The sequence below is a fragment of the Pelmatolapia mariae genome, linkage group LG16_19 (assembly GCF_036321145.2).
Source record: "Pelmatolapia mariae isolate MD_Pm_ZW linkage group LG16_19, Pm_UMD_F_2, whole genome shotgun sequence".
Taxonomy (NCBI): domain Eukaryota; kingdom Metazoa; phylum Chordata; class Actinopteri; order Cichliformes; family Cichlidae; genus Pelmatolapia; species Pelmatolapia mariae.
Window position 1 is genome coordinate 30,504,950 of NC_086241.1, and position 59,484 is coordinate 30,564,433.

Sequence of the window (59,484 nt, forward strand, 5' to 3'; positions counted from 1 at the left end):
CTAAGAGAGGGAAATTCCCCAGACCCAGTCACCCATTTCAAGCTATTCACATGGACTATAGAGCTGTCCAGCCGTAATAACTATGAGTATTGTTTAGTGATAATGGTCCACATTTTGTAAATGAAGTGATTAGATTAACTGCACAACATCTAGGGATAACACTAAAAACATCATTGTTTATATCACCCACAAAGTGCAGGGTTGGTAGAGAGAACTAATGGAATAGTAAAGTTAAGACTTAGGAAGAGACGCAGGACATGGTTAGACTGTGTAGAATTAGTTAAGATGTACATGAGGATTACTCCAACAGAGAATGGTCTGACTCGTTGAGATTATATATGTTAGAGCATTTAGAGTCTAGTCTTCTGTAGTGATGATAGGAAAGCAGAAGAGAGAGCATATTAGCAGATTAGATGCTTAAAATGTTTAAAAATGAAAAAGTCTTGAGAACAAATGATCTGCCAGATGATTCTGTTCTCCGCAGGAGCAGAGTCTGAAGTCTGGAGATTGGATGTTGACAAGGCCATGGAGAGGAAGTGCTGGTCCAGTCCATGGTGGAAAGGTTCCTATCGGATGCTGCTGACGACGACCACAGCAGTGAAGATCGCTGAAAGGAACACTTGGATACATCAAGCGCACTGCAAGAAGGTAACACACTTCCTGGCCGACTCTGGGTGATGGTGAAAAGGCCAGCGGTACAAAGGGGGGAGTATATCTCTAGGACCTCTCATCTCAATCCTGGTGAAGAAACCAACGGATCCTGAACCCAACTTAGAATGGCTGGGAATGTGCTGTTCGCCTTCTTGTGCCTGTGGACCCTGAGTGGGATGACAGGAGCGCACTGGGACAGAGCAAACCACACCCAGTACCCGCATTGGGTCTTCAACAACTACTGGTGGCAGTTTGTGAACACAACCACTCACATAAAGAACGAGACCAATGGTTATGCTTGTGATGCCACTGGCTACACATTCTTCTGGACTGTGGCCATATAGCATCACTGAGAGCGAGACAGTTTGTTTGGTTGCCTTGGCAACACATCCAGGAGTGAACATACTTGGAACACTGCCAACTTTTCAACTTCTGAACCTGAATGGACGGTTGGTTCACCAGTAGCTGGGAAGGTGAACTGCTCTGGTAAGACAGACCTGCTAGTCTGACTCAAAGTATCTGACTTGCTGCAGGACATTGAACAGCTAAACGAACTGGACATAGGCCAGTTGCCTATGTGTATGAAGGGCAATGGATTAGTCCAAGTTGGAGATTTATCATGGAATTTGTACAACATCACCTATTCTTTGTGTCCTCTGCAAGAAGAATGCAAACAGAGAAACCTTTTGTCTACATTTACACCATGAACACATCTGTAAGCTGGTTGAGGCTTTGAGCCAAGAAGATCAAAACACCTTGATCCAATTTCCTTTACAAAGCTTTTCCTGTGGTGACAACAGGACAGGAGAAGAGTTGTAAATGCAGATAATTCACCAGTTGACTCTAACCCCCACAGGATGCCCACAGTGAGAAGGATTGGGGGTTGATAGGAGTCATAAAGAAGGGTGTTGACCAGGCTACAGCTTTGAAGTTAGCTGAGAGCCACATGGACAAAAGATAAAGTCAACTGATGTGTTTGAATGTCTATGTCTGTATACAGTTGTATTGTAGTGACATATGATTTTTTGAGAATGTTGATTCTTCTTGTTTGACTGTTACATTCAGTTGTTTACTTGCAGGAATACATAATGAATCACATGACAGGAGTAGATGCACCACAAGGCTGGATAACTTGGTTGATGTCTGGTCCTTGGTGGCATTTCCTTTTGAAAATATTAATTCCTGCTTTTGGACTGTTGACATTGATTTGCTTATGTATAGGATGAATTTTACCGTGTATAAGATCAATGCTAACTAAAATGATTTCTGATACATTTGTTAATTATGTACTTTTACAACAGTATGAATTGACTGACATGAATGATATGACAGAAGCCTGTGTATAAATGATGCCTGCACTGAAATTGTCGAGCAAGAGGTGCATGGCTAAGAATATATTACATAGAAATAATTTGGAGCATAAAAATCACAAAACAGGAGGGAATGTTAGAGTGGATTCTTAAATGTTTGTCATTTTTATGCTTGCCATCCATTTCTACATTGTTTAACTGTGAGGCTGAAGTGTTTTATCACAGGGAACATCCTTGTGGAGGTCTGTTTGATGTTTGGTAGAGCTTCCTGCCCTTTGTATGGTTTCACTGTGTTACCTATGGTAAACCATACATTGGGTGTGGGGGAGACTACCCTCTTTATGACCAAGGATGTTCCCCCTGCTTTTAGGTTTTATGACCCTTTGATCAGCAGGAACACACACACACACACACACACACACACACACACACACACACACACTCTTGTGTATACATTTACATACAGTGCCTTGTCTTTGTAACCAAATGGGGTTGCAAGGGGAGGTGTTTTGTAAACTATTGTTTGAAGTTTGTCAATAAAAGGCAGCGAGAGGAGGCCATCATGGGGTTTCATTGTCTTGCTGGACACAGATGAGAGGCCTCCCTTGCGCAAGTAATCGATCGAACACTGTTGCCTTGTTTTTCTTTCATGGGAATAAGTCCTGGATACAGCGGGGTCTGAGTTAAGACCCAACACTGGCCCTCAAGGTCTGGAGTTTGACACCCCTGCCACCCCTGGGACGTTTGTCACTCTTGAGGTATTGACATGCAGTACAATATCTCCTCTAAAATGGCAAAAATAAATGGTCGTTACTTTTTATTTCACTTGCTCACATGTTGTATTTTCACTTGTTCAGTTTCCTATTTACTTGTCTGTCCCTCACACCCGTCTCACCACTAAGCTCTGGAAATGACTAACATCAGAAATATTACTCCACTTTCTCTTTTCAAATCCTCATACAAGACTCATCAGTTTAAATTTGTTTTCAATCTACAAACATGACAGCAGTGTCACATTTTAATCTGCCCTATTTTTCTGTACTTTTCTGGTTTTCTGTATTTTACTGTTTGTAATGTTGTGCAGTGTAAAAATTTTAACATTGTTAAAATTTTGAATTAAGTGAACACTTGGCCTTTGATTATTTTAAAATAAAACTGCCATTTGCTGTTTTTTGTTTTTGCTTTTTTTTTCCTGAGGTAATATTGAGGTGTCATGTGTTTAAATAAAGAATTTAAACACAACAATTGTTGTTTGTGTGGTTGTGTTACACTGTTAGCATAGCTGCTGTAGCATTATAGCTGTTCAGTTTAACATTGTAGGAAATATTAATTATTTCTGGTGAAAAACAAAGTTGTTCTTTTTAAATAGCAGGGTCCCCACGGGAATAGCAACATTTAGGCCTTTTTTTCATGTGTTTTTAATATTTAAAGTGATTTTCCTCTTTACAAAAAATGTTCATGAATTTAGCAATTAAAATCAATTTTGTAAACCATGTAGTACAGTTGATCCCACCAAAACCCTCCCAGTCAAGTGGTCAAACCAGGTAGTAAAAACGGGTATGTGTTTGTGTGTTCACACTCATACATCTTTGGGAGGACCAAAAATTTGACTGTTACTATAATTGTGGGAACCAACAGTCCCTCATATGGCCCAAATTCCAGGCCCCACAAGTTTGAAGGCATTTTTGAGGCTCAGAATGTGGTTTTAGTGTCAGGGTTACAATTAATTATGCTAATGAGATGTCCTCACTGGGATAGCAATAGCAAGTGTGTGTGTTTTGCTTTATGTGCATTTCTGTTCTTTGGATGAAATGTAGTTATTATATAGACAGTTATAAATATCTGGATAAGGCAGAGAGACTCACAAACAAGTAGAAACTAAGGGTGGCTGCAGTAAAGGTCTAACAGGACATTTCAAGGGAACAAACAGCATTTTGTAGTGATGTGTCAGTCGCAAATGAAACGGCTCTTAGAGCCGGCTCTTTGAAGTGAACGATGCGAGCCGTGGGGTTTTTTTTTCTTTCTCTCACCCTCTCTCTCTCGCATTTTTTTTCACTCTCCGCACACTAGCCTTGTGCTTCGTGCTGGGAAGAGGGGGGAGGGGCGGTAGTTACACCGGCAGGAGCACTAGGGATGGGTACCGGTATCCAGTGTCATTATGGCACCGGTTCTGACATAAACGGTAGTAACCAGACTGAAAAGCAGCGCACATTTCGGTGCTTTATTTCTGTGCTTTTTTTTTTCTTGAGATGTCATACACTTTGGATTCCAGCCAATCATTTTGCCTTTCCAAGGATAGTAGGCGGGCCCAGGTACGTACGTTCTTTTACAGCAGAGCTACAGATTAAAAATGCCCAAGGCAAAGCGGTCAAAAGTCTGGCTGTACTTCACAGCAAAAGATGCAAAGTCAGCGGCCTGCAATAAGTGCTTTAAGGTGATACTGTGCAAAGGAGGTAACACCTTGAATCTGATGAAACACCTGGCGACGCATAGCTTTTTTAAAAAAGCCGAGAAATGCACCGTATTTGATAGCTTGCTGCAAGACCTCACACCGAGCACATCTACTGCCAGTGTGGTGCCTGTTATCGGACCCGGAGTTAGCAACATCCCCCAAGAACCCGAAAAGTAGTCCTGGCCCCTAGCCCTGCCAGTGTAGCAGAAATGATGACAGATGATGATGGCAGCAGCAGCCACTCTTCTCTGGGTGAGTAGCTTAATGTTGTTCATGTGTAATTTACGTTGAGTAGGCTAACCACATTATTAAATTGCACGTAAGGTGAACTAGCAAACACCGTCATAGTTACATGCGGATGTCTTCTTGTTTGATAGAGTAATACCATATATGCCCTATAACTGCAGAAAAGGCTAACACTGTTATCTTTTTACAAAAAAATAAAACAGCTAAACATGAGAGGTTTTAGGACAAAGTTTGTGTTTTCCATTCTTTAAGCACCGCTTCGAGCACCGTTTAAGCACTGGCACCGTTTCAAAAGTACCGGTTTGGCACCGGTATCGGATAAAACCTAAACGATACCCATCCCTAAGTAGCACAGGAACAGAGCCGCAGGGAAAGAGAGAGAAAGAGGGCCAGGGACAACGACGTCACATTAGAAAGGTATAGTAATCCACAACAAATTTTAGTTGCGGATGATAAAGGATTCAGAAAGTTTATTGTATTATATGATTTATTTATTACATTTTATGTGGAGTGAATAAATAAAACTATATTTACGGTGGCCCCTAGAGACAAAGCACGTACGAACTCCAAAACACGTACAAACTCCGACACACGTAAAAACTCCAAAACATGTAAAAACTCCAACTCAGAAGCACGTACAAATTCCAAAACACGTACAAAACACAACAGAAGTGCTCCAGGATGCTAGGGGCAGTGTTGAGCTTTTGTTACTTAGTGGCTACACAAGCCAGGAAGTACCAACGACTGGATTTGGTGTGTGGTAGTAACAGGTAAACGAACATTTTTTTAATTATTTGAATATATATGAGTGCTTGTGTATAAATACATAAACAACACAGATATGCTTTCAATTGTGTAATTTAAGTGATCTAGGTAGCTCTGTTTTGGAAATTCAGTTAACGCTAGAAATGTGTTTTTGAGTTTGTACATGCTTTGTGTTTGGGGCCACCGTATATATTTATATATAAACATATATAAATAAAACCACTTTTTTTTTACATTAGTAATTCCTTTTGTGCATAATTTTATATTGTTGTTAATAATAAATTAATTAAAGTAACAAAACAACCTGAAGAGCCGGTTGGGAGCCGTAAGAGCCGGCTCTTTTTAGTGAGTTCCCATTACTAGCATTTCGTACAGTGACACAGTGCACTGAAGTTGCATATGGAGCTGGGTAGTTGTAGACCATTCAAGGTGTCCATGCTGACCCCTGTCCACTGCTGAAAGTGCCAACAAGGGGCAAATTTGATTAACACATTTTTGGAAAAGTACCATATTTTTGTATCAGTACAGGGGAATTTAAGTTAAACAATCAATATGCCATTGTTGTGCACACATTCCAGTTTAATTCAAAGGTTTACAGAAAGTACTAAATCAATTGTTTTGCATTTTGGCCAAAAAGTTCCATTTTGGTCTCATCTGACCAGAGCACCTTCTTCCACATGTTTGCTGTGTCCCCCACATGGCTTGTGGCAAACTGCAAACGGGACTTCTTATGGTTTTCTGTTAACAATGGCTTTCTTCTTGCCACTCTTCCATAAAGGCCAACTTTGTGCAGTGCACGACTAATAGTTGTCCTATGGACAGATTCCCCCACCTGAGCTTTAGATCTCTGCAGCTCGTCCAGAGTCACCATGGGCCTCTTGGCTGCATTTCTGATCAGCGCTCTCCTTGTTCGGCCTGTGAGTTCAGGTGGACGGCCTTGTCTTGGTAGGTTTACAGTTGTGCCATACTCCTTGCATTTCTGAATGATCGCTTGAACAGTGCTCCGTGGGATGTTCAAGTCTTGGGAAATCTTTTTGTAGCCTAAGCCTGCTTTAAACTTCTTAATAACTTTATCCCTGACCTGTCTGGTGTGTTCTTTGGACTTCATGGTGTTGTTGCTCCCAATATTCTCTTAGACAACCTCTGAGGCCGTCACAGAGCAGCTGTATTTGTACTGACATTAGATTACACACAGGTGCACTCTATTTAGTCATTAGCACTCATCAGGCAATGTCTATGGGCAACTGACTGCACTCAGACCAAAGGGGGCTGAATAATTACGCACACCCCACTTTTCAGTTATTTATTTGTAAAAAATGTTTGGAGTCATGTATGATTTTCGTTCCACTTCTCACGTGTACACCACTTTGTATTGGTCTTTCACGTGGAATTCCAATAAAATTGATTCATGTTTGTGGCTGTAATGTGACAAAATGTGGAAAAGTTCAAGGGGGCCGAATACTTTTGCAAGCCACTGTACATGAACAAATTGGAGTCTGTTAGATAGATATGATACAAACCTGTGCAGCGCAGTACCTGTAACACCTACCTACAGCGTGCTCTAATCGCGCTAATAGAATATTATGGTCGACAGTATCGAACGCTGCACTGAGGTCTAGCAGGACAAGCACAGAGATGAGTCCACTGTCAGAGGCCATAAGAAGATCATTTGTAACCTTCACTAAAGCTGTTTCTGTGCTGTGATGAGCTCTGAAACCTGACTGAAACTCTTAAAATAAGCCATTCCTCTGCAGATGATCTGTTAGCTGTTTGACAACTATTCTTTCAAGGATTTTTGAGATGAAAGGAAGGTTGGAGATTGGCCTATAACTAGCTAAGACCGCTGGGTATAGAGATGGCTTTTTAAGTAACGGTTTAACTACTGCCAGCTTGAAGGCCTGGGGCATCTGTAGCGCTGCCCTGAGGGAAGCAGGTTGAACAGGTCAAAGCCAATTTGGGAGCTGTCCTTGATGATGTTTTTACCCAGTAAGAAATCTAGGAGGAAAACCCCAATCCTGCCTCGTAGCAGCGTCCTCAGGTGAGTAAATGTACCACAGAGCTGTGATCAGGATCCTCCATGAGTCCCATTCATGTGCGAGTTCATTCATCCACCAGAGTGAGACTCACCTGTCCTGTGCAGCTTTATTTAGGGTTTCCAGGTGATATCCAGGAGTCTGCGCTGATGCTCCATCTCTTCCTCGTACTGCACAGGATCATTATGAACTTCAGTCTCCTCCTTCAGTTCCAGCTGCTCTCGCTCCTGACTGCTGCACAGTTCCTCCTGTTCCTCTTTAATCTGTGGAGGTTCTGGTTCCTCCTGGTCTAGATTGGAGCTCCTCTCCTGGTTCCAGACCTGCTGCTCAGGGAGAACCTCCTCCTCCTCCTCACAGACATTCTGCTGTGGGACGTCTGGAGGAACAGAAGAAAGAAGTCACAACCACAGAAACATTAACAGGACTTTACAGCGTAACTGCATCGCTCATGAATGTGAGAGTTCAGCCGTATCAGCTGCAAGTCACTGATCTCAGATCTGCATTTATTCAGATAAAGACAAACCCAAACTTTGTGTCACTTCTTTCAGTCACGTCCGTGACTCTGAACAACAACATGGTGGACTTTGTTTTTCTCACTAGAGATGGGCCGTTCGCGAACGAAATGGCTCTTACGGTGTGTTCACACCGAACGCAATAGAGGCGGCCAGAGCGTCAGGTTTACATGTAAAGTCAATGGAAAGAGCGCGATGACACGCGATTACGCGTCCGGCGAAAATTCGGAAGCATATTTGCCTCGCGAAAACGCCAAAAACCCGTGAAACGCGCGTCAGTGTACCGCGTCTGGCGCGTTTGACTCGCGAAAAAAAACATGCGCATTAGTTTTTGTGTTGCATTTTGTGCATACGCGTGTTTCGCCTCTACCGCTCGAGTTGGAAAAATCTGAACTCCAGCGTCAAATCGCGCCGCGACAACCAATCAGGAGCCTGGTGACGTGGTAGGTCAAAGGGGCAGATCCAGCCAAAGCCCTTCATTCTTCAATGGAGGGAAGGCTAATCAACGCCGTAGCAAACAACCCGGAGCTGTACGACACCAGCTGCTTTCTGTACCGACACAGGAATATAAAGAACCGAGCTTGGAGGAAGATATGTGAAGAGATCGGGCAACCTGGTAAGTTCATTCATTTCTCTTTTGAAAATTTTCACTGACCCGGGGAAGCCGCACAAAAGCTAGCAAGCCACCGCTATTTTCCCACTGATGTACAAATACCGTTCTGCTTTTATGCATGTTGTCATATAGGAATATATTTTGTTTATTAATAAACAGCACACAGTGGTCCCGCTCATCCGTCACTGCCTCGCTTTTTCGCTGATTTTTTTTTTTTGCACAGTACAGCATTGCATTCTGCAGCCTGATTGACAAATCTCCTCCGTGCTGTGTCTCCTGCGCTTGTCAAATTTATCATGTTTGGTTTTGATAACCACCACGTCCAATAGAAAAAACAGCACAAAAACACTCATAACTATGACCCTCATTCGGAAATAGACACCTGCACCGCGAGGGAAAAAGGCGCATGAAAGTGGCGCGCAGACGGAGACAAAACACGGCATAATACTTTTACGTTTTGCAATCTACAAAGGTTTGCACTTTGAGAATCAACTTGTGAGAACTGTGACTAATGTCCGTGTGTGTGGGGAAAAAAGTGTATAAAGTGCATGGCGAGGGGCTAGTTATTCTGAGAACCCCTGCTGCAATAAATGAGGGACCACTGTATATACTTTCTCTATGATTATTGTATTCAACCTGTTAACATTTAATATTGTCTTGATAGAACCAACTGATTCTGCAGCAGAGCATCCCCTGTTGCTTCTCTTTGCTCCCCAGTCCCTGAGCTCCTGCTGCTGCACCCACAGGTATGTAATTGTAGCATCAGATGTACAGCACGCACTGATAACTTTTTACTCGGTGGGATTCCCTTGTGATCACCTTTACTAAATATCTACAACTAATCTGATTATATTCTGTTGTTTTTTTGTTTTTTTTTTCAATGTTGAAATTAAAATCTAGTAGCAGCCTTCTCATTTCTCTGTGTTTTGTGCTGTTTTGCAGGCCCACAGAGGAGGACAGCTCCGAGGCAGATGAGGGACGGGTCCCAGGACGGTCCATCGGTGGTGGAGCTGGCCATCCTGGTGTCCCTGAAGAGGCCACACCAGTCTCCAATGGAGCATTTCCTCCTCAGCCTTGTTCCTGCTCTGGAGAGCAGCTGGGTCCTTTTTATTCCTGTCTCTCTGTAAATACTTATATTTTATATATTTATGTTTAATGTTTTTCTGTTTGAGAATCTTAATATTATTTCAAATAAATTTTTATAACGACTAATGTCTCAGTTCTACTACACAGCAAATGTTGGCACACGACTTGACACGTAGAATTTATTTCATATTATACTAATGACAAAATATACTAATACAGTGGGATGCAAAAGTTTGGGCAACCTTGTTAATAGCCATTATTTTCCTGTATAAATTGTTGGTTGTTATAATAAAAAATGTCAGTTAAATATATCATACAGGAGACACACACAGTGATATTTGAGAAGTGAAAAGAAGATTACTGGATTTACAAAAAGTGTGCAATATTGGTTTAAACAAAATCAAGCAGGTGCATAAATATGGGCACCACAAAAAAAGAAATGGAATAAATATTTAGTGTATATCAATGTGTGTGTCTCCTATATGATATATGGGGTGCCTTTGTCTGGACGTGCTTCCCATCCAGAGCTCCACAGCAGAGAGGGAAGTTCCAGCGCTCCTGGAATCCCTCTGTGATGGACCGCCAGTCTCCAGGTGAAGGCACAGCCATGAAGTCGTCCACTAGACAGTCCCAGATGGCCGTCGCTACCTGGGGGGTGATCTGGCACACCGTGGACACACCGACTCTGAAACTGAACGCGATGGTCCTGAAGGAGTCCCCGGTGGCAAGGAACCTGGACAAAATTGTTCAAAATTAGTATTATGTGTACTGCAGTTACAAAATACATTATTCAAATTCCAAAATACTTTTGTGATGTCAGATTTAAATTACAAAACATAAATCTTACATAAAACATTATGTAATTATAAGGATAACATATATTAGATATAATATAAAACAGTCAGTTGTGTTTTGTTTTAACTTTAACATATCATAATTTGATTGGTAGCAACTTTTACCACTACAGTGAGCCAATCACTCATAATTCCTCAACATGTCAGTCAGGTAGGAATGAAGTAAGACATTAATAGAAATAAAGAGTTGTATGTTGACATGTAGCCCTTTCCTTGCTTAAATCATTGTTAATATTTTTGAAAAATTAACCTGTGATAAGACAGCTTATCAAGATAGAATATGCTAGATAGAACCATATAACTAAAGATGAACCAAACTGTTCACAATTTCATCTAGCTCTCAGTTTAAAGAAAGGCTGGTGACCCCTGTTATAGAGTCTGACAGCTGCAGGGATTATATACAAATATTCAACTATACCAGAATTAAACCAGAACTAAATTTAAAAAAAAAAGGAGTGAGTATCACTACAAAGATTAACCCACAGTGGTCCAAATACTACAGTTTGATATCAGCAAACACCGAGAGCATACATTGATATGACACCACAGCCATGCTATCATTGCTAACACTGATAACAGCATAAATCGAATTAAATCGGGACTTGATGAGACCTTTCGAGTATCACTAGAAATATTATAAACAGTCGTCTCCATACCACAGTTTGCTATCAGTAAACACCGACGGCATTCACTGATAGCATACCACATCCATGTTAGCAGTGTATAAACGGATGGTTTAGCATATATTAGCACAGGTATCAATAAAGGACTACCGTATTAAACACTTTTACTAACCTCAGGCAGATGGACAGGCGCTCTGCCGGTGGGATTGAGCGCCTGTAGTTGGTGTCTAGGCGGGCGATTCTGGGACCGACGCGGGACAACAGGTCCTCAAACTGGGCAAGTGAAAGACAGTGATATCGTTGTCATCGCCGTCATCCAGGCGCAGCTCCTGGAGCAAGTGGTGAAACTCACCAAACTGCTCACGCCTCTGGAGGACCGGACCCAGGTACGGCGAGGACGTCCTTAACGCCGCTGCTCTGCTCTCCACAGTAAATAGAGAAGGGAGACTCTCTCTTCAAACGCTAGCTCGACAGCTGCCATCTAGCAAAGATACCGTCTGGCACAACTTCCTCCCACATTCCTCCCACATTTCCGGTTCACGCGCGTCAAAATATGCAATTTTGAGGCGCGATGGATTTGAGTTGGACACGCATCGAGGTGTGAATGTGCACGCATCAAATTAGGGGCGTTTGGGGCGTTTTCGCTCGCGCCTATCGCGTTCGGTGTGAACACACCGTTAGAGCTGGCTCTTTTAAGTGAATGATGCGAGCCAGCTCCTTATTGGGAGCTGTTGGGGGTTTTTTTTCCCCCCTTTCTTTCTCTTGCCCTCTCTCTCACTTTTTTCGCTTCACGCTTCAGCCTTGTGTTTGTGCTGAGCAGAGCAAGGAGGGGCACAGAGGGGAGGGGAACAGAGCCTTGTGTGTCCGCCCTCTAGTGTAACTGGGGCGCAAATGCAAGGCTCTTGCAACAGCAGTAGCACACGAAAAGAACAGGAGGTAGAGTGAAAGAAAGAGAGCCAGGAGCAACAACAAGAGACAATATTGTCACAGAAAAGAAGCAAAATCTGGAATCATTTCAGTGTTATTGACAATACAAAGGCAGAGTCTAGAGTCTGCAAGAAGAGTATCATATAGAGCCGGCTCCACAAACACAGGCACCTGAGAACTGTCCACCCATCAGTGCAATGGGAAGATAAAACACAGTTGAGTGTGATGTAAGTGAAGGTGCCAGTGTGTCTACCCACTGAGCTGGTGGGAGACCAAGGCTTCAATTTATCTACATCTTACCCAGGTGATGACATGGAGACTGTGCACTGTGGCAACATCAGTCCCTTCTGAGAGAATCTTCTCCAAAACAGGACAAATAATTACTGACAGAAGAAACCGGATCAGCTCCTCAAAGCTGAGGAGCTGATTCCTTTTTCATATATTATACTGATAATATATACTGATATATTATACTGATATACTGATTATACTGATAAGAGTATTATAATTATTTAGAGTTTTACCAGTTGTGTCCCCTTATGTAATGTTTTAGATTAATAAAATGATTACTAAGGAATATCCCAAAATGGATGGAGTGTAAGGATGATTGTTGCACAAGGCCTCAGGTGCATAATTTTCCTTTTTGAAATTGTTTTGTTTAGACGAGACTGAAACGTCAAAATTGTAAAAAAAAAAAAAAATTCTAGAAATCGTTGTATTTAGGTGGTTCCTCCTGATGTAGATGGCTACAGAGGAAGACTGATCCACAGTGTTTCGAATGCAGAAAGACAATCAATTCTTACTTGGTCCACATTTTTGCAGTTATAATGCTCAGAGTACATTTGAAACACACTGATGTAATAACCCATACCTGTTGAGGTCAGGACCTGGCCAGGACCAGGGCCAGTGAAATCAATTAAAAAGACATCACACGTTACTGTTCTGTGAAATGTTGAGACATTAATTTGAACTGTTTTTAATTTTTAGACCTGATGACACTTCCACTCACAGGACAACTAAGTCAGTACTTGTCACACTGCTCCCAGAGTCAGTAGAAAGAGAGCAAATACTTTGGCTGATTTATTCAGGTTGGATTTCTATCAGTTGGCCTTTATTGGAGAAGCAGGATTTAATACTGGTGCATTAAGCAAAGAATTTTTGACTGGTAAAGCTATGTAGTTTGTACTGACAGTTCAGATACTGAATATGGCCAAATCAAATTCACATACAGTATAAGGTTTGTCTGTTTTCATAAATTTCCCAGCATTATGTAGTGTATGAAACATGTTAAACATTTCTTTGTGTCTTACAGAACTGCAGCAGAAGTGTTTTCAGTCAGCCTTGCACAGGAAGGTCCACCACCATGGATCTTGGAAGGTTTCTTTCAACAGGAAACTTTGCAAATACAGCTCACCTTTTCAATTAGAAAGCTATATTCTACATCATCTTTGGCGAGTCGAAGAGCATCAGAGTTGTGAAAATGCGGATTGTGTGTGTGCATGTATAGCTATCTACTTTTAAAAACTTCAAATAATTTATTATTTTTGTCCTGTGTGTATGTCTTTTAACTGGCACTCGTAGATGCGAGCATATCACCCCAGTTTTATATTCACTTTATTGGCTGTCCGTGCATTTTAGGATCCATTTTAAGCTGCTTTTAATTGTCTTTAAATGTTTGTCAAATGCTGCCCCTCTGTACCTCTCTGAGCTTCTTCATCCATACATACCTTCCCGGTCCCTCAGGTCAGCAGACCAGCTCCTCCTGAGCGTGCCCAGGACAAATCGTAAGCTCAGAGGGGATCGGGCGTTTGCTGTGGCAGCACCAAAATTGTGGAATGAGTTGCCTTTACATGTTAGACAGGCACCTTCCTTATCTGTTTTTAAGTCATGTCTTAAAACATATCTATTTACCATGGCTTTCAGCACAGCAGGACTTGTTGATATCTTTTAATGTGTTTCTTATTAATTATGTTATTTTTAATTTTAAGATATTCTATATGTAATTTAAACTGTTTTCGCTTTGTTTTATATTTGTAGCACTTTAGCCAACATTGTTGGATGTAAAGTGCGTTATAAATAAAGATGCTATGCTATGCTATATGATTATAAATGGAACTGGCAGACAACTTAACAGTGTTCACTGTGGAGTTCTCTTGGCAGGTGGTCAGTGCGCAGGACCAGATGAGGCAGGACCAGACAGCTGACCTCTGGCTTGAACTGAGCGGATCCTGCCCATGCACTGACCTCTGGAACGGCGTGGTGGTCGCCTCCCTCTCACATGTGGTCGAGGACCGCCGGTGTTGGCCAGGAACAGACCCGAGCTGCCAGACTCACTATCAAGCTGCATCTGGCGCTCTGACCCGGATGCTTGTTTATGACACTCTTTTGCAGCTTTTCAGCCATAAACCCACGGACGACAACAACCTTTTATGCAGGGGAGGCGTGATGAGCTGATGGAGCTCCCGTGTGTCTCAGCCTCCCCTGCAGGTGTGCCCAAGCCACACCCCGCCACACCAATGCATGCAAAAGAAAATACTATCATCACCTTCTTCCAAGACTTCTTACAGAACCTTGAAGACTCAGGTTTGTACTGTCCGCCAGTTAAAGTTACTGTTAGGAGACCTGGGTCGTCGACACAGAGTTTTGAGTTTACATTATTATTGAACTTTGCTTTAGATATTATTTATCTTTTCTAATCTTTTGGTTTCTTTGAGTTCTGCTTTCTGGGTTCTGTCTGTGTTCCTTAGTTGCTCTGTCTCCCCGTCTGCTGTATCCCCTTGTCAAGTCTGCGTCTCTGTGTTTTAGTTCCTGTTTTACTTTGAAGTCCGTGTCTCAGGTTATTGTATCTGGTTTTGCTTCCCCTGTCTCGTTAGCCCTGATTTGCCCCAGTCTTGTTTTCCTTCTTTCTCTCATTCCCTGATTCACACCGTGTATTTAAGCACTGTGTTTTCCTTTGTCTGTGTCGCGATCTACCGTCTACCATGCTGTGTGTTCTGCATGTCAGCCTGTTTGGTTTTTGTAGTTTTCAGTTTAGTTTTGGGCCGTGTTTTGCAATAAATCTAAGTTTGAGTTTCCCTTCCACCTCAGTGAGTCTGCACATTGGGTCCTCCTTACCACCACTTCTGCCTGCACATCAGCCTTCACATGACAGTTACTGGTGATATCAGTTTATCACAACAAAAGTAACACAACAGCTGCTACAGATAGTGTTGTAACATTTCTTTTAAACCTACTATACTGTCCAAAAGTGCTGTGTCATAACAGACGATAGATACCAGTGTGATTGAACTAAAATCGCTGTAAAGATTCGTTTATGTGTTTCGATGTTTTATACAATGTACCACGTGTGTAAAGGATAAAATTGGTGTTGCATATTAAAAAAAATGTGTGATTTGACAGTTAAACATTTAAAGTAAGTGGTATCTGCTTCTTCAGATGAGGATGAAGACCAGGAGAGCTATGGATATGGGATCCAAGACCTACAAAACCAGGACCAGTAAGAACACTGGAGTTTCAATAACAAACCACTGAGAATGTCTTTCACAGCAGTTATGCAGTGGTGGACTGGACTAAGACAAAAACCATGCCTTCCTTCAGAAAGAGCCCATTTTAAAATCCATGTTAGATTTAAACATTACTGTAAATAAAAGATGCCGGGACATGTAAGTGCCTGCACAAATACCATCTTTTTTCCTGTAACACACATGAACTCATACACAGAGGTTAGAGAGATTATTACAACTGTCACAATAGGTAGAGATTTCAGCTGTGTGTAGTTGACACTCAATAAATCGCATTCCATCATGAGTTAGGTCACATTGTACTGTATCCCTACTATATGGCTAATCCTTGAAACCTATTTTGGTTCTCAGAACACAGAGACCAAAAGGAAAAGGAATTTACAATTACATATTATGTTCCCACCTTGATTGACTTAATTTTGGTTTTTACAAAAAAAAAACCCCAAAGGTTAAAGGTTGATGAGTTAAAAAAAAAAAAGGCAGCTGTATTAGGCTACGTCCACATGTACATGGTATTTTTGAAAATACAGCTTTAACGTAAACGTTGTTTTGGGTCACTGAAAACGAAGATTTTTTAAAACTCCTGCCAGGGTAGAGATTTTTTTAAAACTCAATTTTTGCGTTTACGTGTGGATGAGGAAAACTGAGATCTAGGCATGCAACGTCAAAGGTGTGTGCCATGGTATTGTTTACATGAGATAAATTTCTACAATGGCGGATAGAGCCGAAATACTCATGCTGTTAATCTTACTATCTGCAGTTTTTGCATGCTTACACAGTTACCGTCCCTCTGTTTAGAAAGACGGATGCGTCAGAGTGAACTTCGGATGTGGCTTCTACATTCAACACAGACACTCTCACAACCCAAACCCCAACGGCAACTTCATCTTCGGTTTTGAATAAATTACTTTTTTTTTTTTACATTAAATTCATGCTGTATGCATTTTGTCCATTTCTAAGTTGAGTCTACACCAGCCATATCTCAGAGCGCTATGAATCTGCGAGCCAGTGAGACAAAATCCAAAATACTGTCTTTAATTATTTATATGTAAAATGATGAAGGCACTTGAAAAGTAACACAAAATTAGCTGCCTTTCCAGAAAAACACAAAAACTTTTCAGAAGTACTTTAGGTTTTGTGTGACACAAAACCCTGTTTACTTTTTCCCTCCCAGGCTTCTAGACTTGTGATTGTCCAACATATCTACACGGTTAGGATTTGGCATGTTCTTGACAGCGTTTGACTTTGATTTCCTGTGGACAGAGATATTTTTTTTAAAACTGATCATGTGGATGGGGTTTTTTTTTTTTTTGTTGTTGTTTTTTTAAACGAAAACTGAAAATCTCAGTTTTCAGAAATACCTGTGTACGTTTGAATGTAGCCTAGGGTATGCAGAAATCCAGTCTATTTGTTTTGTTTCATGTTTTTCTCCCTTTCCTTTTGAAACAAAAGATCTGTGATTTTATTTTAAAGATGTTAATTTTAGTTCCTGAATAATAAATGACTTGAATTGTGTATTCTGATACAGATTGTGACAGCAGGGATTGCCGTGTGTTTAAAAAGCGGACACAAAGGAAAACACAGTATAACAAAAAGTGAGCCTTTATTTTGGCTGAATATCATGAACAGAAAACAAGGGAAAATGAGGGAAAAGCTAAACTGAAACCTATCCTGGGATAAACTAAGGTTAACTATGACAAGAAACATGAGTCTGGACAGGAGCAAGAAACCTGGAGAAACGTGAAGCAAGACAAACAGACAACCCAACGCTGAACAGAGGAGACAGAGGACTTAAATACACAGGAGGGTAACAAGGGAAGTGGAAACACCTGGGGAGGCACAGCTACCACAAATGATCATAATGCCACAGGGAAAAAAATAAAACATGGAAACATGGAGGGATGCAGACATGACAAGACAAGGTTGACAATTAGAACATGGAACATGGGGAGAGACTAACGCATACTTAAAGTAAAACACTGAGGACAAAATGGACTACATAGGGGACAGGAAAAGACTCATAAATCAGGAGACATCTAGAACGAAAACTAGAATGAAACTCAACTTTTTGTTTTCTGTCTTAGAAAAACCCAACACCCCTGGCCATCAGAAATAATGCTCTGGAATGATTGTCGATACTGTGTAATTGTTTTAAACCTCAAATCCATGTACAGGAGAATCAAGTTCAAAGTTAAAATATGTTTATTTACAAAACTGGCCTCTAACTCCTGTGAATTTTGCTGTGGGTCAGCCTCTTCAGAACTCCGTCAATCTTCTATACTGCAGCCAGCTCAATGTCTTTCTTCTGCAATGCATCACATGCAGTAGCATTCATTTGGAAGTTGGGACAGGTGATCTCCAGACACAGGATGAATTCAAAATTGATGCTTTTGAGAAGGATCATTGCATCACCTGCTGAAGAGTCTGGGGGGATCTTGCTGTAGTATTTCCCCCAGAAACTGCATGACAGCTGGGAGGATCTTCCTTATTGTGTTGAGGAAAGTTTCTCTGCAGTCCACCTAGTATCTAACAGCTCCAGTGGGCGCTGCTCAGGGTACAACTTCTCCTGCATTTTAAATACGGTGTCGTTTAGACGAGTTGGCCACAAAAGTGAAAAGCTTTTCAATTACGTTGAAAAAGCTGACAAAACACATGTTTGACTCTCTACCAAAACCAGATTAAGGCAATTTGCCTGACAGTGGACATTTAAGGCCTTTGGATTTTTTTTTTTTTTTGTATTCTTGACTGAAGTCCCTTAAAGCACCAGCTCATGTTTGCAGTTCTTGCAATCTCCAGTTGTTGACTCCACATTACCTAAAGGAAGCGCTTCCTAATTTACATGTTGTGTAGTGATGGGATTTCCGGCTCTTTTTAGAGAACCGGCTCTTTCAGCTCGGCTCACTAAAAAGAGCCGGGTCTTTCGGCTCCGAACCGGCTCTTCAGGTTGTTTTGTTGCTTTATTTAATTTATTATTAACAATAATATGAAATTATGCACAAAAGGAATTACTAATGTAAAAAAAAAGTGGTTTTATTTATATATGTTTATATATAAATATATGCGGTGGCCCCTAGAGACAAAACACGTACAAACTCCAAAAAGCACGTACAAACTCTAAAACACATTTCTAGCGTTAACTGAACTTCCAAAACAGAGCTACCTAGATCACTTAAATTACACAATTGAAAGCATATGTGTATTGTTTGTGTATTTATACACAAGCACATATATTCAAATAATTTAAAAAAAATGTTCATTTACCTGTTACTACCACACACCAAATCCGGTCGTTGGTACTTGCTGGCTTGTGTAGCCACTAGGTAACAAAAGCTCAACACTGCGCCTAGCATTTTGGAGCACTTCTGTTGTGTTTTGTACGTGTTTTAGAGTTTTTACGTTCTTCTGAGTTTTTACGTGTTTTGGAGTTTGTACGTGCTTCAGGGTTTGTACGTGCTTCAGAGTTCGTACGTGTTTTGAAGTTTGTACGTGCTTTGTATAGGAGCCACCATAAATATACTTTTATTTATTAACTCCACATAAAATGTAATAAATAAATCATATAATACAAAAACCAACTATTTACATTTCAACTTTTAACTATTTAAATTTTCAGCTTTTTCCTTTTAAACAAATTTAAAGTGAAACAACACAAAACACTGCAAACCACAACACAAAATATAAATTAAAATATGCAAAACAAAAAGATGCACATTCTCTGTCAAATAGGCCTGCATGAATAAACTTTCTGAATCCTTTATCATCTGCAACTGAAAATAGTTGTGGATGATTACTATACCTTTCTCATGTGACGTTGTTGTCCCTGGCTCTCTTTCTCTGTCTCTCCCTCCTGCTCTGTTCCTGTGCTACTGCCAGTGTAACTACCGCCACTCCCCCCTCTTCCCAGCGCAAAGCACAAGGCTCGCATGCGGAGTGAAGCGGAAAAAAGTGCGAGAGGGTGAGAGAAAGAAAAAAAGAAAACCCACGCTCGCGATAAGGAGCCGGCTCGCGTCGTTCACGTCAAAGATCCGGCTCTAAGAGCCGTTTCGTTCGCGACTGACACATCACTAATGTTGTGCACGTCTGACAACAAAGGAAACTTTGTTGATTATGCCGTTTTGACTTCTGTTTGAGAGGAGCGAGACGAGAGGTCTTTTTTCAGGTCCCTGTCTCTCTTTTATGGCTTCAAATTTAATTACACTGTCATACTTACTGAACAATTCAACTACCTCTAAGAAGTTTCTTCGATTTTGGCTTGACAAGGTCTCATCATCTCCCCTGAAAGGCGTACCCTGTCTTGCTAGGTAAAGAGTGATGGCTATGAAACAAGACAACATTTCTCTGTTTCTCTCTCTCTTTTCTCTTTTGCAGCTTGTGACACTTGGTCAGCTACTTTAAAAGCTGCCTTCAAGGTTTTTTTTTTTTTTTTTAATGAGTTCCACCTCACCATACCACACATGTGAGAGTCTGAGGCACTGTGCTCTTTAATCTTTTCTAAAGCCCTTCTCCCCCGATTTAACCCGTTTCCCGGGTTTTGTGACTTGTGTACTTTTCGTCACAAAACCCGTTTGTTTCAGATGGCAGCTGAAACAAAACATATCATCAGCACTTGGAGAATACTCTAGCCATGGATTATTCTCATACCATTTCTTTTAAAATGATCATCCCTCTTCATTCTTTGGATATGATGACAGTACTGGTTGGCAGGGTCCAATATTATCACACATTTGAATATAGGCCTCATCATACTGTATGTAGAATTGCATGACATGGGCAGGATGATCAATTTGTGAACCTTGTGTGAGGTTTTTATAGGCATCCTAAATAATCAAATCCTGCTCAAATTTTCGGGCTCCCAATCCATTAAACATTAGCTGCCTCCCCCGCTTGGCCATCTAAATCTTTTTTATCAAGCCGTTTTGCCTTCTTCAGTGATGCGCATTACTTTAGATTATTCATCCTGGCTCTCTGTGCAACTTCTACTATTTCTGTTATTTAGACTTCTGTTTATCATACCTGCTCAATTTTTTAAATGGTATGTCCTATTTGGTGTCTTTATTATTCTTCTGTTTTCAGTGCACTAAACATTTAGCACCATCATCAGGTTTTGGGGGTACTAGAAATGGTAATAGTTAGCAGGAGAATGTATATTTTGTGTTGACTTCATTGCAAGAGTTGCTATCTAGGGCCCATGCCGTGGGCTCTCAGGTTACAGCTGTCTCACTGCAGATCTCAGACAACAACAAAAATCGGCATTATAAGAGCCAGGACATGTGTTTTTGCCCGTATTACTATGTTCCCATTTTAGGTTACAGCTTAATCAATAGTTATTCACATACATTGTGTCTTATCTGTTTTATTTTACCTCCTGTTTAAACTCTGTGATCTATGCTATGTTCTACTCCTGGTTTAGAAAGGCTGTGAAATGAAGTTTCACCCTACAGATACTGCAGCCTGGCTCCTGTGAGGCCAACATATTGTAGAAGAAAGAAATCTGTTCTAAAAAGATTATCATGATCAAAACTAAGTGACAATTCTTCTGTCCTATTAATTTCATAATAGTAAACTTATTTTGTATTTAGAATATTTAGGGCAAAATATGACAATTCAATAATAATAAATTGATTATAAAATAATGATTTTATTGTCAAAATATTTTAATGTGATATTTAATTCAGAATGTCATTTTATAATATAAATATTCATTTTATAATTGTAGTTTATTATGTCCACTTTTCCTTTAATGTTACAAGAAAACAAAAAGTAGGAAATAATGCTGCATTGAGAGACTTATGTCTCAGCAGAAAATGCTGGATAGTGCAGCCTTGCTTCTGTGAGGTGCACATAATGTAACAAAATGAACAAAAATACATTAGGTTAAAGTTCTGAAATTAACAAACAGAAGTAAAACTACTATCTCCTAGGGTAATAGCTGTTAATGGAGTTTTGATTCTATTTTCAATTGAATTGTTTTACAAAAATACATTTTGCAGTGTAATTTTATTTATTTTTCAGTTATGTCTGACAAACTGACACAGGGTCCTGCTTTTTGATGAGCTCTACAGTCCTCAAAATTAAGATAACATGGCCATTTTCTCAACTCTGGATTTAATCTAGTTGGCTATGCAGAACCTAGGAATGTCATCTTCAAAAGCTGAACATTTGGTCAATCAAAATGTGCACACATGGAGTCAAGCCCCCACCTGTCACCATGTATGCTAATATTACACCAAACCTAGCTGGAGATACCGAGACTTACCATGCATTGGGCTGTGCGTTTATGAAGCAGCTGTGAGTAATAACAGGTCTATTACCATCAGGACCTTTGTGGTTATCAGTCTATTGCAAGACCTGTTAATTTGTGTTGAGAGTAGTTGTTGAGGAAGCTAACTGTATCTTTGGACTCCATGTAGTGGATAGCATCCATGGCATACATATTAAACTTTAGACTTTTGCACAATATGATATTTTAAGACTAGTGTTTACACTGTGGTTTGTTTTCACTTTTTGCAATGGCTGTTTGGGTTGGGGTTGTGTCTAGAGATCTGAACGATTTTTATTATTACAGATTTTTGTCTTCTTTCAGGCTGATGCAGAAATCCACATTTTCCTCCTCTCTTTAGCTGTTAGGGTACCTGGGTCATTGACCCAGTGTTTTGAGTGCTGCATTATTATTGAACTTTGATTTTGTCAGTATTTATCATTTCTAGTCTTTTGGATTCAGTGTAAGAGTTCTTAGTCTTCTGGTTTCTGTCTCTGATCCAGGCTTCCATAGTTGCTCTGTCTCTCCTGTCAGCTGTATCCCCTTGTCAGGTCTGCGTCTCTGTGTTATGTTTCCTGTTTTACTTTGAGTCTGTGTCTCATCGGTTAGGATTAGGGTTCTTGCTGATGTTTATTGTGTATATCTCTTGTGTCTTATATGTAGTTTTACTTGGCTTGTCTGATTACCTTTATTAGTTTCAGCTGTGTCTTGTTATCCTCCTGCGTCAACTTTCCTTGATTACAATGTGTGATTATTGTCACGTTAGACCTGACTTGTCAGATATTACCTAACATCTCATCTTTATTGTTTATATTGAATGATTTAAATTTGTTTTACCATTTTGGGTTTTGTTTTATTTGTTTATGCATTTTTGTAGTCCAATTTATAAAACATTTTTTGGGATTTGTGGGTCCTACATTTGGATTCTCTTCCCAAATGCACGACTCATAATGAAGAGAAGAGTTAGTTAATCATATATCTTAACTAAAAGTATAGAGAGGTAGGACAAAATGAAAGAGAAACAGTGACAGGGGCAGGACTGTGGGTAAAAAGAATATTATAGGTCTGATGTCTGAAGGGAGGAGGCATCAATATCCAACAAACAATGGGGGAAAGAAAGGGTGGAGTTAAGAGAAGGAGTATCAGCTACTTATGAAATTAATTTTTGTTCATAATTCTGCGACCAGAGCTGCAGTTCTTCACTAGTCTGTGACGATGGGCACACAGGAAAAATCTGAGCTCTGCTTTCCACAACTCTTCAACATGTCCTGCAAAAAGCCTGCGATTGCTCGGTCCAAAGCTGTGTTCCTTCATATTGTATTGTCCTCAATTTCTTTTCTGACGGTGGCTCTCAACTTGCTTGTCATCATCTCAGTCTCCCACTTCAGGCAGAAACAACTTTTTTGTTTTACTAGCTACACTATTCTAGTATTTCAAGTATTTGAGCTAGTAATAAAAGATTCTTCATATGTACAGATTTATACTTGAGAATATTTACATTTCATCAATTTTACTTTGACACCAGAAAACATACTATACTATATAGTATTATATACTATAATAGCTCTTTGGCTTGTTTCATTATAGAGGTTTGAGGACTTGTTATTTTTCTGTCTCCTTGCAGGCAGCTCCACACACCCACTAACATCCTGCTCCTCTCTCTGGCTGTCTCAGACTTTCTTGTTGGCCTCCTATTGTCACCTGCAGAGATCCTCCGAAGTACAGCCTGTTGGTTTCTTGGTCAGCTCACATGTTTAATGTATATTTTTGTGTCCTTGACTGTTACCTCTGCCTCAGTGGGCATTATGGTGCTGATATCAGCTGACCGCTATGTGGCTATTTGTGACCCTTTGCATTACCCCATCAGGATCACTGACAGAAGACTTCAACTCTGTGTTTGTCTGTGTTGGCTCTGCTCCATTGCCTTCAGCTGTTTCCTTGTAAGAGATGACCTGCATCAAACAAGAAAACAAAATTCCTGCTATGGAAAATGTGTAGTTGTTGTTCAATACATTGCAGGAGTTGTTGACCTCATTTTAACCTTCATTGTACCAGTTATTGTCATCGTAGTTCTGTATATGAGAGTATATGTGGTGGCTGTGTCTCAGGCCCGTGGTATGCGCTCTCATGTTACAGCTGTCACAAATCACCTTCCAGTGACTCTAACAAATAAGTAATAATAATAATAATAATACATTTTATTTGAAAGCGCCTTTCAAAACACTCAAGGTCACTGTACACAATAGAGTAAAAAGCAAGATAAAAGCAAGGAGTTTACACAATCATAAAAGCATAGGATATAAACAAATTTAAAATACTCGAATGGAGAGGTTATGTAGGATAGGCTATTTTGAACAAGTGGGTTTTGAGTTTGTTGAAAGATTTTATTATGTTTATGTTTAGAAGTACATTTCATTTAAGGTTTTCTAGATGTGTTTGCTCTTTTTACTAGAGAAGTTACATTGTGCAAGCTCAACAGGAAGCCTGCACAACTGTGCAAGCTCAGCAGGAAGTCTGCACAGTTGTATGTTATCTCTTCCTGCATGTTTCTGAGACGCAAACATGCTTGAGTATAAATAAAGGCTGACAACTGCTCCAGGGTGTGAGTCTCCTTCGAGCTCTCACCCGTGTGCACGTTAATTTGTAAAACCTGTCTGAGTGTCATTTATTCCAACCTGAGTTGCATTACAGGAAAACTCCTTACAGAGTTGGGACTTAAAGAGAGAGAAGGTAGAGATATTTCTTAAATCAGGAGGTAGGAAATTCCAGAGTCGTGGAGCAGAGCAGCTGAAAGCCCTGCTCCCCATGGTGACAAGACGGGGGGAGGGGACAGAGAGTGACAGGGAAGAAGAAGATCTGAGACAACGAGATGGAGTGGTGATGTTAACCAGATCAGAGAGATATGGAGGAGAGAGATGATGAATAGCTTTAAATGTGTACAAGAGTATTTTGAAATTGATACGATATTTGACCGGGAGCCAATGAAGCTGCTGCAGGACAGGAGTGATGTGGTGGACAGAAGGGGTCCTGGTGATGATACGGGCAGCAGAGTTCTGGACGCGTTGAAGCTTGTGGATGGATTTTTGAGTAAGACCAAAAAGAAGTGAATTACAATAATCAATCCGGGAAGTAACAAGGCTATGGACAAGAATGGCAGTGGCATGTGGGGTGAGAAAAGGACGGAGACGATTAATGTTGCGCAATTGAAAATATGCAGACCGAGTGACATTATTAATGTGTGAATTGAAAGATAAAGTACTGTCGAGGATGACACCCAAACTTTTCACAGAGGAAGAAACGAAGACCAGCAAGTTATTGATAGTAATAGAGAAACTGTTGGTTCTGGATAATGTTGATTTAGTGCCGACCAAGAGGAGCTCGGATTTATTACTATTGAGTTTGAGAAAATTAGAAGAGAACCATGAATTTAGTTCAGCTAAGCAGAGGGTGAGGGAGGATGGGGGAAGAGCAGAATTAGGTTTAGTGGACAGATAAAGCTGGGTGTCATCGGCATAACAGTGAAAATGGATATTGTATTTACGGAGAATGTGTCCAAGCCGTAGAAGGTAGATAATGAAAAGAAGGGGCCCCAGGACAGATCCCTGGGGCACGCCAGTGGTCAGAGGAAAGGGCTGAGAAGTAAAGGATTTGAGTTGAATGAACTGAGTGCGATCAGATAGGTATGATTTAAACCAGGCTAATGGAGTATGGGAGAGACCGATGGAGGCTAGCCTACTGAGAAGAATGGAGTGAGAGATCAGATCGAGGAGAATAAGAATGGAAAGTAAACCGGAGTCAGCTGCCATAAGAAGATCATTAGTTATTTTTATAAGTGCTGTTTCAGTGCTATGGGAGGGGCGAAAGCCAGACTGGAACTGTTCATACAGATTATTATTAGTTAAATGTGAGTGAAGTTGCGTGGCAACTATTTTCTCAAGAATTTTAGAAAGGAATGGCAGATTGGAAATAGGCCAAAAATTCTCAAAATTATTGGGATCTAGACCAGTTTTTTTTTAATATTGGAGTGATGGCGGCAATTTTGAGGGAAGCAGGAACAGTTCCAGTGGTAAGTGAAGAGCAGATGATAGCAGATATGAGGGGAAGCAGAGAAGGTAAACATGCCTTAACCAAAACTGTAGGAATGGGGTCTAGCTGACAAGTAGAAGGTTTTGACTTACAGATGAAATCTGAAATATCAGTAGCCGAGGGGAGCTGGAAAGCAGAAAAACAGTGTGATGGGAGAGGAATTACACAGGAAGAGCTAAATGGAACATCGGAAACCAGGTCTTGATGTATTTTGTGAATTTTCTCAATGAAAAATGACATTAAAGAATCACAGAAGGAAGACGAGTAAAGGTGAGCAGGTAATAAATCTGGTGTCCTGAAAGAAGAGTTGAACAGTGAAAACAGTATCTTGGTTGAGTCATCTTTTGAACAGATAATGGTGGAGTAGTAAGCAGATTTTGTTTGATAAATACACTCCTTATAATACATAATATGATTATTAAACATTTCCTTGTGGATATTCAGACCAGTTTTCTTATAAAAGCGCTCAAGTCGTCGTCCTTTTGCTTTCAGGAGTCTGAGTTCAGCTGTAAACCAGGGTGCTGACTGAGAGAAAGATACAGATTTGGTTTTGAGTGTGGCAACAGAGTTTAGAATACTATTGAGACTAGAGTTATAATAGGAAACTAAGTCCTCTTGGGTGAGCAGGTTATGAAAAAGTCTGAACTAAAAGCAGCCAGGACTCTGGGTGTTCTTGTTCTTGTGTTTCTAATGTGTTTCTGCCCTTATTACTGTGTTTCTCTTGTAGGAGAAGAATTCATCAATAGTTCATCTGCTTCTTTTGTGGCCTATCTGTTTGGTTTAAACTCATGTCTAAACCCTTTGATCTATGCTATGTTCTACCCCTGGTTTAGAAAAGCTGTGAAACTAGTTGTCACTCTACAGATACTGCAGCCTGGCTCCAGTGAGGTAAGTATTCTGTAAACAGATCAAAGCATTTAAACAATTGTTTTCAGGTTCAGCTCTAAATAAAAAATCTTAATCTTAACAAAAAATAATAAAAAACCTTTTTGTTGACTTCATCTTATAACAATAAACTGATTGCTTATTTTTGACATTTATGGTACATGTAGTGCTGTCTTGTACACGTGAAGTCAGCAAAATGCAGAAATAATAAGATCCGACTCCACAAAATATTCGTAGTAGAAGTTTAATGCTGCACTTAGGGTGACCAGTCATCCTGGTGTGTGCAGGCATGTGTTATGCTTTTAATTATTTTAATCACATCTCATATATTGAGACAAGTTAGTGCATTGTGATTGGGTCTATAGCCCACAAAATCAACCCTTCATGACAGACATTTTTCCCCTTGTGTGGATCTCATCTAGTAGAAACTTGGAATGCTCTCTCCAAAAGAGTGCTTTTGAATTAATCAAAATGTGTACACATGGTATCATAAGCAAATTTAGAAAAGTAAGAATTTAAGTCAAGTGCTTTCCAACCTTCTGGAAGTGCATAGTCTGATATGTTGTATGTTGTATTGATATGTTTTTACTTTATCTATATTCTTTAATATTTAATTAAACTTTTACTTAAAAAGGAAGCACAGTGACTGCATTAGGCATGTAAATATGGACTGAAAGTGAATATAAGTTTTATGTCTATGATTTTACTTCAGTATATGGGACATATAGTTCTATAAGAAGCATTTGAGTAAATGAAATGTTATTTAATATTGTCTCTGGATGCTACAGTCAGCGTCACATATTTTGCTTGAGAAAGTGTAAAGAGGATAACCTAAAATAAGAGCAGAAACCACTTAAAACAATTCTCGTTACCTTTTGAATTTATAGAGTACAAGAACATTATAAGCTCCCAAATCTTAAAATATGTTGCTTTTCTTTCAGTGATACCTTTGGGCCATCCTCAGTTTCATTTATTCTTTTAGCACCCCTTTTGGCAACCTGTTTTTGTAATGTAGACTAAACTGATGATTAGTGGTAAATGGACTGATCACTCGAAGGACATTTACACACGTCTCAAGTGCTTTCAAACTCCAACAAACACATCACGAGCGACTGAGTTTAGTAAATTACCCAAGGCTATTTAAGCAGGAGCAGACGGAGGACAAAACCACTAACCTTCTGATTAGTCGATGACCTGCTCAACCTCCTGAGCTATAGCCATCTCAATATTGATGACAAGTACTTTACAGTACTAAAGAATTATTTGAACAGTAAGAGAGATTATTGCATGGTCTAACCTAAATTTTATCCAGGAAAATTGCATTTGCATAAATCAACTCTTTCATTTGTTAAATGACCTACAGTTAGGTCCCCAAGGGTTTGGACAATGATGCATTATTTTTATGTAATGTTGCCTCTGGAGACCACCGCAGTGGATTCTGAATCAAATATACAAGATGTATTTAAAGTGCAGAATTCAGATTTCACATTTGATGTATTCTGTATTTTTTTTGTGTGTGTTCTATTACAAATACAATGTAGGTTTATGAGATGTGCAAATAATTCCATCTGTGGGTTTTTTGGTGTTTTGTTTTTGTTTTGTTTTTTTACACAGCTTCAGGGAATTGAGTTTGTAATTAACTAATCATTCTGCTGCTTCCGGTTTAAATGCTGGTCATCATTGAGATCCTATTTTCTATCTGAAAATTACACACACAAAAAAGATATGCAGGTGAAGTTTAATGATGGGAGAATACTGTATCAAGACATGTGGTTGCTTTCAGAATAGATTGACAGTCTTTTCCTGGGAAAACAAAATCTCTGATGCGTCATTGCTGGCCTCTACTGGAGAAGGCACCACACACACCAGAATTCAGCAGAACAAAATTAATTACAGCATGAATAAAGAAAAAATATTATATCTTTTTCACATTTTTCCAGTGTGGTGTTGTTAAAATAAATTACTGTATCATTTACAATGTGCCATATGTTTCCATCTGTGTACATATTGTTTAAGTAATCTAAAAGGAGAGAAAGGTGGGGAAAAAAACAAACTAATAAAAAACACAGTAGAATAAGGTTGAGGAGTGTCAACCTTTGCTGGAGAAGTAAGGACCCAAATGCAGGACTCGCGGGTTTATTGAGGATGTGGACGGTGTTTATTGTGAAGAGTCCAAAATGAAATAGTTCTGGTGGGCGGCCGCATGGGCAGCGGCTGAGACGAATCAGTTCACGTGGCGGCACCAGAGCCGACCTCGATTTTATGTTTTTTTTGTGTGATTTTAGATCAATTGTGTTAATACAGCATATCACTGAAAAAATAACTGTAAATTCAGACATGTGAGATTGTGCTGAAAATAGTGATACCAAACAAGGCAAGGGGAAAAAAATGTAAAGGTAAAACCAAAAGTTGTTAAAAGTGGCTAATTATACCCTGGACCCCAGAGGGTTCAATAAAACCCAATAAATCATGAAAAATTTGGTTCACATTTTTAGTGAAAAATGTATTCAGGACAGTGAATACAATACATGCCTGACATTTTGTGTAAATGTAAAAATGTAATAATGTGATAATTTTTAATAAAGAAATGAGTGTGAAATGTAAATTAGACTATGTTTTTAAATGAACCACCTCATGTTGTGTAGCTTTCTGGATTTTATACTTATTGGGGTACATAATTATTTAGTATATACGCTACACAGTAGATAAAATCAAAATTCACATGTTTTATGTAACTGAAATGTTTAATTATCTGGACTAAAAAATAAAGTTACATATTTTGTTTATATGAAACATTTGCATACTTACTGCATTGTATGTATTTTAACCAAATATAATACATATTACAGAATTTAACAAATGCATATGTGTAAAAAAAAATGTCTCTGATTTTGCCTCCCCATCTGATTTCTATGCTAGTTGAAGGAAATTTCTCTAAATCCACCCCTGCAGGCTAGTGATGATGACAAGAGACAGGTGAGTACACAGCTGAACTGAATCTGACTAATAACACACAGGAAGTAGAACTAAACATAATGGACAGAGACAGATGACTAACACAATAAAGGGGTACTGCGTCAATGACCCAGGAACCCTGACAAAGAGTGAGAGAAGCATGACTCTTGGAATAAGTTTGGCCTGCCTTGCCAAAACAGTCCCTCAGTTCACCCACACCTAGTCACCATGGGAGATCAAGGGTATACATTGTTTATAATAAGGAAACACCATACAGGGAAATATGACTATTGTTGAGAAGATGAAACTGCTTAGAAATATGAGGCTGATAGAAGGCAAATGATTCAAAAGCTTAGTAAAGATCTTACTGATATACTACAAAACAACTCAAGAAGTGAAAGCTACAGTCCAAGTGAGACTAACTTTTATTTTTACTTTTTGAAGGCTAGTTGCTCCCTAGTTTAGTGATTTACATTTTAAGACTGTCAAGCAAAGGATCTCTGGTTCAAGCTTGAGAGGCAACATAAATCCCTTTGCAGTTATGTCAGGAAGGTCATCTGCCTTAACCCTCTCAGGCTCAAATTAAGTTTTAGTTGCTAATGCACAACCAAGTCCTGCAGTGGTACTTCTGAGTAAAAAAAACTCATAAAATATGTATGTGGGGTAATCAGGTTGTTAGTGTTTTAACTGTTGCAAATCTGCAACGCCTGCCTTGAGAGGCTTAAAAGGCAAATCAACTATGTAGTGACTCCTTGTGATTAAAGGAGTGGTTAAGAGTAGCTTTTTTTGTGCAAAATTCTAGTCCACACCCTATTGGCAATAATGTGCCAATGTGCACATGTAGGTCCACAGGGGCTTCCGAATGGGACCTAAGCAGGCAAGTCTGGGGAATTTCTGCAGCAGACATGGTGCTAAAATATGAGTGTTTCTATTTGTGAACCTCTGCATTATCCCACTTGAGTCTCAAAAAGAGTAAAACTCGTTTTCTGTGATTCATGGACCTGTTGTATTTTCTACAGCAGTGTGTTTGTAACAGATGATCTTATTCAACCAGGAAGGTTCCTGCAATACAGAATTTGTGATTCCCATATGGTACATTGCAGAGACTAATAAGCTTTATTTTTTAACCTTTATTGTTGCAGCTGCTGTTATCATAAGGATGTAGGTTACAGCCATTGCTCTAAGACTGTGTAAACAGGGCTTGGTGCTGCACATTAGTTTACAAAAAAGGTAGCTTTTTTACTTAGCTAATATTACTGGGATGTACCATTTTCAGAAACTAATGTAAGCTTAAGAACATTGGGCTAGATGTGGTCAGTAAGTATTAGCCAGATTAATACAATACTATCAGCAAGTGGTCAGCTTGGATTCAGTGTGCACTGAAGGTGGGCATTAATGTCCTACAGACGCTGAAAGAATGATGAGGGGAGGAGTTTAGAGAAGGTGTGAGGATCAGTTATATTCTGCTCACATTGCTGCCAGAGCTGCAGCTCTCTGCAGATGTGTGAAGATGGAGACCCAGGACAAAGCAGAGCTCTGCTTTCCACAACTCTTCAACATCTCCTGCAAGAAGCCTAAAACATCCCTTTCTCAAGTTTTGGTCCCTTACATTGTGGTGTTTTCAGTCTCTCTGCTAACTGTGGCTCTCAACCTGCTCGTCATTGTCTCAGTCTCCCACTTCAGGCAGAGATTTACTTTTTTAAACTTCTGCTGTGGCTTTACTACTACTACAACAACTCTACTACTAATTACGACTAAATTTAAGTTAATTTATATCTTATGGGTAGACTATTATCGGACAATAATGTGCAAATCTATAGATTCTATCCTCTACTACCCTTGCAACTGTCTACACTTTCGGATAGGACAGCTGTAATAATTTAGTTTGTTTAGATTGTTTTAGTATAGAAATAATGACTTGTTGACATTTCTCTCTCTTCTTTCAGGCAGCTCCACACACCCACTAACATCCTCCTCCTCTCTCTGGCTGTCTCAGACTTTCTCATTGGTCTGTTGTTGATGCCGGCAAAAATCCTACGAGACACAGCTTGTTGGTTTCTTGGTCAGCTCACATGTTCTCTGTATAATTATACATGCTTCATCATTACCTCTGCCTCAGTGGGCATTATGGTGCTGATATCAGTCGACCGCTATGTGGCTATTTGTGACCCTCTGCATTACCCCACCAGAATCACTGACAGAAGAGTGAAACTCTGCGTCTGTCTGTGTTGGCTCTGCTCTGTTTTTTACAACATACTATTTATAAAGGACGACCTGCTTCAACGAGAGCGACATACTTCCTGTTATGGAGAATGTGTATTTGTCATAGACTACATTGCAGGAACCACTGACATTGTTTTAACTTTTATTGCTCCAGTTACTGTCATCGTAGTTCTGTATATGAGAGTATTTGTGGTGGCTGTGTCTCAGGCCCGTGCCATGCGCTCTCATGTTACAGCTGTCACACTGCAGCTCTCAGTGACTCTAACAGCAAAGAAATCAGAGTTAAAAGCAGCCAGGACTCTGGGTGTTCTTGTTCTTGTGTTTCTATTATGTTTCTGCCCATATTACATTGTTTCGCTTTTTGGAAACGAGTTGTTCAACAGCTCATCTGCATCCATTGTGATCTATCTGTATTATTTTAACTCCTGTCTAAATCCTTTGATTTACGCTATGTTCTACCCCTGGTTTAGAAAAGCTGTGAAATTAGTTGTCACTCTACAGATACTGCAGCCTGGCTCCTGTGAGGTCAGCATACTGTAGAAGAAAGAGATCTTTCCAAAAAGATGTTTATGATAAAAACTGAACAACCAGCTGTCTCTTTAAGAGAATAAGACATATTGTTCACCTCATTAGGCATATTCTAAAAGTTGGAAATTATTACATATCCAAGATATTTATGTTTATCCAGATCAATGACAGTTTCTGTAATCATTTTTTGAAGTAATTCTGTATTTTTGTCTGATTCTGCAATTAAGAGAGGGAAACAGAGGGAAGGTGCTGTATGCTCCTGTTGAGGCCACTGTTATTGATGCCATAGAAATAAAAGGGAAGTGTTTTTTTTCCATTTGTTTGTTTTTTATTCAAATAAAATAATATTCAGAAACTGTTTCATGGATCATTGTCTGTTAAAAGGTGTTCTTCACCTTTTAACAGACAATGATATCATTTACAAAATGATATCATTGTCTGTTAAAATGTGTTCTTCACATACTGCCTGAAATATTGTCAGAAACAGAATACGATTGTGGCAGCAGGAATTAGCTGCTAGCTAATTGTGTTTTCGGTCATATTTCTTACAAAAAAAGAAAAGAGTAAAAGAGTAATGGATAATTGTATTTTTTCTTATGTTAAAACAACAGAAAATAACTGTAAACACTATAGCTTTCATAGTTTTGCCTGTTTTTGTCTATCGCAACAATGTAATGGTTCAAATGTTGTGAAGGGTATGAAAGCACCAGCACCACTTTTTGCAATGCAGTACAAAACCATGACACCATGGCACCTCCACCATGTTGTAAAGATGTTTCTAAAGTTTTACTGTTGTTCCTCCCTCCTGACCGCTTCCATACATAAGCCCCTTTTTCCATTAGTACTTACCTCGAATTGACTAACCACTAATCGCCTCGGATTGACTGGTTTTCCATTACAATCCAGTACAACCTAACCTGTGTGGTTGTTATAATAGCAGCGCGTCCGAGCACCCTGTGACATAATTAATATGCAACACAAACGCTACAAAAAAAGGTGGACGTCGAGGCAAGAATATACCTGCTGCTCAGTCTGTGGCTTTTCGTTAGACTCAGGGACCACGGCGTTGTTTTTTTGTAGTCAAGTTGCCAGGTTTCAAAAATGGCATTTTTAATTTTTGCGAATGAGACACACTCATGACTCACTGAGTGGCGCTACTTATCAGCCAATCGGTGGCATGCAGTCTGACGACATCACATTTTAGTACCTGCTTGGATCGCTTGGAACCCTGAACGAGCAGGTACTATGACCTAATGGAAAACCCTGAAAACCGTGGCAAACCACGCCGAGTTGACCTGGAAAAGGGGCTATTCTGTCAGCACTGCAAACCAAAAATGTTCAAGTTTGGATTCATCCCTCCATAAGACCTGTTTCCATTTTTAAGCTGTCTCATTTCAGAGACATTTGTTATTATAATATATGGATATATGTGAATAAATGTTCCTATTAAGTGTCAATCATAAATTGAAATCTGTAGGAGAACAAGAAAAAACAATCGAATCTAACACCATGCTTTGGAACAAAGTCACCAAACTTTTATAGTGTTTGTTTGTTGTTGTTGTTTTTAGTTTTCTTTTAAAGATTTTTCTGGTATGGTTTTTCTACACACATTATAAGAGCTTTACCTTACATAAAAACACCATAAGGGTAAGTGGTAATTACATTTTATTTTTCAGTATTGCTGTGATTTAACACGTTGCTGTACTAAATTCAGTAATTGCATTACAGTCACAGTTATTTCAGTAGTCTCGTTATAAAGGTTCTTCAGTTATCTGCATGCCGGGTGGATAGAAAGATAAAAACAAACAAAGATGATTTTTTTTCTTCCTCTGCTACCATTATCTGATTTCATTTTATGTGGCTGAAGAAGGAAAATGGCGGAGTGATCTTCAGCCTTTGACAAGTGGAGATATGGACATTACTTTTAATTTTATTGGACAAAAGGAGGAGAGAGTGATAGGAAATTGGAAAGTGCATCCAAGTCAGAAACCAGATTATACTGCCAACAGAACTTTGGCTCTTTGCAAGTTTTTGGACAGACAGCATGCTAACACAAAGCTAGCCAAGAACATAGAGTAATGTTAAAGCTGAATGGATTGATCTTCATCATGTAACAGAAGCAGTGATGAGCAGTCAGGGTTGTAACCGCCATTTCTACCTGTTCACGTTTTTAAAAGTAGAATCACAGGGGCAAATCACTGTAAAGGATTTGTGTTGGTGTGTTGGTCTTTAGCATATAGATATATGTTGTCATTAGTAATTATTTGACGGCGCATTTCAGTTCATTAATAATGAGAATGTAATGTAACAAGTGGTAGCTGTACCAAATTACTTTCTCCAGCTAGTAATTAAGTACCATATGCCATTACTTTTAAAACATTTAAAAGTATATGTGATAAATTACATTTCTTGTAATGACCCGAACACTGGTTGTCAAATAGTGCTTAGTACTGTATGGCCTCAATTATAGAGGCCTAGAATGGGTAAAGAGAGAGGTTAGGACACAATAAAAGAAACACAAGTACAATTTACCTGAAAGGAGGGTAGGACTACAGGAAGAAAATAGTGAAGCTATTGGCCAAGACGAAGGGAAGGGGGGAGGAGTTGAGAGAAAGTGTGGGGATCAGTTATATTACTAATTCTGGTCACAACACCGACCAGAGCTGCAGCTCTCTGCAGGTCTGTGGAGATGGACAACCAGGGCGGAGCAGAGCTCTGCTTTCCACAACTCTTCAACACCTCCTGCAAGAAGCCTACAACTCCTCTATCACAAGTTTTGTTCCATTATATTGTTGTGTTCTCAGTGTCTCTGCTAACTGCGGCTCTCAACCTGCTCGTCATCATTGCAGTCTCCCATTTCAGGCAGAGATTCACTTTTTTTTTGAAAAACTGCAGCTGTAGTTTCACTAAGTCAAGTCTAACTAAGTTCAAGTTATTAATTTATGATTTTTGTGTACAATATACTTGCATTTTAATTGCTAAACTAATTTTGAACAATGATGGGCAAACCTGTAGATAGTATCTTCTACAACTTCAGTACCTTGGAACTGTCTACACTTTAGACAGCTGTAAATATTTAGTTTGTTTGGATTGTTTCAGTATAGAAATAATGACTTGTTGATATTTTTCTCTCTTCTTTCAGGCAGCTCCACACACCCACTAACATCCTTCTCCTCTCTCTGGCTGTCTCAGACTTTCTCATTGGTCTGTTGATGATGCCGGCAAAAATCCAACGAGACACAGCTTGTTGGTTTCTTGGTCAGCTCACATGTTTAATATATAATTATATATGCTTCATCAGTACCTCTGCCTCAGTGGGCATTATGGTGCTGATATCAGTCGACCGCTATGTGGCTATTTGTGACCCTTTGCATTACCCCACCAGAATCACTGACAGAAGAGTGAAACTCTGCGTCTGTCTGTGTTGGCTCTGCTCTGTTTTTTACAACATACTATTTATAAAGGACGACCTGCTTCAACGAGAGCGACATACTTCCTGTTATGGAGAATGTGTATTTGTCATAGACTACATTGCAGGAACCACTGACATTGTTTTGACTTTTATTGCTCCAGTTACTGTCATTGTATTTCTGTATATGAGAGTATTTGTGGTGGCTGTGTCTCAGGCCCGTGCCATGCGCTCTCATGTTACAGCTGTCACACTGCAGCTCTCAGTGACTCTAACAGCAAAGAAATCAGAGTTAAAAGCAGCCAGGACTCTGGGTGTTCTTGTTCTTGTGTTTCTGTTATGTTTCTGCCCATATTACATTGTGTCGCTTTTTGGATACAAGTTGCTCAATAGCTCATCTGCATCAATTGTGATCTATCTGTATTATTTTAACTCCTGTCTAAATCCTTTGATTTATGCTATGTTCTACCCCTGGTTTAGAAAAGCTGTGAAACTAATTGTGACTCTACATATACTGCAGCCTGGCTCCTGTGAGGTCAGCATACTGTAGAAGAAAGAAATCTTTCCTTAATGTACCAAGTGGTTTACCAAATTACTTTCTCTATCAATAATGTGCTACATTAATTTTAAGACATTTAACAAGTAATAATAAACTACATTTCTTGAGTAATAACCCCAACGGTGGTTGTCAAATAGTGCTTTTTTTTTTTTTTTTTTTTTTTTTTTTTAAACCTGTCCCGTTTGGTTCTTTTGCCATCAGAATTATTGTCTAAAGGCGAAGAAAGATGCCCAACGGATTTACTTTACCAAATGGACCATCCCAGCCTTGCCGTAATGGTCCATTTGATTTACCTTTTATTGTTTATTTTATTTTATTTTATTTTATTTTTTTTACTTGCTAGATACGGGACAGGGGAAAAGAAAAGGGAGAAAGAAAGAGGGGGGAAAAAACAAAACAAAACAAAAAAAACAGCGGAGAAGAGGGACGGGGATAAAGGGCAAAAAACAAAAACCAACAAAATAAGCAGACAAAAAATACATATATCGATCACCTGGATCACCTGTTGAGAAAGAAAAAAGAAAACAAGCAGAAGAAATTGAGAGTAATAGAATAAACAACATCACAATGATATATGGGAATATAACACTAAATACTTAATATTAAACATTATTGTGCAGCACGTAAGATCGACAGCGCACAGTGTGCTTTGAGGTAGGAGCCAAAAAGGGTGTAGTTTGTGTGTGTGATCACCTGTGTGTACACCTGTGAGCATGAGCGCGCTTGTATTTAAAAGGTTCCTTAATGTAATGATCTGCTAGAGGGTGTGGGGGGCCACAGTCCCATCCTCCAGGGCATGAAGCAGGTATGGAGGAGATCAAAACTCCAGACATCCAGAGGCCCCCAGAACACAAGAGACCAAGGAAGACCAACAGAGGGGCAGCCGCGCCACTGTCCCAGAAAGAGCTGAGGAGAGTCCCAGATGAGGGATCACTCAGCAGCCGCGGAGCAGAAGCCAGGGGGGGTTGCAGTGACGTGCCCGTGAGCTCCGCCGGCAGCCAGCTGTGCCTGAGTGACCGAGCCCCAGGCCGAGAGGCCGAGGGCACCCCACCCCCGAAGTGGCCCGAGCGAGCCCCAGGTTCCAGGCCCCGATAAGCAGCCACCAAGGAGTGAGCCGGTGTGTACCCGGACGCCCACCCCCGGACACAAAGAACCACCAACGCATCGATGTCTGACGGCGTCTGCAACCGGCAGGGGAAGTGGTGGGGGGAGATAGGCCTCCAAACCTTGGAGGGCCTGAGATGTCCCCAGAGAGGTGGCGTCTGATACCCAACCTGACATATAGACACAGACATACAGGCACACTCAAATACAAACATCCATTCCCACCCTCCTGCTCTCATAGGCAATTACTCCACACTCAACCAACGTGGAGACAGACATAAAGAGACGCTGTACACACAATCACACTCCCCAAGCGTACTCTAAGAACCGGGTCTAGGTACCCTTGCCCCTGGAGGGGGAAACTGCACCCAGACCCAGGTGGTGTTACCCTTTTCCCTGCAGTGGGGAGAAGCAGACTGCCCCGACTCCGCAGCAGCAGGGAGGCCCCACACCCCAGACCCCAGTCGGACGGCCAACTCCTCCTCCTAGCCCCCCCGCTCCAGCAGGCCGCAGAGACCGGGGGTGTGAGAAGACTCCAAACCTCCCTCTACCCGCTCATATGTAGTGTTGATGTATATGTGTTCTAAGGTGCAATTAAAACCCAGGAGGGCATGGAGCTACCTGCCAGAGAGCAGCAGGTAAGCGCATAGCCCCTCCTGATAGCCCTCAATGTCTACGTGTATTTAAAATTGAGAGGTGGGCAACGACGCCAGGGGTGAGGTGTACACCCTGATGGTAATTTGGAGTCCGTGTTGTGAGCCCACCCCCAAGATCCTATATGTATGTGTTATGAGAGTGTGAGTAATGTGAATGTCTAAGTTGTGAGATAAAATTGAGGCAGAGGCAGCCAGAAGGGGACAGAGGGGGGGGATGCCTCCTCTGCACCCTGGTGACACACCCCTACCCCAAGGCCCTGCATGTGTGGGTGATTGTGGTGGAGCGGGAAGAGGGAGGCAGCTGGAGATGGGGAGGGAAGAAAGGGAGGGGCAAGTGACCCCTCCCTGGGGCCAGCTCCCCCGCTGACCCCAGTAGGCACCCCCATGCTCTGCAACCCGCCAGGGAAAGGGGGCCCAGGCCCATCCGGACCAGGGCCCAGTGCAGCAGCGCCGCCCGGCCCCACAGAGCCCGGGACAGCCCACCCGACCCCACTACAGAGAAAACTGCACCCACCCCATCATCCACTCATCTTCCAGACTACACAAGACAATAGACGCCCAGGCTGAGATCTTCCTCCACCTCTCCTATATCTCCCCCTCCTGCAGAGAGAATTCCTGAGGAGAGGAAAGCTCCTGCAAGATGTGACAACCTCCCCCACCAGTTGAAGAGTCCCCCAGGTGGCTCGATGCACTGGCGGCGCCCTGCGCCAGGACTGGGCCCCCATGTACCCACCCGCCCACAACCCCAGCAACACACCAACCAGGACCCGAGCCCCCGAGGCCCGGCCAGGGCCCCAGCCCAGAGACGGAGCGCCCCCAGAACCTCACGCCCGTCCCGGACCCACCCAGGGGCAGCCAGGCTACCAGGTCAGTAACCCACGTCCGTCAGCACAGACCCTCCCCTAGCCCCGCTGCACGCAGCCACGAGGAAACCGTCACCTAAGAGCCAACAGAGCCCTTAATTGGCCATGACCGCTACCCCGGGTTGAGCCCCCCAAGGAAGATGCTCCTGGGGAACCCCCCGACGCCCTAAGCCTGTCCCTACCCCCACACCAATCACAACAGTGAAGGTGGGACCAAACTATGACCCCCCACCCCCACTAGGTGATGGAGCTGATCAAAGGAGCCCAGAGCAATTGATCTGATGTGGTGGCAGAGGCTGTATCAAGACTAATGTAATCTAATAGATAATTTCTATACTGGTTAGAATTAAGATTATTTTTATTTTTCCAGTTCATGAGGACTGTTTTCTTGGCTATGCATAGGGCAGTGAAAACCATGTGGGCTATATTCTTTTCTGAAGTGACATTATCTAAGCTGCCCAACAAACACACTAAAGGAGAAGTTGGAATGTTACATTTCAGACACTTCGATAAGTCTTCACATATCTCACGCCAAAATTTCTGAACTGGTGGACAGAACCAAAGAGCGTGGATATAATTGTCCGGTGAATTGGTTTGGCAGTGTGAGCAGTTGTTGGTAGACGTAAAGCCCATCTTGAACATCCGATGACCTGTATAGTGCACTCTATGTAGTATTTTGTATTGAATTAATTGAAGACTGGGATTTCTAATTAGATGAAAGGTTTTTAAGCAAATCTGAGACCAGAAGTTTTGGTCTAAGTTAACTGATAAATCCGCTTCCCATTTTGCAATAGGAAGTGATATTGATTCATCTATTTTAGAAAGCATTCTGTATATTTTGGATAGTAATTTGGGGGTTTTAAGAGTAAGAAATTGAACCACACTTGGTGGTGTTTGTAGTTCAACTTGACCCGGTTTAAATTTCTTTTTTACTATGGATTTAATTTGTTGATATTCTAAAAATCTTTTCTTGTTGATCCCATATTGTGTAACTAGTCTGTCAAATGAAATAAATTCTGTTCCTTCTAGTATATGTTCTAAATATTTGATTCCTTTACGACTCCAATCTGAAAAGTTTATCATATTATTGTTTTGTAATATGTCAGGGTTGTTCCAGATAGGTGTACGTTTGCATGGGATTAATGAAGACTCTGTCAACTTCAGAAACTCCCACCATGCTGTCAGAGAGGAGCTAATGTTGACGCTTTTGAAGCATTCATGTCGTTGAATGTTTGAGCTGATAAATGGTAGATCTGAAATCTCTAGATTATTGCAAAGTGCTTGTTCTACATCTAGCCAAGGTTCATCTAAGAGGGTATGTTTTAGCCATCCTGAGATAAATTGGAGCCTGTTGGTTAAGAAGTAGTGCTGAAAGTTAGGTAGTCCTAATCCTCCTTCATCCTTGGTCTTTTGTAGTGTTTTTAAGCTTATACGTGGGGGCTTATTTTTCCAAAGGAATTTGGACATATATGAATCTAGAGATCTGAACCAATCTTGTGGCGGTTTAGTTGGGATCATTGAGAATAAATAATTAATTTTTGGTAAGACCATCATTTTTATAGCGGCAACCCTTCCCATGAGTGATATGGGTAGACATTTCCACCTAGCCAGATCGCCTTCTACTTTCTTTAAAAGTGGGATATAGTTTAATTTAGTTAGATCTGCAAGCTTGGGAGAAACATTAATACCTAAATATTTTATATTTCCCGATTGCAGTGGAGTAGAAGAGGAATTATGGAAGGAGCAATTAATCGGAAGGACTGTAGATTTTGACCAGTTAATTGAGTAATCTGATATTCTTGCAAAAGAGTTTATCAATTCAGTCACCCCAGAGATATTGGTTTGTGAATTTTGGAGAAAGAGTAGCACATCATCCGCATAAAGGCTGATTTTATGTTCCACGTTCTTGCATTTTATGCCCTTAATTACTGAATTCTGTCTAATTGCTGCTGCTAGTGGTTCAATAAAAATTGCAAACAGTGAAGGGGAGAGTGGGCATCCCTGCCTGGTGCCCCTCAGGAGACAGAAGCTGGAGGATGTCTGGTCATTTGTTCTGACACAAGCTGTTGGGGAATTATATAATATTTTTAACCAGCTGATGAAAGAAGATCCAAAACCAAATTTGTGTAAAGTTGCAAATAGAAATTTCCAGTTAACTCTGTCAAACGCTTTTTCTGCATCTAAAGAAAATATTGTAGTTTCAAGGTTTTTACTGTATGAGTAGTCTATCAAATTAAGTAAATTTTCTCTAGTCTCTTCGAGAGAGCTTTGCAGATTATTTTAAGGTCTACATTTATAAGGGATATTGGACGATAGCTTGAGGGATATACAGGGTCTTTGCCTGGTTTTAGCAGGAGATTAATGTTTGCAGAATTCATATTTGATGGGAGTCTGCCATTTTCTTTGATTTCCAACAGCGTTCTGTAAAAAATTGGGGCTAAAATCGTCCAGAATTCTTTGTAGAATTCTGCAGGAAAGCCGTCTGGACCTGGAGCCTTATTATTGGGCATACTTATCAGGGCTTCCTGGAGTTCACCTGGTGTCAGTGGCGACACCTCTATAATTGAAACTCTATGGTTTCAATTATAGAGGCCTAGAAAAGGGTTAACAACCCACTGGCAACCTCCTGTCACTAGCAACAAAATGTGCATTCTGACACTGTTTGCCGAGTGGTTGCTGGCTATCACTGGGTCAGAGTGGTTGAAAACAGCATCACCAAAAACCATTACATGATTGCTTTAATCACCAAAATGTTGCTGTGGCTACTCAGATGGAAGATTCCAGCTTTTCAAGTTGGCCTTGTTGCCAGGCAGCACAAACCAGTCTTCAGTTCTGTGTTACTATAACGACTCCTGTGTGGAGTGTGTCGTGAGAGCAGTGAGACCCAGCTGATTTGAACACAGGGATAAACACATCTCTAGGCCTGGCTATATTATCTTTCCTTCAACTTCTCCTCACCAAAGATAAGATTAAACTCAGAGTTTCTTAGATGAGTAAAGTTTAACTGAATTCAATATTTTTTGTGATTTTCATTATTTCGTTTTGGTTCAGCTTTACTAAATTCCTTTAATATAATTTCCTGCAATTAAAACCTGCATTGTGGACTTTTTAACTTTTGGAAAAACAATAAAGGTAAAAGTCCGAGGTTATTCTTATTGTTATTCACATCTTTTTATTGGTTTAAAAGATTCAAAAACAGGGGGGAGAGTACAAGTTTAAGAGCAGTAAACGTTAAGAAAAACACAATAGAATAGGTTAAGATAAAAAAGAATAACATACTACACGACAAGAATAAAATACTATATACCATCGAATAAAGTACCAACAAAATAGAATAAAATACCCTGTTATAGTAGGAAAAAATGAAAAAAATATTGTACTTGGTATTGCACATAAATATTGCAAAAATATAGCATATAAGGGAGACTGAGCGAAGGCTATCATGGTGTATTGGATGTTTGTGTGTGTCTGTCTGCACATGTGAGGTCATCTACAGAGACCGTGTTTTAGAGTCTGACAGCAGTTGGAAAGAAACACCTGTGAAATCTCTTGGTCCCACATCATGAGTGCTGCAGCCTGCCACTGAAGGAGCTACTCACTGCTGTCAGAGTCTCCTGCATGGGGTTGGAGATGTTGTCCAACAGGGATGACAGCTTAGCCATCATTCTCCTGTCGCTCACCACCTCCACTGGGTCCAGAGGGCCAGTCTCTGCAGCAGGTACAGCCTGCTCTGCCCTTTTCTGTAGAGGGCATCTGAATTGTGAGTCTAGTCCAGTTTGTTGTTCAGATGAACACCAAGGTACCTGTAGCTATCCACAGCCTCAATGTCCATATCTTGGATGTTTAGTGGTTGCAGTGGAGGATGTTTGTGCCTGCGGAAATCTACCACCAGCTCCTTGGTTTTACTAGTGTTGATCTGGAGGTAGTTCTGCTGGTACCAGACCACAAAGTCTTGGGTCAGTTCTCTGTACTCCCTCTCATCCCCATCAGTGATGAGGCTGACTATTACAGAGCCATCAGAGAACTTCTGCAGGAAGCACTGGGTGGAGTTGTCGGAGAAGTCTGCAGTGTAGATGGTGAAGAGGAACGGAGCCAGAAACGTTCCCTGTGGGACCCCTGTACTGCAGACGACCCTGTCCGACACACAGCCCTGAGTTCTCATATAATATGGTCGGTCGGGGAGGTGGTCCACCATCCATGTTGTGAGGTGATGGTCCACTCCTGTGTTCTTCAGCTTGCCCTTCAGAACTGTGTGAAGAATGGTGTTAAAGGCACTGGAGAAATCAAAGAACATGATTCTCACAGTGCTCCCAGCGGTCCCCAGGTGAGAGAGGGAATGATGTAGGAGGTGATTGACGACATCATCATTGACTCCAGTGCCAGGTTGGTAGGTAAACTGAAGTGGGTCCACTGATGTGAAGCTGTGCCAGATCGACGCTTGCCAGTATCTTCATCAGGTGGGATGTCAGAGCCACTGGCCTGTAGCTGTTGAGGTCCTTGGGATGTGGAGTCTTTGGCACTGGTACAACATAAGAAGTTTTCCAGAGCTGTGGAGCTCTCCCCAGCCTCAGGCTCAGGTTGAAGATGTGCTCCATCACCCCACACAGTTGATCTGTGCAGGACTTGATAACCCTTGAGCTGATACCATCTGGACCCACTGCCTTCCTGGCTCTGATCCTCCTCAGTTCCCTCCTAACCTATTCCCAAGATGGCGCGGCCACGTCCAGACGCCTTCCTGACCGCTCCGCTCCGACTATCCACTTTTCTTGTTTTTTACTTATTTTTTGCACTGGTTTACATTCCAAAATCCTCTAGTCTTTTAGTATACGACAGCAGATCACTTATAAACATCGGTGACAAGGTTGCACATCTAATCTTGGACACTTTTAAACCTGACCCATCCTGGCCGCCAGAGATTCTACGCGGCGCGGAGAACAACAAAGGACGGGCCGCTCATCCGAGGCGTAGAACAAAGAAGCGCCAGGGGAAACGCGCTGGCATTAGGAACAGACTGAGACAGCAGGCGCATCGCGCACCACTGCCCAGTATCCTACTGGCCAACGTACAATCCATGGAGAACAAGCTCGATGACCTAAGAGCAAGAGTCACCTTCCAATGTGACATGAGGGACTGCAACATTCTGTGCTTCACAGAGACATGGCTGACCCCCACCGTGCCGGACCAGGCCGTAACTCCGTCGGATTCATTCTTTGTGCTCCGCGCGGACAGAACGGCAGAGTCGAACAAAACCAAAGGTGGAGGAGTGTGCTTCATGGTAAACAGAAAGTGGTGTGATGCCAGGAGCATTTCTACTCTTTCCAGCAGCTGCTCGCCACATCTGGAATTCCTGGGCATTAAGTGCCGCCCTTTCTATCTGCCCCGTGAGTTCACCTCGGTCATCGCCACGGTGGTCTACATCCCACCCCAAGCAGACACAGGTATGGCTTTGTCCGAATTACATGATGTGCTGAGTTCACTTCAAAACAAGGATCCGGGCGCAGCCCTCATTGTAGCAGGAGACTTTAATAAAGCGAACCTCGGACAAGTCATGCCAAACTTTCACCAGCATGTCTCGTGTCCAACGAGGGGGGATCGAATTTTGGATCACTGCTACACGCCATACAAGCAGGGCTACAAAGCTGTCTCACACCCAGCTTTTGGGAAGTCTGACCACAACGCCATCTTCCTCATTCCCCAGTATAAACAAAACATATGGAGGGAAGAAGTAACCACGAGGGAGGTGAAACGGTGGTCTGCCCAATCAGAAGCTACGCTACAGGACGCACTCAACGACGTCAACTGGGACATGTTCAGAGCATGCGCAGTCGACATCAACGAGTTTACGGAAGTAGCAGTATGCTTCGTCAATATGCTAGCGGAGGAGATTATCCCCACTGCGAGAGTCACCACATTCCCAAACCAGAAACCGTAGGTGGACAGATCGATCCGCACTGCAGTAAACGCCAGGACCGCCACCTACAACGCGGGTCTCGCCACTGGCGATATGAGGGCCTACAAAGTGGCCTCATACGGCGTGCGGCGCGCGGTGAGAGATGCCAAACGCCGGTACCGGGAGCGTGTGGAGTCCCGCTTCCACCAGGGTGACACACGGAGTATGTGGCACGGACTACGCACCATTACGGACTACAAACCCAGGGACACTGCGCCGATCAACGCCGACTCTGCATTCACCAATGAGCTGAACCAGTTCTACGCCCGTTTCGAGGTTAGCCAGGCGGCTAATGCCATCTACCGCCTGACTACCGAGGACAGTGACGTCATCAGCGAGAGACCAGTGACCAGCATTGCGGAGCATGACGTCCGAGTGGCATTGAGGAGAGTTAACACAAGGAAAGCGGCGGGGCCAGACGGCATCACCGGCCGTCTGCTGCGCTGCTGTGCTGACCAGCTAGCAGGTGTGTTCACTTACATCTTCAATGAGTCCCTGGCGAAGTCTGTGGTCCCCACATGCTTCAAAAGATCCACCATCGTCCCTGTGCCCAAGAACAGCAAACCCTCATCCCTGAACGATTACCGGCCAGTTGCACTGACCTCGGTAGTAATGAAGGTGTTTGAGAGGCTGCTGAGGAACATCATCTCCTCCTCCATCCCAGACACCACAGATCCGCTCCAGTTCACCTACCGACCCAACAGATCCACTGAGGACGCCATCGCCCACGTCCTGCACACCACCCTCAGCCACGTGGACAAGAAACAGGGTAACTATGTGAGAATGCTGTTTGTTGATTACAGTTCAGCATTTAACACAATAGTGCCCTGCAGACTGTTCACAAAGCTGAGGGATCTGGGACTCAACAGCCGTCTGTGTGCGTGGGTGTTGGACTTCCTCACTGGCTGAACTCAGGTGGTGAGGGTGGGTAGGTGTGTCTCCGACAGCATCACCATCAACACAGGAGCACCACAGGGGTGTGTCCTCTCGCCACTGCTCTATCAATCAATCAATCAATCTTTATTTATAAAGCACTTTTCATACAAAACAAACTGTAGCACAAAGTGCTTTACATGGTTAAAAGCAGCCCACCCCACCCTCCCACTCAATCCCCGCACTCTCATTAACAGAAACGGTCATGGATACACACATCCCCCCCCCCCCCCCCCCCCCCCCACACACACACACACACACACACATATACACACACACACACACTTCAGACTTCTACAATCTGGTAGAAGGTTCCGCATCATCCGGGCAAGGACAGAGAGACTCAAGAGGAGCTTCTATCCCCAAGCCATCCGGGCCCTAAACCAACACCCCCCCCCCCCCCCCCCCCCCCCAGACACACACACACACCCACCCTCTCACATCATCTATAACTGACTGAGAGAGGACTCTCTTCCAGACACTCTAAACCCAGGCACAATGTACATTTCAAATTCCTTTAACTTTAAATATGTTTATATTGTCTATTCTGTAAAATAGTCAGATGTCTATTCTTATTAATGTACAGAATTCACCTGCTTGCTGCTACTACTGCACATTCACCCAATGTATATACTATATATATATATACAATGTTATTCCTCTACCCCCCCCCCCCCTTTTTGCACATGTCGAGGAGCGTGTCAGGATACATTTCACTGTGTGTTATACTTGTATAACTATGCATGTGACAAATAAAGAACCTTGAACCTTGAACCTTGAACCTGGATGGTCGAAAGAGACAGGCTGTAGTCGTGTGTTGGTTGTGTGGTGGATGCTGTGGTTGGGGGTGGGGAGTAGTGAGCAGGGTGAGTAGAGGAGGTGTGAAGTGACTAAGGTGTCAGAGGGGGAACAGCCGCAGTATGTGAGTGTTCAGCCGATGTCGAAGACTGCCTCCTGGATTAATCAAATCTGTTAAAAAAGTGATTTAGTTCATTTGCCCATCTCATATCCCCCACAGGCAGAGAGTTTTGATCTGTGTGGCCCATGATGGTTCTAAGGCCTCTCCAGACTTCACTAACATTATTCTGCTGAAACTGGTTTTCCATCTTCTGCCTGTAGCTGTCTTTCCCATTCCTGATCAGACCTTTCAGTTCTCTCTGCACCCTTTTCAGCTCCTCCTTGTCTCTAGCTTTGAAGGCCCTCCTCTTCTGCTTGAGGACAGCTTTAATTTCTGGGGTAATGCAGGGTTTGTTGTTGGAGAAACACTGCATGGTCCTGGTGGGTACGATGTTATCCACACAGAAGTTAATGTAGCCCGTAAGGCAGGTCACAAGGCTGTCGATGTCTTCCCCGTGGTTGTCACAAAGCACCTCCCACACAGTAGACTCAAAACAGTCCTTAAAAGCCTCCTCGCTCTCCTCCGACCATCTCTGCGCTGTGCAAGGCCGGTCCAGACAGCACACCAACCGTGGCCAGGGTAGGACCCTGGCACGCTGTGACCTTCGGCTCTGGCTGTGCGGGTCCCTCACCCGCCCGACCATCTCTGCACTGTGCGGGTGATTGGTTGCTCCCTGCGCACTAAGGGCTCATATACAGGAACAAGGTGCACCAGGTTGTGATCAGATCTTCCTGGGGGAGGGAGAGACTGACCAGGTGTTAATAGAAAATTGTAGTCAGTATAATCTTTTAATAATATAAGTTTGCATATGATAGAATACTGCATGATGACCTCGTTATAACTCAGACTGTTTTTGATTCACTGTGACCCGTTATCATGCAGGGAAGGAGCAGTACCTGCTAGATAAGAGCTTCATGAGCAGTTTCACTTTGTACCAGGTAGAGGAGCCTTTCCTGGCACACGCACACACACACACACATATCCGCACATGCTCACGCATCAACATTCCACTGAACAAACGTATTCACTCTTGTATTGCTTTGTATATAAATAAAGACCAGAGCGGTTACAGAGCGCGGATCGCAGGGCCCCCACTCTGGTGTGAGCGTTCTGTGATCGCCCTTGCAAGTGAAAACCACAGCGTCTGTGTGTGTTTCTACCTTTAGACTCTTAGCTGAAGAAGTGTCTTTAGAATAAATCACATTTATTTTGGTCCTTCGAGAGCCGGATCAGAAATATCAGAACTGTTATCTGTGACTCTGTTCCAGGATTTGGCACACTGTTTCCTGACGCTGTGGACCCAGCACCGAAGACTGTGCACAGCCCTCTTAGACGAGGAGGACCCGGGACGTTCGAGTCCGGGCCGGTCTGGTCCACGGCGGTGGGATTCAGTCTGACGATCCGAACCACCAGTGAGACGTCTGAGGGTAAGAGAAACACTATTTTGGTTAGGAATCGCCGTAATGAACCGAAAAATAAAATAGGTTAGGATTCGCCGTAACGAACCGAATTAGACTTAGGTTTTAGAGGTAGCCGTAATTACTTCGTAACAAATTGTAAAAGCGCGCAAATGTCTATGTGTGTATGTGTGTAGAAGTAAGTTGATTTTACAGCACAATACGCTGCTGAACTACTTCTATTTTATTTGTTTTCTTTGCTGAGGCTCACGTACTGGTGACAAAGGAGAACGGTTGAGTTTCATCTCGTAAAACTGATACCGCTTCACTGTTAGAAGTGAAGTCGAAGGCCATATCAGTAAACCACTCTGAAGTCAGCGTGCCAGTGACGGCCCAGCAAACACTTTGAAAATGGGGAATAAACAAGCAAAATTAACACCTGATGAGGAATGGTTAGAAAAACAACAAACAGGAGCAGGTAGAATAAGTGCAAATAGGTGGAGAAATCCATGAAAAGCAAAAAACCGCAGCTGGGAAGGGAAATGCAATCCCTCAGCTGTTACCCAGCTGAAAGCTGTCCTGAAACAAGAAATTACATTAACAAAAGACCCAAAGAAGAAATTAAAACGTGAAGAAGAATATAAACTTTTCCAAGCATGGGAAACTGAAGCTGAAAGGAGAACTGAAAATAAGAAAAAGAAAGAGGAAAATAAAAAACTATTTAAACGCACTTTCTTTAAAGGATTACTACCACCCATTAGGTCTCAAAAGAGGGACATTTTGTACGTGACTGTAAGACACAGAGACACACACCAAACAGTGACTTTAGCACTAAATGCTGGAAGTGTGGAAAAAAGGGACATTTTGCACGTGACTGTAAGACACAGAGAACGCCCGACACAGAATGATTAACTGCAACCACTGTGGCTGCCAGACAGATGAAAGAGAGAGACAGAAAAAACAAAATAAAATGAACAAAAGGCTAAATTGAATTAGAACTTAACTGTAATGTATTCAAACTAATAATAGCAAGGATAACAACCTGTAAACTGGTATTAACAATGAAACATAGTTGGGATGAAGACCGTGCCCAGACTGAATAGAATGAAAGAAAATACATAACTCACACAAACACATATTAAATGAAATAGAGAGATGCATAAGGTATATTAAGGTTGTGTCATTGTTCAGCCAAGGGAAGTGTGTGAAAAGGAAAATGTCTCCAGCTTGGGAGGGGGTGAAACTGCAGATCACCCCCAGCCCCTGATGGATGCAAAATAAAATATAAATAAAATATTGTAATATACTATTGCTGTTATATAAAAAGATAATAGCATTAATAATGAAATAATATTAATATGAAGAGGCACCTCAGTCAGTTATGATGTGAGGTGGATAATTGTTGAAAGTAGTCTGCATCAAGCTTAAGGTTTGCTCAAATTCAGTACAATGATATATGAGATGAAGAAAACAAAGAAAATATCTAAACTAATCAAGTGCATAGAGGCACTTGACCTGCTTGAAAACCTGTCATCCTAGATGAGACTTTGTTGAGATATAGAGCACACCTATAGTAACAACTAACAAGCTAAACCCTGTATACAACAGCTAAAGCTACACAATTGAGAAGCTGAATTAAATATATGGTCACTGCTAAGCGGATGAGCAGGTTACACATTTTTTAGAGCAGGAGCTGCATAAGAACACATCAGAGGGAGGGAAACAGCTATTAAAGCTCAAACATGCAGCTGTCTGTGGGCTCAGTTTTTTCCCCTCATACTTCTGATTTGTCTTTGGCAGCAGCCTTTTTTGCATCCTGACTGATATGTGTAAAGCGTTCAAGCCATCAGTAACTTGTTTTTGTTTTGTTTTGTTTTTTGTTTTGTTGGTTTGAAAAATGAATAAATTTGTGATCATACTTGTGGATCACAGTGACACATAATGATTAGGCATATGATTTACTAATGCAGATGTAATAACTTTATTCTAAAATTCAAGGAGAACAAACAAGAACAACATCTTCAGTTGTGTCTTGTTGTTGTTCTGTGTAGTGTGCTGAGTTTTGTTTTTTGTTTCTTTTGTTGCTTGAGTGATGAGTACTGTAACTTCTGAAGTAGCTCTCACCATGCGTCCTTGATGATGATAAGTTCAGAGCCAGCTGAGAGCTGGGTTGTCTGTTTTGTTTTAGGTGACAAGGCAGAAAAGTTAAAACTTAGTTTCTTGTTTTGAAAAAAAAAGAAAAAGAGGAGGTTTTGTGTTTCTCAGCCAAGAACAACTACAATTTCATTTTCTGTTTTGAGACAGGATAATAATAATAATAATAATAATAATAATAATAATAATAATAAAACAAAGAGTGATGTTTTGTTTAAGTGTTGAAGAAAGCTAATACTGCAACATAACATCTAGTGCATGATCTGCGAGCAATAAATGAAATCATCTTATTTATCTTTAAATAAACTCCAATTATGGAGACCTGAAGTCACATGCTTAGGGCACACCCTCTCAGGTGAAGGCAGAAAGCTACTAAACAAAGAAAAGAAGCTATACAAAATGCGCCACAGCCACAAAACTAAGCATTCACATTCTTTCTGACTCTTTGTGAGCCTGAGTTATGACCTTGGCTCCCTGTTTTTCTGCCTCCACCAAAGGTGGGGGTGACGCTCCCGTGGCATGTGCTCTGTTCTCCTTACTATCACAAAGAAGAAAAAAAAAAGAAAGAGAGCCCCCTACTCTCTGAACACAATATTCTCTTCATAACTCGGCAGTATGAAATGTCATGAAACAGTGTAACTCACTCACAGTAAATCAGCAGTATAGGATAATACAAACCTATCTAATAGATCTGGTGATTTTCACATTCTTTTAATTAGGAGGTGTGATGCAAACTGAAACTAAATACTGATTACACAAGAAGTATGATGTGGCCTACAGCAGTATCATGATTCACTCATTTTGATTACAGGTATAATGTAATATATGACAGCATAACAATCTCACAACTGCTACAAGCACATTTACCTTTCTTAACACACGCGAGTGAAAGGCAGCTGTTAAGAAAATGCTCTTTTGGGTGAGACAGGCCCAGAGGCCCTGCATGCAAGCGTACTAACACACATACATGCAATGAAGAACAGCTTACACTATAGCACACACTATACATGCGCCTATATCTCTCATTAGTGTTAAAACAGGGAAAACTTAATAGTTTTGTTATCAAATGCTGAATTTATCCACTGCTGACATTTAACTCTCCAGCTTGCAGGACAATAGCTGAAACGTTTGTGAAAATAGAAAAGAAAAGAAAAAAATAAAAGAGAGAGTCTGGTATGACCAAGCAGTAATCAGACAAATTTAGTTGGTAATACAACAAATTTAGTGGTTAAGAGAGTCAAATTGTGAAATGTTTTCTGCTGATTGAATCATACAAGTGATTACTGAAGGAAGGAAAATTCCTTTTTTGTGCTTTTAAACGTGATCTTAAGAATTTTAACATGTACCTGTGTTGTCCTGTCAACTTGGTGGGTTATGAGTTGATTATATCGTGAGGAAAAAAAAAAAAAAAAAAAAAAAAGGGGGCCTGGCCCAGTGTTTCTCCCCTCTCTGAATAACACAGCCAAAACAACATCATTTTCCTGTTCGTCTGTTTTTGTTTTGTTTTTGTTTTTTCTCTTTATGTTTAATTACAGGCTTAAAGCCGAAGCTGACCTGGACTCCTGCTCTCCCCTCTACCATCTTTGACGTGACCCTGACCAAATGCTGCAGCAGCTAGACCCATAACAACAATCTGAAAATGTCAACAGTGCTACAGGAAAGCGATCTCATGCAGCAGAGACGGAGAGCGTTAAATCCAAGGCCCGTTTCACTACACGGGGGAGATTTCCAGACAGTTTCAGCTGACAGAGCTGTGACGAGACGTACATTAAGCCCGAATGAAAAGTAAGGCCGAGCAAAAGAATGCTGACCTTGATAACTCTGCATTAACACTGTGCAGGACAGTGACGGACCAACACGGATGATCGGGCAGCAGAAGAAAGGGCGTGCCAGAGACAGGAGGAGCAACTGAGGTCAAAAGGCACCTCAGAATGGACAAAAACACAGAAGAAGATGCAGGTTTTGGGGCCAGAACCAGGACAGACTGAACTTTGAGCAGCAGCAGCAATGGTCACAAACGGACTGAAAAGGAGGAGGGCAGGACCCCAGGGCACGCTTCAGGCCGTGGTTTACCCAAAACACCAGAACAGGAAAGTGATAAACATACACAAACATACACATCTACACACACACTGACTCAGAATGAAGAGAAACACACACCTGAACAGACGTGCACTCGTTGATTGAGTAAGAAATGACACACACACACACACACACCAGACAATGTACACTCATCAAACATGACTGATGCCCTGAATGCCTTGAGACAGATCCAGCAGGCCCAAAATCAGGACTATGTAAATAATACAAGTGACTGCTAAAAAGACTACTACTCCCTTTTCACTGTGCAATACTTTTTGTTAAAAACCAACGGTGCAATAGACTTCAATACTTGAAATAATTGAAATAATTGCAATTCCATTGTATTCTTATTATTATTTATTGTATTTAACCCTTTTGTATATTGTTCTTTATATATGTCTCTGTATTTATATATGTGTATATATAGTATTCTGGTCACATTCTGTAACTTGTGTCGGTGGTGTACTATTTGGAAACCGAATTTGCAAAGAGGAACCGAATCGAGGGATTAACACAGTTCTATCTTATCTTATGTTACTCATTGGAGTTGGAGTATTTTTACTTTTATTTTGTGTTTTTGTAAGATGTATCCTGCCATGTCTAAAACTCATGATTAACCGCATAATTGTTTCCACTGTTGCTGCATACATAGCCGTGACAAATGATGATGATGACTCCGACCTGTTGGAACATGAAGACTTTGTGTGATTAATGATGATGTGACAGAAAATGTACAACAAGGTGTTACATACTGATATCTCACTTAAAAGTTATACGTGACAACAGGAGGGAATGTCAATAGAAAATTGTAGTCAGTATATTCTTTTAATAATATAAGTTTGCATATGATAGAATACTGCATGATGACCTCGTTATAACTCAGACTGTTTTTGATTCACTGTGACCCGTTATCATGCAGGGAAGGAGCAGTACCTGCTAGATAAGAGCTTCATGAGCAGTTTCACTTTGTACCAGGTAGAGGAGCCTTTCCTGGCACACGCACACACACACACACATATCCGCACATGCTCACACATCAACATTCCACTGAACAAACGTATTCACTCTTGTATTGCTTTGTATATAAATAAAGACCAGAGCGGTTACAGAGCGCGGATCGCAGGGCCCCCACTCTGGTGTGAGCGTTCTGTGATCGCCCTTGCAAGTGAAAACCACAGCGTCTGTGTGTGTTTCTACCTTTAGACTCTTAGCTGAAGAAGTGTCTTTAGAATAAATCTCTTGACACCAGGTTAGCATCGTTATAGCTCTTCCATCTTATTAGGGAGTGATCTCACATTTCCCATGATCACAGAAGGGAGAGATGTCTGTAACATCTCCGATGCGACAACGCTCCCTCCGGGCACGACACCCCCGTCTCTTCCTCCTCACCTCACTGGGGATGTCAGGTCTGTCCGCCAGTAGCACAGCTGCGGCTGCAGGGCACAGTGCTAACAGCTGATCCCTAATATAAACAAAGGAGCCATGCCCCGGGTATCCAAACACAGGTGAAAAAATTGGAAAAAGACAGAGAAAAATGACCAGAACTCGCACGAAACAGTAGTGCATGATGGCAGAATCTAATTACTAAGACCTAAGTTAAAGGTTAAGAGAAGTAAAGAGGAAAATAAGAAAGAAGCTCAGAAATTAGCAGAGCTGCCGTAAGAATTCAGTCTTAAAGTACAAAAGAAATCACTGCCAAGTCATACTGTATTTCTGAAGAGAGTCGTTAAAAGTATTTTTCAAATGTTCAAGCTTCAGATGGAACATAATATCCTCTATCCATAGCTTATGAGCTGGAGGGGAAGCTTATTACCAATTGAAAAGTATGAAGTGTCTTGCAAGTAGGGTGATGAATACTATTGCATTTGTCATCGGGTCTGCCATGGTATGTTTACAGTAAAGATATGACGGCAGACCCGATGACTGTTTCTTGCTTTGCATCATTCTCAACACTTTTATTCTATATAGACTTTTTATGCCGGCGAAGCGTGATTGCGGATGCCACTCAGGTGCGTCCGCCTCCCCTGCAGCAGCACCGCAGACAGGGGACTAATTTAGATGCAAACTTCTTTAAAAAACTAGATGGGAAATCTATATGGACCGGGCAACTTAGCATATTTCAATTTCTTGATAGCCTTATTGTGGTGTGAATGAGACACAGCGGGTTCAGAAATTGTTAATCAGAGCCATCTTTATTCATTCCGGCTGCAGCTCACAAGCTGCCAGCCGCACATATTGTCACACCACAACTCTCTCAACCCCTGCTTCCCCATGGTTTTAAATACAGCAGGTTTGATAGCGGATGCCGTGCAGGTGCGTCCGCACGGCACCGCCGACCACACCTCACCACACACCCCCATCGCCAGATTGAGGCCGGGGAGCCATCTGGCCAAAACTACTACTCCCCCTAACCAGCTTCCAACATGGCGACAGGGCCGTGTCCCTTCCGTAGGCTGCCCACTCCTGCAGTGGTGGCAGCGACGCTGGTCTGGAGACCGGCCACGCCTCCAGCAGCGACGGCAATGCTGGTCCGGAGGCTGACCACATGGCGAGCTGGCACGACCCTGCAGGGACGGTCATGAGCCCCTGCTCAAGCGGCTGGGCCGGCATCTGTCACTCTGGAGCAGCTCGCGCCTCGACCTCGGACCCAGGTCGAGCAGGCTCCCCTGGCACGGGTACCTCCGTCTCCCCACACAGTTCCTCCACCGCTCCCGGCTGGAGAGGACCCTTGTGTGTCTCCTCCATCTCCAGCTGGAGCAGCTCCCCCACCTCCAGCGGGCACGGACCCTCTCGCTCCTCCACCACTCCAGAAATCATTAATCAGAGCCATCTTTATTCATTCCGACTGCAGCTCACAAGCTGCCAGGCGCACATAATGTCACACCACAACTCTCTCAACCCCTGCTTCCCCGTGGTTTTAAACATGGCGAGCGTGATAGCAGATGCTGTGCAGGTGTGTCCGCACGACACCGCCGACCATGCCTCACCACACTCATTTATTTCTGATGGCGTAATGTCATTCTTCAATTTGGATTTATCCGAATGAGAGTGTGCATAGCCAAATTACAAAAAAATCTTCCACTAAGGCTGCATTACAGGCTTCAGAAGTATACAAATTGTCATAAAATGACTGAACTGAATATTAATATAATTTGGGGTGGTAAGTATGTTTCCACATTCATCCTTTATTGCTATAACAATGAGGATTATTCTTTATTAGTGTAAATAGCTCCCACAGGTTACCCTGCCTTCCAAGCTACTAAAATAACACCAGAAATAACAAGTGCCATGTTAAATAACAGGTTAACAGGTGAGACTGACATGCTACTCAGGTTACGTCTTATCAGGGTTAGTATGGAAAACACCTGGCTGATTTCGAGGTAGTCAGTACTGGGTGAGTCCCCTCACCCACATCAGCATCAGAATCCTGCATTATCCACTGGGCAAGACTCATAGGATCAGGGATTAGGACCTTTTTTTATCAGTGAGCTGAAATCAACATCCTGTATAGGGGTTTTGTGGGCCTACCGATTGACAAGTGGAGTCAATTAAATAACTGAGACTTCCATTTCTGACCTAGTAGAGAGGGGTTAGGACACAATAAAAGAAACACAAGAACAACATATCCAAAAGGAATGTAGAAAAGAGAGAGAGGCAGGACTACAGGAAGAAAATAGTGAAGCTATTGGCCAAGACGAAGGGAAGGGGGAAATCAATGTCCACTAAAAACTGAAAGAAAGAAGAGGGGAGGAGTTGAGAGGATGTGGCATGAGGATCAGTTATATTACTAATTCTGGTCACAACTCTGCTAGAGCTGCAGCTCTCTGCAGGTCTGTGGAGATGGATATGCAGGATGGAGCAGAGCTCTGCTTTCCACAACTCTTCAACATCTCCTGCAAGAAACCCACAACTCCTCTGTCTCAAGTTTTGCTCCTTTATATTGTTGTGTCCTCAATGTCTCTGCTAACTGTGACTCTCAACCTGCTCGTCATCATTGCAGTCTCCCACTTCAGGCAGAGTTTCATATTTTTTACCTGCTGCTGTGGCTTTACAAGTCTATACTTGATTTGTTATACCTGTTTGAATAGTTTCTTTCTGTTGATTTTTTTAAAATTATATTTCCTGTCTTTCTAGGCAGCTCCACACACCCACTAACATCCTGCTCCTCTCTCTGGCTGTCACTGACTTTCTTGTTGGTCTTCTGTTTATGCCTGGAGAAATCCTGCGAAATACAGCTTGTTGGTTTCTTGGTCAGCTCACATGCTCTCTGTATAATTATTTATCCTACATCATTGCCGCTGCCTCAGTGGGTAACATGGTGCTGATATCAGTCGACCGTTATGTGGCTATTTGTGACCCTTTGCATTACCCCACCAGAATCACTGACAAAAGAGTGAAACTCTGTGTCTGTCTGTGTTGGCTCTGCTCTGTTTTCTACAGCTATGTGATTTTAATAGATGATCTAAGTCAACCAGGCAAGCATAATTCTTGCTTTGGAAAATGTATAATTTTCATTGAATTTATTGCAGGATTTGTTGACCTTGTTTTATCATTTATTATTCCACTTACTGTCATTGTATTTCTGTATATGAGAGTATTTGTGGTGGCTGTGTCTCAGGCCCGTGCCATGCGCTCTCATGTTACAGCTGTCACACTGCAGCTCTCAGTGACTCTAACAGCAACTAAATCAGAGCTAAAAGCAGCCAGGACTCTGGGTGTTCTTGTTCTTGTGTTTCTAATATGTTTCTGCCCATATTTCATTGTTTCACTTTTAGGAAATGAGTTGCTCAATAGCTCATCTGCATCCATTGTGATATATCTGTATTATTTTAACTCCTGTCTAAATCCTTTGATTTATGCTATGTTCTACCCCTGGTTTAGAAAAGCTGTGAAACTAATTGTGACTCTACAGATACTGCAGCCTGGCTCCTGTGAGGTCAGCATACTGTAGAAGAAAGAAATCTTTCCTTAATGTACCAAGTGGTTTACCAAATTACTTTCTCTATCAATAATGTACTACATTAATTTTAAGACATTTAACAAGTAATGTGTAATAAATTACATTTCTTGAGTAATAACCCCAACACTGGTTGTCAAATAGTGCTTAGTACTCTATGGTTTCAATTATAGAGGCCTAGAAAAGGGTTAACAACCCACTGGCAACCTCCTGTCACTAGCAACAAAATGTGCATTCTGACACTGTTTGCCGAGTGGTTGCTGGTTATCATAGGGTCAGACTGGTTGAAAACAGCGTCACCAAAAACCACTACATGATTGCTTTAATCACCAAAATGTTGCTGTGGCTACTCAGATGGAAGATTCCAGCTTTTCAAGTTTGCCTTGTTACCAGGTAGCTGCAAACCCGACTATAGCCCTGTGTGACTGATGACTCCTGTGTGGAGTGTGTTATGAGACCTGGGGTAGAAAGAGACTGGAGTGCCACCCTGGATACCTCTACATCAGCGGTCCCCAACCCCCGGGCCTCGGACCGGTACCGGTCCGTGAGTCGTTTGGTACCGGGCCGCGAGAGTTGAGGCTCAGGTGTGAAATGTATGGTTTTCAGGGTTTTTGTCGGTTTTCAGCATTATTTTGTTATCGTTTTTATCATTAACTCGGTTTTCCTGGGTCTTTTCACGTGTGTTATGAATAAATCTTCTTTTTATCGGTACCGGTACTAGTTTTATTTTGTTGTATTTATCCGCGACACCTTATTGCCGGTCCGTGAAAATATTGTCGGGCATAAACTGGTCCGTGGCGCAAAAAAGGTTGGGGACCGCTGCTCTACATAACAGCTAACAGAGGCTAAAAAGTCTTAATATCCAGCTTTATGTGATTGAAATCTATCAGTGTGTGTGTGTGTGGGTGTATGTGTGTGTTGGTGAAGCAACACTCTGAAGCCACTAATCTCACATTGTCTGACTTACAAAATGTATGATTTAATAAAAGAAGTTTCATAAAATAAATAAATGGTTGACAGAGTTTTAAAAAGTAACAGAAACTATTAATATAAATTTGAATTATTAATAAATGTTCAAGTGAAAATGTGTGACAGACAAATCTAATTGACGTATAATTACATAAACTGAATGAAGCTGAGGTGAATTATATCTATATGTGAGTGAATGTTTAAATATGATGTAAATGTGAATTCTTATTGTTAAGAGTAACAAATGTAGTGTAATGAACTGATTTTAAAGTTTAAACGGTTAAACTTTGTTTTAAATCATGTAAGTCAGGTAGATAGACAGAGATAAGGTGTGAGTGGACATCGGATGATTAAATGTCAAAAACTTGAATGCCCAGCTGAGTGCATCTCTAGGCCTGGCTGTGCTCATCCCTCCTTCAACCTCTCCTCACCAAAAATAAGAATAAACTTAGAGATTCTTAGTTAGATGAGTAAAGTTTAATTGATTTCAATATTTTTTTGTGATCTTCATTATTTGATTTTGCCTTTGTTTTGCTGAATTCCTGTAATAACATTTCCTGCAATTAAAGCCTAAATTGTGGACATTCACTTTTTCACCTTTAGTGAAACAGTAAAGGTAGAAGTCTGAGGATTATTTTTTATTAGTGCAAATAGCTCTCACATGTTACCCTGTCTTCCAAGCTTCTAAAATAATACCAGAAATAACAAGTGCCATGTTAAATAACAGGTTAACAGGTGAGACTGATGGGCTACTCAGGTTAGTATGGAAAACACCTGGCTGATTTCGAGGTAGTTAGTACTGGGCGGGTCCCCTCACCCACATCAGCATCAGAATCCTGCATTATCCACTGGGTAAGACTCATAGGATCAGGGATAAGAATTTTTTTTTTTTTTAATCAGTGAGCTGAAATCAACATCCTGTATAGGGGTTTTGTGGGCCTACCGATTGACAAGTTGAGTCAATTAAATAACTGAGACTTCCATTTCTGACCTAGAATGAACAGAGAGAGAGAGATTAGGACAC

At 41.5% G+C, this 59,484-nt stretch overlaps 4 protein-coding genes across 4 annotated transcripts; all 4 read left to right on the forward strand.

Moving 5' to 3' along the window:
- The first annotated feature begins 23,067 nt into the window (after window positions 1-23,067).
- Window positions 23,068-26,841, forward strand: LOC134645675 (trace amine-associated receptor 13c-like). Its single transcript, XM_063499207.1, has 3 exons — window positions 23,068-23,240; window positions 23,477-24,008; window positions 26,566-26,841. The coding sequence occupies exons 1-3, from the start codon at window positions 23,068-23,070 to the stop codon at window positions 26,839-26,841; spliced, it is 981 nt and encodes a 326-aa protein (XP_063355277.1).
- A 4,447-nt stretch (window positions 26,842-31,288) lies between these two features.
- On the forward strand, window positions 31,289-32,541 carry LOC134645627 (trace amine-associated receptor 13c-like). Its single transcript, XM_063499137.1, has 2 exons — window positions 31,289-31,461; window positions 31,725-32,541. Exons 1-2 carry the CDS (start codon window positions 31,289-31,291, stop codon window positions 32,539-32,541), a joined length of 990 nt encoding a protein of 329 aa, XP_063355207.1.
- Window positions 32,542-35,218: 2,677 nt separating this feature from the next.
- LOC134645751 (trace amine-associated receptor 13c-like) lies at window positions 35,219-36,488 on the forward strand. Its single transcript, XM_063499322.1, has 2 exons — window positions 35,219-35,391; window positions 35,672-36,488. The coding sequence occupies exons 1-2, from the start codon at window positions 35,219-35,221 to the stop codon at window positions 36,486-36,488; spliced, it is 990 nt and encodes a 329-aa protein (XP_063355392.1).
- Window positions 36,489-56,374: 19,886 nt separating this feature from the next.
- Window positions 56,375-57,485, forward strand: LOC134645650 (trace amine-associated receptor 13c-like). The gene is made up of 2 exons (XM_063499179.1): window positions 56,375-56,547; window positions 56,669-57,485. The coding sequence occupies exons 1-2, from the start codon at window positions 56,375-56,377 to the stop codon at window positions 57,483-57,485; spliced, it is 990 nt and encodes a 329-aa protein (XP_063355249.1).
- The last annotated feature ends 1,999 nt before the right edge of the window (window positions 57,486-59,484 follow it).

Coding starts and splice junctions, on each gene's coding strand:
- LOC134645650 (XM_063499179.1), top strand. CDS start 56,375: ATGGATATGCAGGATGGAGCAGAGCTCTGCTTTCCACAACTCTTCAAC. Junction 56,548..56,668: donor ATTGCAGTCTCCCACTTCAG/GCAGAGTTTCAT, acceptor CTGTCTTTCTAG/GCAGCTCCACACACCCACTA.
- LOC134645675 (XM_063499207.1), top strand. CDS start 23,068: ATGGGCACACAGGAAAAATCTGAGCTCTGCTTTCCACAACTCTTCAAC. Junction 23,241..23,476: donor ATCTCAGTCTCCCACTTCAG/GCAGAAACAACT, acceptor GTCTCCTTGCAG/GCAGCTCCACACACCCACTA. Junction 24,009..26,565: donor CTGTCACAAATCACCTTCCA/GTGACTCTAACA, acceptor TTGGGTGAGCAG/GTTATGAAAAAGTCTGAACT.
- LOC134645751 (XM_063499322.1), top strand. CDS start 35,219: ATGGACAACCAGGGCGGAGCAGAGCTCTGCTTTCCACAACTCTTCAAC. Junction 35,392..35,671: donor ATTGCAGTCTCCCATTTCAG/GCAGAGATTCAC, acceptor CTCTTCTTTCAG/GCAGCTCCACACACCCACTA.
- LOC134645627 (XM_063499137.1), top strand. CDS start 31,289: ATGGAGACCCAGGACAAAGCAGAGCTCTGCTTTCCACAACTCTTCAAC. Junction 31,462..31,724: donor GTCTCAGTCTCCCACTTCAG/GCAGAGATTTAC, acceptor CTCTTCTTTCAG/GCAGCTCCACACACCCACTA.